General features: G+C 38.4%; 3 long non-coding RNA genes across 3 annotated transcripts; all 3 read right to left on the bottom strand.

The window, feature by feature from the left end:
- Positions 1-19,553: 19,553 nt before the first annotated feature.
- LOC110926313 lies at positions 19,554-21,275 on the bottom strand. The gene is made up of 4 exons (XR_002585121.2): positions 21,060-21,275; positions 20,883-20,947; positions 19,833-20,054; positions 19,554-19,732 (listed from the first exon to the last, which is right to left on the bottom strand). It is a non-coding gene; the product is annotated as an uncharacterized LOC110926313 (long non-coding RNA).
- An 18,061-nt stretch (positions 21,276-39,336) lies between these two features.
- On the bottom strand, positions 39,337-40,221 carry LOC118488335. The gene is made up of 3 exons (XR_004884237.1): positions 40,055-40,221; positions 39,533-39,613; positions 39,337-39,448 (listed from the first exon to the last, which is right to left on the bottom strand). It is a non-coding gene; the product is annotated as an uncharacterized LOC118488335 (long non-coding RNA).
- Positions 40,222-40,333: 112 nt separating this feature from the next.
- On the bottom strand, positions 40,334-42,285 carry LOC110936790. Its single transcript, XR_004884236.1, has 6 exons — positions 42,057-42,285; positions 41,896-41,988; positions 41,282-41,371; positions 41,013-41,077; positions 40,852-40,916; positions 40,334-40,565 (listed from the first exon to the last, which is right to left on the bottom strand). It is a non-coding gene; the product is annotated as an uncharacterized LOC110936790 (long non-coding RNA).
- Between the last annotated feature and the right edge of the window lie 29,804 nt (positions 42,286-72,089).

Raw genomic sequence — 72,089 nt, 5'->3', positions numbered from 1 at the left:
TATAACGACTGCGTATATACGTATATGTAATACACCTAGGAGGTCTTATTCGTTGAATAGGGACTAATGTGCACACGTCCTACACAAGCCCTGACCTAACCGATCTTCTTCTAGGAAGATGTCGACTCAAGGGATCATCAATGTCAACCACCCTCTACCTACAACAGAGGCGGAAATGCGAGAGCACCTCTTTCAGGCCATCGCACGGTACGAGGCCCATCGCTCTGATTGCAGCGGAGGTACCTCAGGAAATAACCCCCCCAACGGCTGCACCTACAAGCAGTTCTTGGACCACAAACCTCGAGAGTTCGACGGCACCGGGGGTGCCTTAGCCTTCGTACGCTGGGTTGAAAAGACAGATTCAGTTTTACGATTAAGCAAATGTGACCACGAACATCAAGTCAAGTATATAACTGGACTGTTGTTGGATGAGGCTCTGTCATGGTGGAACCATCAAATTCGAACAATGGGCGAGACCGCTGCGTATGCTATGACGTGGGACGAACTGAAGAGTCTGATGCGTGAAAGATATTGCTCGAGGGCAGAAGTCCAGAGATTGGAGACAGAACTGTGGAACTTGAAAATGACAGGACCAAAGATAGCGGAGTATGTGCAGAGATTTAACTATGACAAGTTGCCTTACTCCTGGGCACACCAGAGTTTAAGAGAATTGAACAGTTCATAAGGGGATTGGCGCCTCAGATTCTAAGCCTGGTAACAGCATCAAAACCGTCAACGATCACCGAGGCTATCAACATAAGCATAGCACTCACCGAAGAAGCAGTTAGACAAGGAGAGTTTTCCACTGCGGAGGAGAAAAAGGAGACTGCTATAAAGGCATCTGGGGATAACAAGAGGAAGCTCGCAAATTTTAAGATGGTTACTCAGGTGAGTAACAAGAAGAAGGCCAAAAAGGGAAAGGATTACAAGGGTATCCTACCTAAGTGCGACAATTGTTTACGTCATCATGCCGGGCGATGCAAATATGGAAATTGTGGTAACTGTGGCAAGGTGGGACATGTCAAGGAGACTTGTTGGCAAAATGCTGAACATAGTAATGGGGACCAAGACGGTAGTGAGGATCAAGAAGAGGACAACGACAATAGCAATTATCAAAGTAGAATGAGCGATAAACAGAAACGTACTCAAAGTTGTTTTAACTGTGGAAGAAAAAGCATTTCAGAAAATATTGCCCTAAAAACAATCAGGCACACGGATGAAAGCTCCCCACCGAAGCTAGGGAGACACGCCAGGGATTCAAGCATGGAAATCGGTACGTTCCATAGTACCCAACGTTATGCGTCTGTACTACTTGATACTGTAACAAATTGTACGATTCACACTTCTAGAGTTTGAGAGTATAATTGGTTTAAGTAGCAAGTGAGTAGTTATTCCAGTACCCATTAGAGCTAGCTTAGGGGAAGCTAGTGGAAGCCAATGCAGTAACTGGAATCGGCACAATAGAACCCGGAGGGCGTAAGTTTACGCTAGATCTAATGCCAGTTGAGTTGGGAAGCTTCAACGTGGTATTAGTTGGCAAACGATCGAGCGGAGGTTGATATCCGCACCTCGAGGACGGATGAAGGAATGATTGTGACACACGAAGCAGGATACGCCACCACCGATCACGAATTACATATGGCACGAAAGTTGTTGTGGGAAGGATGTGTTGCTTCCTGGCTCATGTCGGGGACAAGGGAGCCGAAGAACTAAAACTTAACGATACCCCCGTGATCGGAGTATACCCTGAAGTCTTCCTCGAAGACTTGCCAGAGTAATCTCCTCGACGACAAGTCGAATTTTTTGCATCAATCTGATTTCTGGGCCACGTGCCTGTAGCCCAAGGCACCTCGAGCGACCTACACCTTCGGAGATGCAAGGATTGACAGTGCAACCTCAGTGGTTGATAGAGAAGGAAGATAACAGACCAAAACTTTTGTTTTGGATAACCGCAGTTCTGCTCGCCAAAAGAAAGGACGAGTAACTTCCAAATGATGATCAGGAGCCGAACGGGCTAACATACCAGAGTCGGTGGCTTTTGCTGAAGACTAATGAACTTCTTACACAACTGACTATGATGATCCAACTACTGCTATACGACTGATCGACGATCAAACATCGTCAGCAGAGAAATTCAGGGAATATACCAGGATGAAATTGTGGGATAATGATCGTGCTTAAACATAAACAAAATACTGCTTCCTACACAATGTATAAACCAGATCCACACGAGGTGCGGAATCCAGAAAGACTAGAAGCCTTACATCTAGGAACCATATCTGTCAACTCAATCAAACATCATTAACTTGACCAACTTGTCATTGCAGTTAACAAACCCGAAAGTACTTAAATTTTCTTCCGTTGAAGTCTTCACCTTCACATCTAACAAGTAGAAATTTGCATTTTTGCTCCCCTCAAGTAGTTGCATCGCGTTGTTTTCCTTCGCTGAGAGCGAATGCACGTTTGCTTCATATATTTGGTCACTTCTTCGTTTTAGTAAGAATGCATCACTTCATAACCCATGCACCATTTGCTACGCATGTGGTTTCATTTCGAATAAACGCTTCATGAATGTTCAAACATTACGTTGTCAAATCTAATTACTAGTTGTGATTCGAATGACCTACATGTTTGTCGTTGTTGACTCTTCTGATATCAAGTCAACACACTTGTTGAAACTACCTTCTTTCAAGCTACATGTTTGCTATCATGTCAAGATTTCCTTGTCAATATGTACGTTTACTGTTTGGTTACGTTGAAACTAGGTTCAACTGCTTGAACTTATCCAGTTCACATGTTTAAATTGAGACGCTATATGATGCATTGAGAGCATCATATTCTAATACTTTGGCACAGATTCTTTTGTTTCGGATCGTAGTAGACTTGTTTGGTCTATGACTCCACTAAATCGTTGATAGATTTCTATACCTTACAGTGATACTTTCACAGAACTGAAGCTTGCGCTTATCTGACTACTCACTTCGTACACGGATTTAATTGATTATTTGACAACTTGCCCTAAATCCGTCTTCTTTATCACAACTAAATCACCCTCGACACACACTTGCGGGCTGGGTCAAAAAGTACATAAATTCATTTTATATCATGGGTACCCCCCACCCCCTAACGATTCCCTCGTTATCAATCAAACGCCTTTCTGTACTTAGTTTCGTCTTCCGGCTTGTTTCGGTACACTTTCATCTGGTTCCAAACTTGGTGATTTTGTTCAGTCACCACTATTTCGAATCTTGTCATTACGATATCTTGTGGTGTCATTACAAACTTGTAGCTTTTGCTAATCATGGCCAACCGTTCCACGCAAAATACATAAACTTTTGTTGACTTGTCATTTACATATTCCTGATGCAACTACAAATAAAAGCAAGGATACACCAGGTTTGTCTGTATTCATTCGATGTATCCTCACAGTTCAAAAGGTTCAAACACACTGAACCTTGCCACTCGTCTACTTGGGAGTTGACAGATCACTTCACCATATCATTTGAGTTGATAATTTCTGAATTCTTTTAGAGGGTGCTATGTTTCGTGAAGACCCGCTGGGAGACTGCGATCGGTCATTTGAGGATTTTATTGGTCGAAAACTCCTCTCTTGCGGACCCCTGCTAGCTGGAATGCTTTAGGCTATACGTAAAGTACGTTTGGTACTTCTGACATCAACTGCTAAGAGCACCCACCTCCTTAACCCTAGGGTGTGGATTGTTAAACATTCTTGGAACCACCAAGTGTGAGTAAGCTTTGATGCGGTTTGATAACTATCTACCTCGATGTTATACTTGTGTGACGTGACCAAAAGGAGTTAAGGTAGTACAAATTTCGAGGACGAAATTTCTTTAACGGGGGGAGAATGTGAGAACCCTCGCTAAATCAGGTTTCCGTACGACTTAATTAATATTTGATTTCTGCTTAATTACTGTGCTCACTTGAAATTATGAATAAACTGCTACTTGAATGATGATACATGTACTTACTTATATCATAATTTACTTGTTGTCACTCCCTGTTCTGCTTACAGCACCTTAGTGACAACCTTGATGCACCAAAAGCACAGTAGCACAATGAACGGATAACCTATTGAACGTGCTGTCATAGTTAGCACCAGGCAGGTACTGCCTCTAAGGCCTGTATGAGCCCGAGATAGTGTACTACACTAGTAGAGAGTGTAGGGATACAAGGGTTGTAGAACTGTGTCTCTAGGGATAAGTTACAATGACTGGATGTGCCTAAAACGTACACTAAGCACAAACCTCAGCACTTTAATTAACAATTCAGCTTTTAGCTAACAAATAAAGTGCCAAAACATGAGAAAAATATTACTAGACACTTTCCAAAGTGTTAGGAATAAGTTGTGTCACAAAAAAATGGTATTAACGACACTCTAAAGCTTTGTTAAGCGCTTTAACGGATTACTATCCAACCGAACAACCGGACTATACCCGGAACATGGAAATATTGCCATTGACATTATTTATCTTTTTCTGAGCCAGTTAGGGTCCCTGAATACCCTAACACCCGCCATAAAGCACAACGCACTACTAACCGGGTTAATCCCTAAACTTAACAAAACTAACCTAACTATTAACTAACTATTGGTTAGAAATGAACTAGACCCCCCCCCCCCCTCACTAAACCGTACCCAACAAGGGGGACATACCTTGTCCTCTAAATTATTATTTTAATCTATATGTTTAGTATCTAAAGGACATGTAATCCGTTGGGTAATGCACATAAAGAATGTCTATAAGAACAAGCATGTAAGACCCTAATACGTATTTGACTAAAAGTCGCAGCGGAAGTTCAAGCCATAAACTTTCTTTCATTATAAACACCTTAACTTATTTAAAAATTAACTTTAACATAACTCTTCCACATAAATCCATCAATCGACTTATTTACTAAGTAAAAACATAGCTTATGTTTACTACATTATATACATCAACGTTCCCGTACAATCTCACTAGTGACTCGATCCTCGATCTCTATCCCTTGATGATCCTCATGACTCGTGATTCGTACAACCTGCACTCACCACATACATTCATAACATTAGTATACAATACATAAACAAGACTCAATACATGTACACTTTCCATTCAGCTTTCTCTCTAGCTTTAAGCATATCATTAGCGTATCCATTCCCTTGTGAGTCTTCAATAATGTGCCTGCATAAATCTTCGTTTTCCAGGTACATAATTAATATCATTAACACTTAACGTATCCAAAATCGTACTTCATATACTCGTGCATACATCCATATCTCAATACATACATGCCTACACCCATACGTATCTTCATATATTCATAAATACACTTCTACATATGTACCTACATTTATACGTCTCTACCTTCATGCCTACGATCACACGTACTCGCATACATACACAAATACACATTTGCATACATACATACATATCTACGCCTTCACATATATACATACTATCATACGTATCTTCATATATACATAAATACGCTTCTACATACATAAAGGAAATTCTTAACTTAGAATCCCACATTTAGGTACCATATTACTACATATTCTTTAGGATCCCACATTTAGGTACCATATTACTACATATTCTTTAGGATCCCACCTTTAGGTACCATGTTACTACATATTCTTTAGGATCCCACATTTAGGTACCATATTACTACATATCCTTTAGGATCCCACATTTAGGTACCATATTACTACATATTCTTTAGGATCCCACCTTTAGGTACCATATTACTACATATTCTTTAGGATCCCACATTTAGGTACCTTATTACTACATATTCTTTAGGATCCCACCTTTAGGTACCATATTACTATATATCCTTTAGGATCCCACCTTTAGGTACCATATTACTACATATCCTTTAGGATCCCACCTTTAGGTACCATATTACTACATATTCTTTAGGATCCCACCTTTAGGTACCATATTACTACATATTCTTTAGGATCCCACCTTTAGGTACCATATTACTACATATTCTTTAGGATCCCACCTTTAGGTACCCTACCCGTCGGCGACGCCCTCTAGTTTTTGCAGTTTTCTGCAGGTTCGTTTCGTCGTCCGTACGCACTAAAACGCACGTAACTTTTGAACCGTTTACCCGTTTGACCTCCCGTTTCTTCCTACATGCTTGTAAATTCACATTCTATCATATGAACTTAAAATCCCATATCCGGATTAAGGAAATTCTTAACTTACACGCTATCGCCTTATTATTAATTTATGATTTATTCGACCCGTTCATGCCTTCATCCACAAAACTAGTTTGTTTGACCAAGACTTCTTATGAACCTAATAATGTCCACATTGTATATCATACAAGATTAAGTTATCGGATGCCTTGCATCCTCTTGACCCATTTTCGCTCAAGAGCTTATTTTGACCCGTTAAGGGTATTTGCGCATTTTAAGGTCTTTAGCTTACGACAACCATACTTCTCGCTTTCTTGTTTTTTCAAAACATTCATTTAATCAAATAGCTTGTTTGTAATCATCTTTTAAGACCATTTGCTCGTTTTACCCATCAAGGGCGTTTTTGTCAACTTTGCTCTATCCTTAACAACAAAGGACTCCCTTGCATAAATAACCAATCCTACTACTTAGCTACAGTTCTTAATCACATATACCTCGCTCGGAGATCCGTTTAATACTTCATCGGTCTCATACAATTCTTTCCTACTTGACCTCGATCATCATACTTAAATAAATTGCACATAACTTTCCATAAACAACTAAGAAGTGATTACAAAGAAATCACTTACCTCGTGCGTCCATGTTCATACTCGTTTCCTCGCCACTTTTGACCCGTTAGCCTTCCGTGCTTGATTCCGTCTCGACATGATTCCTATACTTCCATGTCATCGAAATCACATTCTTATTAGCATACATAATTGTACATGTTAACGATCATATCGATCGCACAATTCCTATTTGACTTTCATTAGTTACTTCTAGCAAGCATAATACATGTGACCAAATTCATATCATTTCAAACTCATGTAAACAATCATGTCATCGCATTAAACACACATTCGTCAAACGCGCTCCATATAACTTACCTTAATCTTACAATTAGGACAACCCGCCTAACCATCCTTCTTATACACGGTTGACTTTTAGAAGTCAACGGTTCATTTAGTTTAACTTTCGACTTATCATTATATACCCGCAACATCATAATCGACTATACGGACGACAATACACACATTTTATCATACGATTGGGGTGCGTACCATCTTTTAAGCATAACGTACAACTAATTCATGCACAATCTTCTAAATTCATACATAGTTCATCAAATCCTTCTACTAATCAACATGTGGTATTTAAAATTAAACATCATACATATTATCATCTCATTTTGTCCACTTCATCTAACAACAATTCACCATTTCTTATCCAATTTCTTTAAACACTCACACGCATGTATGATTCCAAACATTGTTAACATAAGTAAATCATCAATTTACATTACATCATTTAAAACCCACTTCATAACTACTTATTAATCACTTACAAGTGATCTAATCTTAATTTCTTCATAATTTCATCATGCTTTTGATATGTGTACTACCTTGTAAGCATAGTGTACAACTAGTTCATGCATATCCTTCTAATCTCATACATAATTCATCAATTTCTTCCTTCTAATCAACATGAATCATACATGCATAAACATCAAACATACTAGTATCACATTTCTTTCAATTCCCCTCATAAGAATCCATCTTACAAATCAAAATACATCAAATTTAAGCAAGAATTTAGACATAGATGATTTATCCATGTCATCATCTTCACCATAACAAACGGGTTTCACCCTTAAACATCAAATTAACCTAAACCATGCATAATCCATGTTCTATATGATGATTATAACACATACCAATGCTCAATTTCACTTGAACTCACGGATTAGAACATAACCCATTTTACACATGATCACCAATCTTAGATTTTCGACATACCTTATGATCCCCTCGTGTTGAAGATCATTAATCCATGCTCGGTTATGGATTTGAGCTTCATCTTGCCTTCCGATTTGAGCATAAGGATGGAACTAGGGTTTGAGGCTCCATGGGAGCCTCCTGCTCTCTCTCTCGAACACACGTATGTGTGTGTTTGTGTGTGTTAGATATTTTATAACTTAACTTTCATTTGTTCCATTTTAGCCCCTTGGTTTACTTTTAAAACATAACTGACATTACCTTTATCATTTAAGACTTTTGACCATACCCTTAACTAGGTTAAATAGCCTAGTTATTTATTTCCTGACGTGTCACATAATAACATACAACAAACATTAACATTCAGATTTTGGGTCGTTACAAAGCATTTGCACTTATGATCATAACATTCACAACTCCACTCTCAAACACTCTCCTCTCTCTCTCAAAGGCTTCGGCCGAGGTCCCCTATATCCATCCATCATATTTTCGATTTCCTTCATCACATTCCAAGTTCATACAAACGTCGAGGATCACATATAAGGAGGCTTGGTGCACTCGGAGCTTAAAGGACCTCACTCTCTTGCTTTTATCCACCCGTTTTGCGTCTAGATTCTTCCCTAGCCTCGAGCTAGTGGTATGTTGCTTAAATCACACACTCGAACTATTTTGAAGTGGTTAAAAGGATATGTAACGGTTAAAACTCGTAATCTTACAAGTTGATGCATTAAAGTTTACTAAAAATGCAAGTAAAGATGGTTAAAAGCTTATATGTTGTGTAAATCTTGTAGGAATTGATTTGTGTGGTTATTTGGACCCGATCTATGTTGTGGTAGCTCGGATCATCACTTAACCCGGGTTGGTCATGATCATGGATCATGACATAAGGTTATTTTGGAAGTAACAAGGGTTAAAGGATGAAACTCTACCACACACGAATCATGAACTTGTGTAAAAGTGATTTTACGCACAAAATAGTGTTTAAAACTAGTAGATCTACGGATCTACAAGTGGTATTTTCAAAGAACCAAGTATAAAAGAAATCATGTTTTCCTAAAGACGGATCTTACGTTAACAAGAATGGTTTTTAGAACACACAAGTGTGTAAACACTTGTGTAGCACAAAGTTTCGACAAAATAACAATTTTTGTAAAATTTACAAGAAGATGTAAAGACGGGATTTCTTTAAAAGCAAGGTTTTTACGAGATCGGATTGCTTTATATAAAGATCCGCTAAAAGTAATGGGATTTACTTCATAATTTTAGAAAACTACAAGTTCATGTGATTTATGCGATTTACATATTTATTAACCAGTTTGTTGTGTTGAATATTGTTTTGGTTAAATAAGAAAAATGGTTGATTGATTTATAAAAGAAAATGATACGCTTGAAAGCGTGGCCACCTCCAGTTACAGAGGAAACTCTGGCGAAATTTTTCCAAAAACCTAACACTTAGAATTATTTTCACTATAAGTGTTAGAAATACTTTTCGACATGTTTTCAAAATATAAGTTTCGCCACGACTTTATTTACAAAATATCGGAGGTGGGATTTTCACAAAAATTTAAACGTGATAAATATATTTAGTAAATATGTTTTTCACAATGTTGCTTGTTAATTATTTGTGAAGATACTTAAATATTATCTTAGGATAAAAATAATATTATCAAATGTTAACGGATCCAAAATAATACAAACGCTTTCACGATAAACATATAAGTTACACCGGTAATTATTATTACCACTTGATCGTTAAAACGTAACTTACGCATTTTAAGGAAATAATTATGAACGCGTATTTCTGTTAAAGTATTATTTTGGGAAAATTATGTGAAATAAAAATATAATATTTTTGAGAAAAATAATTATATTTTGGAGTTAGAAATAAGATATATTCTAAGTGGGACTTAAATATATATTTCGAACGCACATGTATTAAATCCCCCATCCTTGGGAAGGAAAATAATTACCAAGTATGCACAGAATGTGAACACGAAATAGTTGTCTAACTATTTCCCAAAACTTAAACCATAAAGCTAAGGCACGGCCGTCCGTCTAATAGAGTTAGTACATGTAGGTCGTTGCACAACTGCTTGACTTGGAGACATACTTGATAGAGACGCACCGCTGTGAGTTCATGTCCCCCTTTTCTCTTAACTGTTTTCAGTTTTCTAAGCTGCGGGGGTGAAATACATGTTACAATGTTTACGAATACTTTATACATGGTATGGTTAGCGTAAGGAGGTTTATTATTTAGATCATGTGAATTGAGTAGGCGGAAACTTGAGGCCATTAATCCTCAAGGTAGGACCGAGGGACAGTAGCGGTAGATCTATCTGGGTGTAGCGAGCCCAACCCCTGAGCCCGCCTAATGGACCAGGTGGTGACTTTGTACCCATCGTAAAATCTGCTAGGTTTGAGTCTTCCTACTTGCACTTCACACATATCAATGGCCTTGCAAACCATTGGTGATCTCTTTTTCCTTATTTGCTACATACCAGGATTCTATACTTACAAAGGTTTATTTACTCACTTACGCATGAACTCGCTCAACATTATTGTTGATTTTTCAACTTACATGTATTTCAGGGAATTAAAGGATCTGACGCTGGATGACACGTTTTTTCCGCAGCACTAGTTTCGAGATCATCCGAGTTTAAGGGATGTGACTTTTTCCTGGACGAGTCACAGTTCTTAAACTGTGTTTACTTCTTGTTGGTGTCGTGTCTTTTGAACACTGTTTATGTTGTTAGGATGTAATTTCCGTTAAGGCAATGTTGTGGTTCCTTACTTTTCAAATTTAATTAAATGGATGATCTTGCATGGTTTTACTTTCATATAGCTTTGTTATGATTAAGCTATGGTATTAAGAAATCACACCAAATTAACCACGCTTCCGCAAAGCCAGGGTATGACAGCTCAAAAGTCAAATCCAACAATCAAGAAGAGGAAAGAATATCACCAAGCCAAACAGTGCTTTGATTTGAGCATTTGGACTGAAAATGGTGATTGGTACGATAACAGAATGTGTTACAGATGCGGCTATCTAGGACACATTGCTATTAACTGCCAGAGTAAGAGTTTTGAATCGAGAAGATGCTATAACTGCCAAGTCAAATGTCACATTTCCAGAGATTGCCCAATGAGATCAAATGAAAGATCGAGGGCTGTATCTCAGAAAAGGGTGATGAAGTCAGTCAAAGTCAAAGAAAAACCCAAGGAACTGAAGGTTTCAGAACAGAAAGTCAAAGAACCTAAAGTTCAAGAAAAGAAAGTGAAGCTTTCACAAGGGCAGAAAGACCGACTGAGAAAGAAAAGGAAGAAAGCACGAGAGTATCTCGAAAGGATTTTGTCCTCGGGTACAACAAATAAGAGTGCTGATGAATCGCTTAACTTGACAACAAAGTCAAGTAAACCGAATTCTTCAGATGCAAATCTGAGGACAAAAGAGGAGATAAAGAAGGTTGAAGTGGTTAGCGATGAATTTATTTCTTCGGAAACAAAGGAGCTACGTGTTGGCGATGAATCTGATAAGCCAAAGTCAGATGAGCCACGTTCTGGCGATGATTCTGATTCGTCAAAATCAGAGGAGCCACAAGTTGAGCTCAAAAGTGAAAATTCAGTTCCACCAATGGATGACACAAACTTTCCACCATTGCGAACTGAAAATTTTAAACAAAAAGTTGGTAAAGTTAAAATTTCGAATCACTTCTATTCTAAAAAGAAAGAATTCGATGTCGAAAAGGCTTTTAATAACAAAGTGAAAAATATTTTTGGAAAGATGGTTGAGGGAAAGGTTAAAGGGGTTAAAGAATTTTATGAAATAAAAAGGAATGTTCAAACCCCGAGTGAAAATACCTCAAATACACCCAAGGCTGGTCAGGCTTGGGTGCCTACATTCGTTGCTTAAAATCCTGACTTACCGGAACTCCCAGGTTGGTAATTGGGGAGTAGGAATCGGCATCTTTCTTGAGAAATTCACTTCGGTGATATTTCGACTTTCAAAAGATAAATTAAGGACATTAAGTTGTACTTGATTCATCTTTCCTACAAGTGATAATTTGAAAAACAAGGTGATGAAACCCCGAGTTTGTGAAATGACACACAAAACTAATTTTCCGGAAAAACCATTTTGATTAAAACAAACTTAAGTGTTTTGAAATCATAATGGGAAAATAGTTTGTTGTCAGGGGGAGTTCTGATTGTTTATGCCAGGTGGATGGAGAATTGAAGTAATTCTCATCAAGTTGTCATTTTACTTTGTACAGTTTATTGTTTTCAAATTTTCTCAGAAAATCAAAATTGAAATATATTTTGATTTTAGGGGGAGAAAAATTTTAAAAAAATTAGAAAATTTGAAAATGTCAAAAACATTGAAAAATCAAAAATTTGTGTTGTTGAGACAAGAGGAAATGATTGTACATCAGTGGACTATCACAGCACGCTAAAAAAATGAAATGTCAAATGTAATAAACGGTCTCACTAAAGATGTGACGGTAGGCTCAGCTAGACTAGTAGATTTGCGATAACGATCCAAACTTAAATGAAAAAGCCTAGTTCTGTTGGGAAACATGATTGAAAGCATAGTACTTAGTTTTGTCCTTCTTGATTGTGTGCCTACTCAGTAATCGCTGAATGCAAAGAGCATAAAACTGGTTAAATTTGTGAACTTTCACAATTTTGCTGAAAAATCACTGTGATTGTGCATTTCATTTTGCAAAGATTTAAACTTGTTTGATTTCTTTATTTTGTTTAATCATTGGACATCCTTTGCGTATACGTGAGTATCGACCTGGATGTTATTGCCTAAACGTTCTGCTTTATTTTCTTTGGTGTTTCGTTTAAGCTTTGGACCTCCTCTGCGTATACGGAAGTATCGACCTGGTGGTTAAAGCCTAAACAATTTCAACTTGTTTTATTTTCTTATTTTGTTTAAACATTGGACTTTCTCTGCGTATACGGAAGTATCGACCTGATTCTTAATGTTTAAACATTCTGCTTTGTTTTCGCACATATCACAGTTGATGAAAGTTTAAAGGCATTACTTGAGTTAGTGTATTGCATGATGAGGGGATATGCTGAGATCGTGGGGTCCATAAGAATTTAGTGCAAAATTAATATACCTAAACGTATCAGTAAGCATTTTCGAAAGCTTTTAGTTTGAGCTTAAGAGGACAAATATATCGTTAATCAACGTGAATCGTTTAGAACTTAAAATGTTTAAAGCTTAATGGTGCTACTGATGTGTCTCATAAACTGATATGATCCTCTTGCACAACCTCACAAAATATGTTTGTAAATATTTCATTTCTGCATGTAATTTCTGCTATTGCATTTATGTTTCATAGTATGAAAAATCCAAAAAGATTTTCGACAACTGATGTTGAAAAGCTGATATTCAAAATCTCAAAGGCTAAACATGATGAACTGACAGGTTGGATAAATGGTTTGAAATATTTAAAATGATTCATTAATTTGAATCAGAATTTGGAATGTTTCAAATTTTGAAAAGTTTTAAATGTGAAAAGATTCTCAAATGTTTAGTTGATTCATTTAGTTGAATCACAATATTGTTTGTTTTAATAGAGTGTTTGAGATGTGTAGGTCTCTAAATCTGTTGCTACAGAAAGCCAGGCGTCGATCCCAAAAGCACGGAAGCTTGACGAAAGGGGGAGCCTGAAGAAAGAGACTACCGAGAGAAGGAGCAACGGAAGCTCGAAGACAGATCCACGGGGATTCTGTTCGAAAAAGAGAAAGACAAGACGCTACGAGATTGACTGCGGCAATATCCAAGGGGGAGATTGTTAGTGCATTAATGTCTATCGCCTTCGTCAATCCGAAACTTAGCGAGAAACCGAAGAAATCAAGTCTTTATAGTGTTATATCTAGTCAAAAGGCAAGGTGGCAATCTTGTAATTAATGAAAAGTTTCATTAAAAGCCTTGGCCTATAAATAGGATAGTTATGACATAAGTTTAAGACTTTTGCTCCATTTTGTGATTTTGGTGATTCAAGTCTAGAGAGAGAAAGTCTAGAGAGAGAAAGTATACTCTCCACGTGATTTATGCTTGTACACATCATCTTCATCAATAAAATCACGGTTCTAGTACGTTATTGTGTGTTCGGTCACGCACGTTCACGGATTCCGCACGTCGAACGTTCGTTACGCAATCGAACGGCGTCAAAACCGGTCCTACATGATCATTAGATTCTCAAAAGACGAAGCAGATGCAAGAAGTTTCTGGACTGGAGGATGAGGAGAGCTTATATTGATAAGATTTGTTTGTTGAAAAATCAAAACAAGTTCATTAACTTGATTGAAAAGTCAAAACAAGTTCATTAACTTGATACTTGTTAGTTTCAGAAAAAGTTTGAAAATTTTGAAACAAAAATCAGTCTATTTATGTCACAAGATCAACCAAGGTCATTAAATTGGACTTGGTAGATTAATTGAGTAATCAGGGTCATTAACTTGGTCCTAGATACTTGAGTGGATTTCTAGGACTGATAGATTATAAATTTTTATTGTTTAAAAAATAGTTGGTAATATTATATGGTTGAGAAACATGTTGTGGATTTCATCATCCCCATGGCAGTAAAATGTTAAAGTTTGAACCAGATGAAGATCCTAGATCCCAGCATGTTAAGAGGGGGAGTCTGTGAAAGGGGGAGTCTGGATCAATAGTCAAAGGGGAGATTGAAGATGGAGCTAAGTTGAGATCATGAACCTGTGAAGAGAGAGTTTTTAAAATGAGAAGACAAGTTTGGAAAGAGACTAAGACTGAAGACTCGACGCCGAAGACTTCGTCAACATCCAAGGGGGAGTCTGTTGGAGCATTAAATGTATGTTAACTACGTCTTAATCGAGTCTTAGGTCTAGATAGGTTAGATTGGAGCCTGGAAATCAAAAAGTGGGTTATATGTTGTAATTCCGCTTGAAATGACAAACACGTCATTTCAAGCGAAATCTGTTAGTCATGTGATTCCGCTCCAAAAGTCTTTAGATGATTCCGCTCCAAATGTATATTGGTGATTCCGCTAGGATGAGACGTGTGGTTTCAAGCGAAATCACAGGGTCTATATATAGGTGATGGTTATTGTTATTCAGTTGTTGTTGGAGCGGAATCAGGTATCTGTTTAGAGTCGAATTGCTGCCAAAATTTTGTCAGAAACACGTGTGAAGGCTCAGGATCAGTAATAGAAAGAAAGTTAAAAGGATATAAGCTGTTTTGAAGTTGTTTACTTTGATTCCGCCTTAGTAAATGATTGTTAACTGCTCAACTTGACTGTTTAGGGCCACGAAACCGGTCCTACAAAAGTGATGGCAATACTATAAATTTGAACCTGAGACAAACTCGTAATATAACAATGCACTAAGGATAAAATCGTAATTTTAAGCTGGAGACTAAACTATATTTTTAATTTGAACTCGGGAAAAATCAAAATTTTGAAATGAGGGCAAACCGTAATTTCAATTGGGGGGCAAAAGCATACTTTTATTTTGAACCAGGCAAAAACATAATTTTAAACTTAAGGCGAAATCATAATTTTTGAAATGGGCGAAAATGCGAAATCGTCATTTTTAATTTGGGGCAAAAGCAAAAATTTATTTTGAACTGCGGCAAAAATTGTAATTGTAATATGGGGATAAAATCAATATTTTGAACCGAGGGCAAAATTGTAATTTTGCGCGAGGGACAAAACGTAATTTTATTTTAAAGTGGGGCGAAAACGTTATTTTATTTTTAATTAAGGACGAAACCGTAATTTTAAACGAATATAAAATAATAAAACGGAGGGGTAAAATAGGGAAGTGCCACACAGTTGTGTGGCACTATTCCCCTAACTTCCTTTTGTATACGTAGGGTAATATATAATTTAATATAATAATAATAATAGTAATTCAGTAAACATTTATAATTATTATATGAAAGTATCTCAGTAAATGTATATATATATACTAAATAAATAACTTTAAGAATAAAAACAATTATCTGCTATAAATTATTATATATATGAATATAAACTCTCCAAGAACAATGAACAGTGATACACTTTTTAAAGTGTTTGTTTATTTTTATTTATTATTTATTTTGATTTTTTTTAATAAGTTCTGCTGGTTAACTTTAAAAAAATCATATTCCATAACTATGTTTATATATTTTTTCAACATTGCTATATAACTTTTATTGAAAATGGATAGCATTTCGTTGTCGTGTCAAACCGAACCAAAATGGACGATGACTTGTAACTTATTGTCTGCTCTCTATTTAATTTTTTTCAACATTGTGATATAACTTTTATTGAAAATGGATATTATGTTGCGAGCATACCAGACTGAGCTGAAACGATCAAAAAACATTTGTATCGATGCAGGTATTTAGTTTTATTGTTTTATGATTTCGATAAACTGGCACCATATCACTATCATACCGAACCGAGCAAGAACAATAACGGTACTTGTATCCATTTTATGGCTTCATGTTTAATAACGGATACTGTACCGCTACCGTAGTGAACCGTGCCAAAACCGAAGGAACAATATTAGTTTCGGTGCCAGTATACATTTCATTATTTTTGTTTTCAATAAACTTACACCGTATCGTACCGAATAACATTGGCACCAGGACCAGTATCACTTTTATTGTTTTTGGTTTGGATATTTTTTCATTTATACAGCTCTGTCTGCGATGGTATATAAATATCGATACCGTGACGATCTAAACCAGTGTTCGCTTCTATCGTTTTCGATCGACATAAAACACGTGTTGACTTCTATACTTAGTGAACGTATTACTGGTACTTTAGCGAACAAAGCAATACCAATCCAGTACTCGCGGTTCCATACCGCTGCAAGGCGCGGTCAAATACACTATATATGCATATATATATATATATATATATATATATATATATATATATATATATATATATATATATATATATATATATATAGGGGGCTGCTAGAATGAGAACCACCCCGAGTTGTAAGAACCGCGAGAACTACACCCCACGGAGCGCCGTTCGCCATGATTTTTTTTTACAAGTAGATGTGTGTATTATAAACACAGCCGTAAAAAATCATGGCGAACGGCGCTCCGTGGGGTGTAGTTTTTTACGCCACAAGTTTGGTGTTTTTTAATTTTTTTCTTTTTTCTTTTTTTTTCACCAAACTTGTGGTGTAAAAAACTACACCCCACGGAGCGCCGTTCGCCGTGATTTTTTACGGCTGTGTTTATAATATACACATCTACTTGTAAAAAAAATCATGGCGAACGGCGCTCCGTGGGGTGTAGTTCTCGCGGTTCTTACAACTCGAGGTGGTTCTCATTCTAGCGGCTCCCTATATATATATATATATACATATATATATATTTATAAAACAAGTCACTTACCCGCGCGATGCGGCGGGAGTGGAAATTTACAATAGTATAATTGTTTACCGTTAGTTTATCCGTCGTCTCATGAAATATTGTATAGTACTTAAGTTAGTTTTCTTATTCGTGATACAATGGCACTGGTTTTTCTGTTAGTTTGTCGATTATTTGGTGATCTTCTACAAGAATAGTACAAAACAAGGAAGTAGATGTAATTAAAAACAAGAAGATTTCAAAACAGTCAAGTACTAGCTGGACAAAACAATAAAACCACCACCCATACCTCTCAATATTTGTTTGGAGTGATTTATAAACTGAAAAATACAATTTTGATTGTATATAAAGATCAATTTTAAAACAAATAAAAATAGTTTGATTAAATATAAAAAAAGGATTGTGTAAACTTAAACATACAATTTTTATTGGATATAAAGATCAATTTTCTTACCATGTTAAAAATTAACATCAAAGTAAGTCAAATGTTTATTGGATTTATATTTTTTTGACCAAAAGAAATGGAAGCAAGTGCTGATTTCATTAATCCTCTATTCTCTCTGTCGGCGTTTATGATTTCAGGTTCAATCGGTTTATTTGGTTTTAGATGACAGCCATCAGACAACTGTTCCTCGTTAGTAGTCCTTTTCGATTCCGCGATTTTGCTAACAGTTGAGTATGACCTTTTGATACTAACAGTTAACGCTCTTTGTGATACTATTTGAAACAGATTGTTGGGTCTTAGAATGACCTTTTGTTCATTCTATTTTGCTGATTGCTGATTGGTAATGGCATGGTTATATTGGGTAAATTTGCAATTTTTTTCATTAAATAAGGGGAATGACCTAACTAAAAGAGTATAAAATGACCACACACAATAATGAGTATAAAATGACCACACACAATAATGAATTATAAATGTCAGTAAACACATCTTATAAATGACCACACACAATAATGAATTACCAATGATGATGTGTCAGGTATCTTTAATTTTTTTTATTCTTTAATATGATGTGGAAAAAATAAATAATGACATGGATTTTTCAATTAAAAAATTGCATTTTTATTCTAAAAAATTTATAAGATAAGCCATTATAAGTTTTAAACAAATTTTTTTTCTTATTTTTTAAATCATAAAATGAAATTTCATGTGGTTCCTAAATGTTGCAGTGATTTCGATATAGTACCAAAATGGATCATTGGTTCCAAAAAAAAAAAATCACATTTTCTGTTTTTTAAATCACAAACATATGTGATTCAGCGATGATTTCTTATATATTGCAAAGATGATGTTCAGAACATAAACCATATACCGGAAGAAACCATATTTAAGAAGTCACAGTGATCGGATCCAAGCAAATCAAATCCACAAAATAAAAACCACATTTTCTTTCCAAAAGCTCAACAAAACCTAGATGAGAATCAATACTCGGCTCATTAGAAATCGGAAAACAAAACTGAAACAAAGTTTCTTCTACAGTTTCATGGTATCATGATTGAAATCACAAAGTGAAACTAAAATGGAAATCGGAAAAACCTTTTCCATCAAAGTGTTAAAGAGTTATTTTTTGTTTGTAATAATGCATTTGTTCTAATAATTTCAATAAGGGCTGAGTATGAGTACTCATATGTATGGGCCCGTTTGTTTAGCTGTACTTAAGATTTGGGCTTAACTTGGGGACAAATAACATATCTAAGGTATGTTTGTTATTTTTTTATTGTTACTAATTTTAGAATCTGAAGTATGACTTTCCTAAAGTAACCAGATGTTTGATTTCAAAGTTATTCTGATTTTCTTTAAAATTCAAACAATCACAAAATCAACTGGATTAGACGTACATGATTGAAGGTAGGCTTAGATATATTTTGTTTTTATAAAGCAAATCCACCCTAAATAATACCCAAATAAGCACAAAAAAGAAAATAAAAATTTAGAGAAAAAAGTGGTAACATGTTGACCTGGTAATTACACATTATTAAAACACTAAATAATAGTTTAGTTATTTTAGAGAGACAAAAAAAGTTTGAATGATTTAATTAAAACAGTTCACAAAGTTGATTACATTTCTGTGATATTTTCCCAAAAAGATATAACAAGTGTTGTAATTTCTTTTGACAAGATTTTAACCCTTTCAATTAAATAAAAAACAAAGAGGTAGTTAAACAATACATCTGGATTCAACAACAAACACTAATTAATAAAAAAAAAAAACAAAGAGGCAGTTAAACAATACAGATCCAAAAACCACAGTTAAAAGTTACAAAAAAACCAAGAAATTTAGAAGAACTTACAACAATGCAAGAGGCAGAATTTTGTTACAGACGACAAAAAATGTGAAACCTTGATGTGAGAGCCGAGAAACAACGCAAGATCCAGATGCAAAGAGTCAATATATTCTGAAATCGAAGTATAATAGAAGTTGTTAGGTTGATGTTTTGAAGATTTAATTGATGCAAGATTTAAAAGTAGGATTTAGTTCAACTGAGATAAACTTACAATTTGAAAGTTTAATTCGACTCAGTTGAGTGTTTGTAGAGTGTTGAGGTTGATGAAGTATTTGTAGAGACTGAAGCAAGCATGCTCTCTTTCAGACAACAGTAGATGTAAAAGCAGTAAGTCAGTTGAGTGTAGTTGAGGGTTTGTAGAGTGTTGAGCTTCATGAAGTACTTATAGAGACTGAAGCAAGCAAGAGACAACAGTAAACTCTGTTCTTTACAGCTGTAGATGTAAAGAAGTACACGGTAAGTAGTAAACAAAACAAAAAGGACAAAAGTCAAACAAAATATCCTGACATTACTTGGTTTCTGAAAAAGTTGAGATATACTAAAAGATATTATCTATACTAAAGACTTATAAGAATATCAAAAAAGTCTTTGGATTATAACTTGAAGTTGGATTCTAACTAAAACATTTGGTATTTGAAAGGGGTAATACTTCCAGCTATACTCCACGGCTGAAATTTCATAGTTAAAATATTATATAGGTTAATCTTATTGTGCTTTTGCATATTCAGAGTAAATGGGACTAATCTTTGGATAAAAAAGCAATGCATTTTAAGATTAAAAAAAACATGGTCAATTTGAAAAAATGGGACTAATCTTTAGCAAACAGATTCTCATTAACGAATCTTGACGTCTCCGGTCCACCATGTCCCTCATAGACAACATTCAAATAAATATAAATATTAATAAAAAATTTAAATAACATTCAAATAATTTTTTCAAAGTCACACGAATTGTTTTTTAATTGAACTATAAATTTTCCTTTAACTCATGTTAAATAACATATTTTTGAAAAGAAATTATTTTATCCAAAAAGATTAGGAGTGAGAAAAAATTAGTTTAAAAAAAACCCATTTTGATAAATAATTTTCAAAGTACCCATTTAGGTAAATAATTTTTCCAACTACACCATTTTAGGAAAAAACTCAGCACCAATGCCCCAAACCCAAAACAGATACGTAATTTTAAATAATTTATTGGCGCCCTTATACATTCCCATGATCTCGTAACCGACTCGTGTGGACCCAGTTGACCAGACTCTTACCGATTTTGCACCATCCATTGCCACCTTGAGAGCCGCCACGTTTACCAAATTTGCCAAATCAGCACCTGAAAATACGACAAACAGATCGTAAATTGAACTGACAAAAAGAATTATGTAAATATAAACTTTTGCTGACCTTGAACAACATCAACCTTTCGAGTAATGTATTGTACTTACATTTTGAATTTCGGTAACCTCGGCTTCTGGCTTTTTAACCGTTCACCGCCTGCATTCACCGTTGCACTAAACTAAACGGATAAATATTATCCATTCCAGTCATGTATCCAGTTACCAGAACGCTGACTCCACCGTTTAGGGATTCTTGAGCATCAACGGATTTGATCTCAGCCTTGAAGTCACCATAGTTAAGTAACAAGATTTTAGCATTGACGTCTCCGGCCACCATGTCCCTCATAGACAACATTCAAATAAATATAAATATTAATAAAAAATTTAAATAACATTCAAATAATTTTTTCAACAAATAAACCAGTAACCCTAGTTTGGACTTATCCAACTAAAAAACATTTTTAATGAACTCCCTAACAATCACAGACAAAATATCCAAACCAGTAACCAAAAAAATTAAACCACAGTCAAATAAACCCTAGTAAATAAACAAAAAATTTAAACAAAAAAAATAAACCCTGGTTAATAAACAAAAAATTTAAACAAAAAAAATAAACCCTCGTTAACCACAGAGAAATCTACTTACAAAATTTATGCCTTTGTGCTTAGACATGTGTTGTTTTGTTATTTATTTATCTTTTTTAAAGGTTCCAAGCTCAATAAATCACCCCGACCCGACCCAAACGACGACCGACCCGAAAATTCTATTGTTTGGGTGTAAAAAATCCAAGTATGGTAAAAAACTGGACCCCATTGGAAAAAAATCCTAGGTCCGCCACTGCTGGCCCAGGTTAGCGTTTCCATTATTTCTGAGCATGTAAAATTTGTTAAACATCAGATATTTTTGGCCCATAGAGCTGTTATCAATGAAATACAACCCAAATCAATATTACCATATACCTGTTTGATGTAACATCCTCCAAGACGACAGTTAACTCATGCTTGTTCCTTGGAAGTGAATCCATGTCTAGTTCCTGTGCAAAAAATAATTTAACTCATTATCAGCAAATTCACATGAACTAACAATCAAATTAAAAGAAACTAAAATCTTGCTAAACCAAGAAACCAAAAAAAATGAATAATTTAGTTCATAAAATTCAAAAGAAAAAAATAATAACAGGTTCCCCATTCTCATCTTTGGTCTTTTATTTCAATGAAAACCTGGAACCACCAATGAATGATCTTCTTCTTCACCCACTCCTAATACGCTCTGGTTGACATTAATTTCAAAAATATTACCAGAAGCAATGTTGTAGCAATACCAGTAATCGGTTGGTCCATGTCACCAAATCTGACATTACACATAAATGATTTCTTTACATTTTCACTCGTGTGAAACTAACTATTCCAATCTGACTTTGGCATTTAAGGTCAAAGGATTAAGGGAAGTAGGTCCCTCGGAGGTTGAGGATAAACCTATTCCTTGTTATGTTCAACACTCTAGCAAGTGCAGAATCCAAGCTAGAGTGCAAACCGTAGTTTAGATGAAAGCAAAGATTACAAAGAGAAAGAGTAGACAAGCAAAGTATCAAAGTTTTCTCTTGTATTTCAGTGGACACGGTTACAGACCTTGACCAAACTGAAATGCTCTCTTACAAGACCTTGGGTTCACTCACAAATGCTCTCAATATCTTTCTAAGTGTCTGCCATGAAATGAACCCCTACATGGATATTTATATCCACAACAGATTACATGCACGAAGGATAAGCAGTTCTGGTCGAAGGATCATCTATCGACCAGAATGTCCATCGAAAGATATCGAAGGATCCATATGTACCTCGAAGGATGATATATCCTTCGAGGTCCATAAGTTTCCAACGAAAGATGTCTTTCGAGGTCATCGAAGGATACATAACATCCTTCGATGACATCCTTCGAACCATATTATCTTTCAAACATAATGTTGACTGTTTGGCCAAGTCAAACCAGGAGGATGGTTGACTTGGTCAAACATATAGTCAAACAGTTAAAACAAATACAACAAAAGACGTAAACACGACAAACAAAAGACATCGTTTTATACATTACAAAATACAGACAAAGTACAGACACAAGTGCACCAACAAACTCCCCCTTGGCTGTAGCTTTGTCTCGGTCTTCGTGTCTTAAGTCGCGGACGTCCTTTCCACTGTCAGATGATGTGATGACCATGCACTTCCTGCGTTGACCAGCAGATTGAAGCAGTATCGGGCCATCCTTTGAAACTTCATAGCTTGATCTCGATCCTGAACTAAGTAGTTTATCTCATGATCCGTCAGAACAATAATATCCGATCTGGACATGTTAGTAATCCACATCGGATCTATTATCCTGAAGTTCTCCTGACTATCTCTGAAGAGGATCACCGCTTCTCCAGTATCAGCATCATAAACCCAGCAACGGAAGTTTCCAAGAAAGTCGGTCTTCATCTTCAGCAAGGGTATCTTCTTCATCACCTTGGGAGGATCATATACCAAACGATAACGAGCTGTGTTTGTCTCTGGATCAAGTGTAAACCTGATCTGCTCGTATCTGGGAAACTGTGGCTTGTACAGAGGATCCTTCCAACCCAATCTCCTTTCCAACCTGATTTTCTTAGCGAACAGATCCACCATCTTTTCTTCGCTCCGATTGATGACATCTAGTTGGGCTAACACTGCAACATCATAATATGGAAGTGTGAGAATACTGAGGAGAGTTCTGAAATACTGAAGACCCGTTTCTCTTTTTACGACTATGCAGTGAAGATCTTTGACAAACATCCAACTAATATTGCGACCCCGAGCCCGGTTCTTCTCCAGCATCATATAGTTAACCTGTTCCAAAGGAGCGAGCGGAGGAGGATTCCTAGCAAGGAAATCCGCTCGCCATTCATTCACTATTTTCTCACGGTTTTCTTGAGCTGATGGCGAATCAGAAGAAAGATTTGCGAACTCTGCAGTCTTTTCAGCCACAAAATCATCATCAAGGGCATTCACCTCCGCATTGTCCTTTCCAACATATACAGGACGATCAGGATCAGAACTGATGAAGATTTCTTCAATTGTAGAGAAATCAGTTTGATCCTGTACCAGCGGAGTAGCATCAATCATACACACAGCAACTTCATCCAAATCAGTCAAGATCAGAATTTGTTCATCAGACATTTCAGAAATAAACTCTCCCTCTTCTAGCAGTTCACCCGTCACAGGATGATACTTCTGAGCACCTGAGGGTTTAGAGAGATCTGTAAATGTTTCTGGCTCCAGGCTGATCTGTTCAGGGCCTGCAGACGTTTCCAGTGTTTCTGTCTGTTCTGATGGGCCAGTGGTAGCTGTCGGAGGAGCAGAAGGAGTATCCTGAGCTGTACCAGATCCACCTGCAGCACCGGATGCAGTTACACCGGAGCCTGAGGCAGTTGTTTGATCTGGATTAGCTGCATCATCATCTTGATCATCCTCACGCCTTGAGGGAACTATCCCTAAGGTTTTGCACCTTTCATTCCACAATGTACCAACCATCGAATGAACCTTATTGAAGTTTGTATACATGGGTTTGAAGGCTTCCATCAGTCTATCATCACGACTACTAACCTTTTCCCTTAACGCCTTCGCCTGAGTCTCCAAGTTAGTACTATGCCTCTTCATAATTTCCACCTCCCTATCTCGTGCCCTGTTTGCCTCTTTTAACCTTTCGATTTCCTCAGCCTGTTCCTTGATCTTAATATTCTGAGCTTCAACAATTTTACACAGATGATTGTGTGCCATTGCATCCTGTTTACGCTGGACACGATATTCTTCAATAGTTCTTGTGTGTCGACCAACTATAGATCCCAATTCACTGACTTGTTCAATCAGGAATTGTATCTTGTCAGCTTCAGAAAATCCAGACAAGGTTTCTGCCAGAGTTGGCCTTGAAGGCTCAGGTCTTGAAGAACCAGACTGACCAGCCTGACCCGAGGCACCTGTAGGACCAGAAATAACGAGAGTAGGTCGGGCATGTGTACCTGAGGTGGGAGTTGCAGGCGGCTGTTGATCAACAGTCGCCGTGCGTGTCCCGGAAGACCTCTGAGGAGAAGACATTAGCTCCAACGTTTCTTTTTCAGTAAGTTGATCACCAGAGGGAGGAAACTGCTGCTCAGGAGCAGATGAAGGCTGGACAGAGACAGGAACAGAGGTGTCATCAGCAGTTTTCTTCGATGAACGAACACCCTGTCGTTTTGCCTTCCTCTTCTTAAGAAAACCCGGAGAAGTAAGCGTATAATCTTCATCCGTGTCAGAGTCTCCAGTATCACCCGTCTTCTTGATACGCACAAATCGGGGGTTCCCGCGTTTATCAAAGACTTTCATCATCCCTGGAGGAGGAGGATTATCATCCTCAGACGAAGAATCATCGCCATCAGAACCTCCTTCCTCTTCAGAAGATGAACTGCTTTCATCAACTAGCTTCCTCGCCTCATCTATCTTGCCTTTACCCTTGTCAGTCGCAACAGTACCAGACTGACCAGCAACACCACCAGCACCACCTGTACTAACACCTGTTTCAACAACCACAGCACCACCATCACCACCTGCACCAATACTAGCATCAGGCTCTACAAACTCTCCCTGAACTTCTTCAGTGGCAATATTAACATCCACTTCAACACGTGCTGGAGCACTAGAACTCCCAGCAGACTTCCTTGATGCTTTAATTCCATGTTTAGCCGTGAGCTGCGTGTCAGCCAAAGCAATCAACCTTGGTTCTTCATTATCAGAAACACTCCCTTCACGACGCCATCTGTGGTTCTGCGGTGCCTCATAGTTAGGAATATCAAGATGACCAATAAGTTTCCTAATTGGGTCTGATTCCTTATAAGCGGCCATAGATTTGAAGATCAGCAGAGTGCGTTCGTTCATTGGATTCACAGGAAGAACATCTGCCTCGGCTTTAGCAAGATCAGGAATCTGATCATCTATCATCATCTGCAGAAACCTGGGATATAACCAGAACTTGGTGGATGTTCGCTGTGTTGCAGACGGAAGTGGCCTTCGAGCGTTTTCCTTTAGGTTGTCGAAGATATAGCGAGATATGTTAAACGGCTTGTTCAGAATCAACGCCGTAAACAGTCCAGTCAAATCGATCGGTGACAAGTCATACCCAGAACGCTTGTTGCTCAGGCAATGAATAAGAATATGCAGCAAGAACTTATACCGAAGTGGCATATACTTCTTGTTGATTTGATTAGCCAGAGCATCGTCGCTGTACCGCAGCCTCATCAGTAACCCCCGTTGACATTGTAAATCTATAGAAGTAGGATCTTCCGGTTGATCTCCAAGCCGTAGACGTTCTCTGATAGTGTTTTCTGTAATAACCACGGGTTTTTCAGCAACAGTTGCCCTGATCACTTCCTTATTCTCCACCGTTTCAATCACAGCTGTACTCCAAAATGCCTTGATGTGCGACTGATAGGCAATGTATTGCGTTGTGATAGCATAGTTGATACGCGAGCGGTGAAGGTACTCCATGATGCCAGTGAACTCCGGACTGATACTGCCTACAGGTTGTAAATATGCATCCATATTATGTCTAGATTCAGACATAGCTTCAAGCTCCGATTTCACCTTCTTTGTTGGCTTTGCCCGCTCCTTTTTCACTTTTGGTGCCATTTCTGCACATCACATTGACACGTAATAAGAAAAGGTCAAACAGTCAGCAAAGGAATTCCACACTTAGAAAATTTTCAATTTCTTGAAAAATTCCAAGTGTTGAACTCTTCGAAGGATCCATATATCCATCGAAAGATTTAATCAAAGCACGAAAGATGGCAATCTGTTTGAAAGATGACAGATGGTTCGAAGGATGTCACTTTCCCCGAAGGATAACAACCATATCGAAAGATCATATTTCGAAGAAACAAGAAATTTGAAAGATGTATTGATCCTTCGAAGGTTGATCAAATCGAAGAATGATCCTTCGTGAAATCTAACATCTTTCGAGAATCACCTCGAAGGATGTTGTTCAGCACATCTATCGAGGTGATGAGTCATCATCATCCTTCGCTCCGGAACTGTTCAACGGCGAGTTTTTCCGGTGGGGTTCTAGTGTTTTCCGGTGATGTTTTCATGTGATTTCAAGTTGATTTTAAAACAGATTTAAATGAGTTTTAGATCAGATAACATTACATCAAATCCATTTAACATATCAACATTCAAAACAAACCAAGTCGGTCATTAATCCACCCCGGACGATAAACACAAATCAAAAACCCAAAACATGCTCTGTTTTACCCAAACCAAATATCTAGACACCAAGATTCACAACTTTTCATGTTTCATTTGAACAAACAATGATCAACAAACCTAACACTAATCATTTTCAATATATTTTCATATACAAACTCATTTTATACATGATTTCCCCAGCCCAAAGTATGAACAGAAACCATGATCAAATGAGGTTTTTATACTGTGCTTGTTTGTGTTAATGTGTGTTCTGAAAAGCATGAACATCCTACCGTTGTTTGGTAAGAAAATCCTGATATAAAGGTTCGATAAGATGAGAGGGTTTTGAGAGAAATTTTGAAACTGATAAGAATAAATGAAGAAGAAGATGCCTTATATACCCTGACCTCGAAAGTCCAACCGCCTCGAAGGACACAAGACCATTCGAAAGATGTACAGCTGACTCGAAAGATAATCTTTGGTTCGAAAGATCCCTGTTCGGCTCGAAGGATCCAGATATTTGAAAGATCTGGATCGAAGGATACCAGATATTTTGGAATCCTTCGAAAGATATCTTTCGATCTAAACCATCTTTCAAAGGGTCTAGTCAACTCGAAGGATCAATTTGTCAAATCCTTTGTTGACCAAAGCATCTTTCGACTGAGAAAGTTGACTTTCATTGACTTTCTTGACCATCTGATCTTTCGAGGGCCATTGCTTCCTCGAAGGATCAGATTTCCCACCAACACTTTGGATTTTTGGGAATTTCAATTTAAACCCTTCACATTTTGGAGGTTTTTCAGAAATGACCATTTTGAAAAGTTGTCCGTTATGAAGTTCTGCAAAGGTTAGTTTTATGAAGTATCTCGGCTTGTCAGGTATCGGATCGAGCACCAACATCAGTTAATCAAAAATAATATTAAATGGAAAATCTTTTTGGATTTTGAAGTTTGATAAAATAAAAGGCAACAATTTTAATATCCTTTGAATGTTATCAAACGACATCACCGCTAATGTCGTGCTGATATGCACCAAACGACAAAAACTTGTTTAAAAATAAAGCAGTAAATAAGTATGTACCAACACAACAATATTTTTGTGAATTTCTGGTGAAGAGAATCATATCAGCTGGCGGTCTTCTGTCAAAACACATTTCCTTTTTTAAATTCTTTTACAGAAGTTGATAAGTATTCTACCACAATTACCGATATTGTTATCCACTTAAACTCAACAATCAAGTGTAATCATAATACAATGAGATACGTTTAAGGTATGATTTATACTTACCAACCGGTGTTCATCCACTCACGACACATTCCCGTATCAAGGTATGCACGAGAGTTCATCTTACTGAGGAGTATACCATTTATCATCCGTTTTTAACGTATATATATACAATGTGAACAAGTCACTTATTTGAATTTGAAAACAAGCCCTATGTGATAGAATCACTTATTGATGAGGAACTTGAGTTTCAATGCATGAGGGCACTGGAGCAAGTCCGTGAACAGGTCAGTACTTCCGTACAGCAGAGAGACGAACTTGACTCCCGGATAAATGTGATATTTTATCACTTATTTTGTATGGACATGTGATTGTTTATCACTTATTGAGGTCGAATGCAGTATGAAATATGTACACGTATGTATGGTATCATGGAAGAACTTAGACTTTGTCTTTTATAGAAACAACCATGATACCCAGATGATAAACAGCATAAACCCCGAATATCTCAGAACCTCGGCAATCTATCAAACGAAATTTCGGTACCAAGACCATATGCCAATGAACGGTTCCCACCCGGTTTTCAGTCTGTTATGTTTATATCTCCTGCATACTTTAAAATGATCGTGAGTCTACCGGTACATCATTAGTAGAGCTACTTATCATTTTCTTTTTCTTTTGATTTCTAGAAACATGTTTCAACCGACCTCTGATGTAATATCACTTTCTCTTATATTACCAAGAAACTCATTTTTGTTTTTCTATTGTTTTTTGTGTTTTTCTGAATTTTCTCCCCCTTAAATGCAGAAAGTAAATAAATTAAAGACATATTTTTGTATTTTTGTGGTTTTTCAATGTTTTTGTATTTTTCTTGAAACTTTCTCCCCCTAAAATTCAAAAATAAAGAAAATGAAACATATTTTTGGATTTTTGGTTTTTAGAAAAATATTTACAAAAACGATTTCCTGATGTCGGTTACTCTTGCTTCACCTTAATGCCGTTTACCAAAAGTAAATAATCAAATCTTGATTTATCAAATGCTTTGGTAAAAAGGTCGGCACGTTGGTGGTCGGTATGAATATGAACCACATCGATAAGTCTCTTTTCAAAGCAATCACGTATGAAGTGATATTTAATATCGATGTGCTTCGTTTTCGAGTGCTGTACAGGATTTCTAGTGATCTGTAAGGCAGCCTCATTATCAACATAAATAGGAGTAGTTAGAAATTCAAAACCGTAGTCCCGCATCTGTTGTTGGATCCATAGAACCTGGGAGCAGCAACTAGACGCAGCAATGTATTCTGCTTCACATGTAGACGTAGCCACACATGTCTGCTTCTTGCATTGCCAAGTGACTAGGCGATTGCCTAAGAACTGACATCCTGCTGTAGTTGATTTTCCATCTTTCTTGCAGCCGCCGAAATCAGAATCACTGAAAGCTTTGAGATCGAAGTTATCATCCTTAGGGTACCATAACCCGGTGTCAGGGTAACTCTTCAGATAACGAAAGATCCTTTTGACAGCAGCATAGTGAGAGACCTTCGGATTCGCTTGATACCTAGCGAGAAGACAAGTTGGATACATAATGTCGGGTCTTGATGCGGTGAGATACATTAAGGATCCAATCATAGCACGATAAAGTGAAGAATCCACAGCATCCCCTTCTTCATCCGGAGTAATCCCGTGATTCTGCGGAAGAGGAGTAGAAATTGGCTTCGTATCGGACATCTGGAACCGGCTCAAGATGTCTCCGACGTACTTGGTTTGATGAATAAAAATTCCAGATTCGGACTGATTAACTTGCAAACCCAAGAAGAACGTCATTTCACCCATCGCACTCATCTCGAATCGATCTTGCATCACCTTTTCAAACTCTTTGCACAACTTATCATCGGTAGAACCAAAGATAATATCATCGACATACACTTGTACCAACAGAAGATCTTCACCTTTTTCTTTGATGAAGAGGGTACAGTCGATCAAACCTCGTCGAAAACCATTGCTGAGCAGATAGGTAGACAACGTTTCATACCAAGCCCGAGGTGCTTGATGAAGACCATATAACGCCTTGTTAAGTAGTAAAACCCTGTCAGGATGTAATGGATCTTCAAACCCCGGTGGTTGCTCGACATATACTTCCTCTTCGACTACTCCGTGTAGAAAAGCACTTTTAACATCCATCTGGTACACCTTAAATTTCTTGAAAGATGCGTAGGCTAGAAAGATTCTAATAGCCTCCAGACGAGCAACAGGTGCATACACTTCATTGTAGTCAATACCTTCGATCTGACTGAAGCCTTGTACCACTAACCTTGCTTTGTTTCGGACAACAATCCCACGGTCGTCCTTTTTGCACTTAAACACCCAGCGAGTTCCGATCTTTTTGTAGTTGTCGGGCCTATCAACCAATTTCCATACGCCCAACTTCTCGAACTGCTGAAGTTCTTCTTGCATGGCTTCCACCCAGGAATCATCTTTCAATGCCTCCTTCCAAGATTTAGGCTCTTCTTGGCTAACATAGCAGGCGAAAGACCAATCATTTTGTTGTCCCGATTCTCGTATCTCAGCATACAAGCCAGCATTTTCGTTATTTCTGATTTGATTCCTTGTCCTTACACCACTGAGAACATCACCTATAATATTCTACTGAGGATGAATGTTATGAATTCGGGTTTCAGAAACTGGAGGAACGTCAACATTTGACCTCAAGTTATTGATATTTAAATTCCCGATATCATTCTGAAGCTGGTGAGTTGTAGAAGATGATGCATTTTCTTCTTGGATAATTGGTGCAGACACTGGATCCGTTGCTTCTGAAGTACCTTGAACCGGACGCAGTGCTTCACCATCATTTGCATCAACATACTCCTCATCTTCCGATGACAAATTGTAATCGACAGCATCATTAAACACCTCATTTGAAGCGAGATTGTTGACAGAAGAAGATGCTTGTGAGTCAACAATGATTGGACGAGCTAACTGAGAGCCAGTCGCATTCTCGCTTTCAGACAACATTTGAGCAATTGCATTGTCATCATCAAATGTTGGCAGATTAAATGAGTCGAAAAGACCATCATAATCGAACATCCATGGATCTCCAGAAGGCTTCGGAGGATTAGAATATCTTTGAACTCTTACTTCACCCCATTCTTCAATTCTTTTGGTAGTCAGGTTCCATACTCGCAGATTAGGAGTAGCATACCCAAGGAAGTAACCTTCGATAGCTTTGGCACCAAACTTCCCGTCAGGCTCAATCATGGTACATGGTGCACCAAAAGGTTCTAGATATTCCAAGTCAGGAGTCTTCTTGTGTAGGAGTTCGAAACACGTTTTTCCATGTCTTTTCACTGTGAGAACCCTGTTTAACGTGTAGCAAGCCGAGGCAACAGCTTCAGTCCAGAATCGAACTGGAAGCTGAGACTCAACCAACATGGTTCTTGCAGTCTCAATTAAGGTTCTGTTCTTTCTTTCAGCGACTCCATTTTGTTGTGGCGTGTACCGAGAGCTGTATTCATGAAGGATTCCTTTTGCAGTGCAAAACTCATCCATAACCCTGTTTTTGAACTCGGTACCGTTGTCGCTTCGAATTCGCCTCACTTTTAGATTATACAGATTTTCCAACAAAGTGATCAAATTCTTCAGAATTTCTGGAGTCTCACTCTTGTGAACCATGAAGTCAACCCATGAAAATCTTGAATAGTCATCAGTAACTACCAAGCAGAAAACTTCTCCGTGCACACTCTTGTGTTTGACTGGGCCGAAAAGGTCCATGTGCAAACGCTCGAGTGGCATGTTGACAGTGTTAACCTTCTTCAATGGATGTGATTTCTTGGTTTGCTTCCCTTTCTGACACGGCACACAGACATCTTGAAGTTGAAAGTTCTTCACATTGACACCTCTCACCAAATTGTTTTTGACAAGGTGATTCATTTTTCTGAGGTGAATATGACCCATTCGTCTGAGCCAAGAGATCGTCTCCTTTTCAGTGGCTTTTGAAATAAAGCAAGTAACTTGTTTTGACTGAGTTATTGCTTGGCTCATATCAAGGACATACAAATCATTAACTCTTGGTGCTGATAAGAGAATCCATTCAGCGGGAATCTTGAATCCTGGCTTCAACACATAACAACCGGCATCATCAAAATGCACGGTGAACTTCTTGTCGCAGATTTGAGAAACACTCAGGAGATTGTGATCCAACTGTTGCACATAATTGATTTTGTCGAAACTCACAATTCCATTTGAGATCATTCCCTCGCCGGTGATATACCCTCCTTTGTCTCCAGCAAACGCAACATATCCTCCTCTTATACTTCGCACATCGAAAAGAAGACGATAGTCGCCAGTCATGTGCCTGGAAGCCCCACTATCAACAATCCAAAGACTATTAATAGTTCCTCCTGGAGCCGCCTGCACATGCAATTAACACATCAGTTTGAGAGGGGGACCCAAGCCTTTGTTGACTTGGGTCGTCCTTGATCATCAAGGAAAGTGATCTCAATCACTTGATGATTAGGAAATAAAACCTCTGGTGCTCCCCCTGACTGAATTACCTGTTTTTGTTTCCAAGCTTGTTGTCCCTTACCAGTATTTGATTTAATTGTTTTTGCATTTACTGGTTTTACACTTGTAGGTTTAGCTTGTACAGGTTTTTCATCCTTGACCTCTGATTTTAAGGCCTTCTCAATTACCTTTTTGTTCTTTTGTTTTACCTTCTTTTCCCTTTCTTTCAAGACACGTGGGTCTTGTTTCGGGGAAACCGGTTGTTTTTGGTAATTGGTTTCTTGGGGAGCACTTGTTTTTCCTTTCAATTTTTGCAAGTATGGGCAATATCTTACAATGTGCCCAACTGTTCCACATTCAAAACACATTCTCCGCTCTACAAACCTCGGAGAAACGTGTTGATGACCAGACTGAGAACCAGACACTGAACTTTGTGATCTAGATGTGCTAGGACCTAAGTCACATCCATTGGTGTGTTGGGTATAATTGTTCTCATCATTTCGCTTTAGAATTCTAACTTGTTTTACAAAATCAATGTTAGATTTATTTTGAAATGTTTCAAGTTTGTCCGTACCCTTTGATCCAACAAAGTTCACTTTCTGTTCTCTTTTCTTAACTGGAGCCTTTTTGTTTTGCACCCTTTGAACCTTGGGTTGCTCAACCTTAGATTGTTGAATTTTAGGTTGTGCAGCCTTAGGTTGAGAAGCCTTAGACTGCTCAACTTTAGGTTGTTGAACCTTTGGTTGTTCAGTCTTAGGCTGCTGAACTTTTGGTGCTTGAGCATTCTTGTTTTGAGCCCTCTTTTCCTGTACCTGGCCCTTACCCTTTCCAGAATCCACTTGTTGTTTTCGCTCAACTGGCAGTTTTTGGTTTCCGTATTGTTTTCTAATTAGTTCACACGGAATTGGTTCACATTGAGTGACCGTCACTTTGTTACCTTTGTTTCCCAAAAACTTATCAGTTCGTCCTTCAAAAATTTTCTCAATTAAATCTTGATTTACATTTTTGATTGGAAAATCTCTGTCAGAATAGATTTTGCTGTCTCCCTTGAGCGTATACAACAAGTTATTCCTTTCAATGCTAGGTACACTGGGCTTCATTGCCTTTGGTGTTTCAGCCTTACTCGGTATCACTGGTGGATCACACAGGATGTGATTCTCAATTGGAATGTCTGGTGTAACCGAGTTAGACTGTGGTTTCTCATTTTCTTCAGATTCATCGTCCGAAGAATCAGCATCCTCAATAATCGGAGAACTCTGTTCCTTAACAGACGATGAATTTTTCACATTCTCAGATTCAGATTGCCCCGAGGATGATGTACCAGTTGTGAACCCGAGGCCTACTGCAAAGTCATCGAGACTGAGTGGCACATTAGGTTCAAAACGGGGCATATCCTCGTCATTAGGCAACTTGGAATAATTGTGATTCATCGGGGGAGGGCATGATTTGTAACCAATACATTTTGCATCCCCCTTTTTCCTTTGAACATCAATAATGTGATCCAAAACATAGCGGGAATTGGAATAGCTTTCCAATTTCTGCTTGATTGTTTCACATTCGCATCGAGCTGTAGCTAACTCTACCATTTGTTTTTCAATTGTGTCAATCAAGTTATTATTAGCATGTTGTTTTCTCAAAACAGCCTTTTGAAGTTCAGAAACATCATGTTTTAATGACGCAGTTGTTGCTTTAAACTCTTTTTCATTTCTTGTTAAAAACAAGTTAGCCTCAGTTGCTTTAGATAGATCAACAATCAATTCTTGATTGTGTTTGTGTGTGATTTCAAACAGACTTTCCTTTTCTGCATATTCTAGACATTTAGCACATTCAACAGCAGCAGAAATAGAGTCAGGTTTAGAATCACATACCTGAGAGGTTTGTCCTTCAACATGAGCCATGAAGGCTGTATGAAAAGAAAAAGATCCATCTTCAGAGAAAAATTGAGAAAGCTTCTCAGAAGTTCCAGTAGCTTTCTGGCAAAGAATAGATCTCCTCTTGCATAAAGCTTCAGCATCAGCCAATAGCTCATCAACCTCCAGATCTAAAGCCTCACTTGATAAATCACCAGCATCAAGTGATTCCCCATCCATACTTCCACTGTAACCCGAGCTATCTTCATCTTCTGAAGATTCACCAGCAGACACGGGTTCTTCAACCTTTTCAACCACCTTAGCATAACATGCTGTTCCACCATTTCCTCCTTCACCAAGCTGAAGATTCCAGTTGCAAATCTCATCAGCTTGAACAACTAATCCTCTGTGGGGATTAGAGTTTGCGGTTCCAGATGTATTTCCTCCCACGGGAACTATTTGTCTGTCAGAATTGTTCTGTTGTTGCTGAGGCTGTCTTTGATTCCTGAAAGGATTCTGATTGCCTTGCTTGGGTGGTTTCTGACATTCCCGCTTGAAATGACCCTTTTCACCACAGTTGAAGCAGGTGACAGCATTCTTATCAAAACCATACTTGGTGTTGTTGTTGCTTTCCAAGTTGGTTCTCCCCGTTCTCTCCATAAACTCTTTAGCTCTACGGATAACACTAGCAAGAGCCCACTTTATATCCATCATCTCAAACTCTTCTTTGTCAACTTGCTGGTAATCTTCATTGGTTAGATTGATATTTCCAATCTGACCTGCAACCAACCCACAGTAACCACTAACCAAGGTATTCAACATCTCCATATGCTCCTTGGCTATCTCGACACTGACTTTTGAAAAGTTTGAAGTGTCCAATCTGACAGTGTTCGGATTGGAAGTAGCTTGAAAGCTTGAAGAACTTCCATAAAATCCTTGCTGTTGTGGTTGTTGCTGTTGAGCTCTGTTAGGATCCAAGAAAGGCGGTGGTGTGAATTGTTGAGCTGTCTGTTGTTGTTGTTGTTGTTGAGAAGAAGAATCTGGTCTTGAATACATCATTGTGTATGCTGAAGGATCAAACTGATTAGCTGTTGAAGGTCCGGTGTTGGAGATGAACGTTGTTTGAAGCTTAGCATGCTGAGAAGCTGGCTTTTCTCCAGTAATACCACCTGCAATCCCAAAATACATCTCTGGATTCTGAGGAGTGATTGTTCTTTTCGCCTTGAGCTTTTCTTCAACATCTTTGTTTTCCAACTTCTGAATTAGCTCATAAACGGTAATTGTATCCAGAACACCGTTTTCCTTGAGAATCTCAAGATAACTGCTCCACTTTGCTGGTAAGCCATTAGCAAATCTCTTCACCATTTCTTGTGGAGTGGCAGTGACTCTGAAGGAAAACATTTCACTCAACAGATGGTGAAATCTTGTAGACAACTCTGCTAGACCTTCATTCTCCATGCAGGTAAAACCTTCAAACTCTTTCTTTAGCAGCTCCTGCTTGATCTTCCTTGATTGAGCATTTCCTTCACATCTCAATGTAAGCATATCCCACAAGCTTTTAGTTGTTGTACAGTAAACAAATTGGTGGTATATATCTCTGTGAAGAGCTTGCGTGAGAATCCTGAATGCTTTCTTTTCCAATTCAAACTTCTTCTTATCATCATCAGACATCGTGCTGTAAGTTTCTGGATTTGATCCTGCAACTTCCAACTCGTTTTCAAATGGAGTAAAGAAACACATCCATAGATCTTGACCTTGCCCCTGAACATAAGTTCTCAGCCTTTCTTTCCACCATCCCCAATCATTGATGTGATTAAGTTTTGGCGGTTTTGTGCTTGTACCAGTTTCACTATCGTTCTGCATCATTGCTTGAATGCTGCTGCTTTGATTAGTGACCAATGCCCATTGATTTGCAGTTATCATTGCAGCTTGAGTTGGGGCAATAGCTTGCATCCATGCAGTTTTGTTGAACTCTGGCGCAGATTGCGTGGTTGATGATTGCGTAGATGATGACTGTGGAGTCAAAGTTGTTGTAGTCCACGCAGATGGATCCCATTGACCGTTTGTTCCCATTTTATATTTAATATATTAGGTGAAAATTAATTTAAAAAAAAAATTGATTTTCACAAACTATGTTAAAAATTGAAGGATAACAAACTGTCGAAGGATCTAGGATCGAAGGACCTGAAAATCACAAACTGTTAAGTCTAAACAGATAAGACTCGAAAGATGCTCGAAAGATGACACTTGTTCGAAGGATCAACAGTGTTCGAAGGATCACTGTTGAGTTTCGAACAATCACTTCGAAAGATTCTCCTACACGAAGGATCCTTATCTTTCAAAGGGAAACAGTAACTCGAAGGATGTATCTTTCGAAAAGATTCCTTGACTCGAAAGACAACACACTGACTTCGAAAGATGTTCGAAGGATGGTTATCTATCGAATCTCCTTGATCGAAGGATGATCTTTCGAGCTCGAAAGGTATCTTTCGACTGGTCTGACACACTGACAGAAAGGACGACTGGTTGGTGAAAAGGTGATGTGGTTGGTGAACCAACTTTCGGCAGAAGGGATGTTTCTGCACCAACTTTTCACCAAGGCAGATTTGACTTTCAAAATTAAGCCCAAAAAGGAAGTTTCTTATCCACAACCAAGCAACCGGAGTTTAGCCGGAATTTTGGCCGGAAAATAGCAAACCTCTTTGAACAAGATTTTTAAGTTACCCAAACCTTCCCGTAACACACCCGGTTAGTTTAGAACACGTTTTTATGGTTAGAAAGGCAAGAAACACACTAAAAACGGGTGCTAAACCAAGAAAGTTTTTGTCCAAACACAACCAAAGTCTTGCACAAACCCGGTTTTAACAAGGAAAAGAGCCGCTCTGATACCACTTGTAGGTCCCTCGGAGGTTGAGGATAAACCTATTCCTTGTTATGTTCAACACTCTAGCAAGTGCGGAATCCAAGCTAGAGTGCAAACCGTAGTTTAGATGAAAGCAAAGATTAAAAAGAGAAAGAGTAGACAAGCAAAGTATCAAAGTTTTCTCTTGTATTTCAGTGGACACAGTTACAGACCTTGACCAAACTGAAATGCTCTCTTACAAGACCTTGGGTTCACTCACAAATGCTCTCAATATTTTTCTAAGTGTCTGCCATGAAATGAACCCCTACATGGATATTTATATCCACAACAGATTACATGCACGAAGGATAAGCAGTTCTGGTCGAAGGATCATCTATCGACCAGAATGTCCATCGAAAGATATCGAAGGATCCATATGTACCTCGAAGGATGATATATCCTTCGAGGTCCATAAGTTTCCAACGAAAGATGTCTTTCGAGGTCATCGAAGGATACATAACATCCTTCGATGACATCCTTCGAACCATATTATCTTTCAAACATAATGTTGACTGTTTGGCCAAGTCAAACCAGGAGGATGGTTGACTTGGTCAAACATATAGTCAAACAGTTAAAACAAATACAACAAAAGACGTAAACACGACAAACAAAAGACATCGTTTTATACATTACAAAATACAGACAAAGTACAGACACAAGTGCACCAACAGATAAATAATTTTCAAAGTACCCATTTAGGTAAATAATTTTTCCAACTACACCATTTTAGGAAAAAACTCAGCACCAATGTCCCAAACCCAAAACAGATACGTAATTTTAAATAATTTATTGGCGCCCTTATACATTCCCATGATCTCGTAACCGACTCGTGTGGACCCAGTTGACCAGACTCTTACCGATTTTGCACCATCCATTGCCACCTTGAGAGCCGCCACGTTTACCAAATTTGCCAAATCAGCACCTGAAAATACGATAAATAGATCGTAAATTGAACTGACATAAAGAATTATGTAAATATAAACTTTTGCTGACCTTGAACAACATCAACCTTTCGAGTAATGTATTGTACTTACATTTTGAATTTCGGTAACCTCGGCTTCTGGCTTTTTAACCGTTCACCGCCTGCATTAACCGTTGCACTAAACTAAACGGATAAATATTATCCATTCCAGTCATGTATCCAGTTACCAGAACGCTGACTCCACCGTTTAGGGATTCTTGAGCATCAACGGATTTGATCTCAGCCTTGAAGTCACCATAGTTAAGTAACAAGATTTTAGCATTGACGTCTCCGGTCCACCATGTCCCTCATAGACAACATTCAAATAAATATAAATATTAATAAAAAATTTAAATAACATTCAAATAATTTTTTCAACAAATAAACCAGTAACCCTAGTTTGGACTTATCCAACTAAAAAACATTTTTAATGAACTCCCTAACAATCACAGACAAAATATCCAAACCAGTAACCAAGAAAATTAAACCACAGTCAAATAAACCCTAGTAAATAAACAAAAAATTTAAACAAAAAAAATAAACCCTGGTTAATAAACAAAAAATTTAAACAAAAAAAATAAACCCTCGTTAACCACAGAGAAATCTACTTACAAAATTTATGCCTTTGTGCTTAGACATGTGTTGTTTTGTTATTTATTTAACTTTTTTAAAGGTTCCAAGCTCAATAAATCACCCCGACCCGACCCAAATGACGACCGACCCGAAAATTCTATTGTTTGGGTGTAAAAAATCCAAGTATGGTAAAAAACTGGACCCCATTGGAAAAAAATCCTAGGTCCGCCACTGCTGGCCCAGGTTAGCGTTTCCATTATTTCTGAGCATGTAAAATTTGTTAAACATCAGATATTTTTGGCCCATAGAGCTGTTATCAATGAAATACAACCCAAATCAATATTACCATATACCTGTTTGATGTAACATCCTCCAAGACGACAGTTAACTCATGCTTGTTCCTTGGAAGTGAATCCATGTCTAGTTCCTGTGCAAAAAATAATTTAACTCATTATCAGCAAATTCACATGAACTAACAATCAAATTAAAAGAAACTAAAATCTTGCTAAACCAAGAAACCAAAAAAAAATGAATAATTTAGTTCATAAAATTCAAAAGAAAAAAATAATAACAGGTTCCCCATTCTCATCTTTGGTCTTTTGTTTCAATGAAAACCTGGAACCACCAATGAATGATCTTCTTCTTTACCCACTCCTAATACGCTCTGGTTGACATTAATTTCAAAAATATTACCAGAAGCAATGTTGTAGCAATACCAGTAATCGGTTGGTCCATGTCACCAAATCTGACATTACACATAAATGATTTCTTTACACATAAATGATTTCTTTACATTTTCACTCGTGTGAAACTAACTATTCCAATCTGACTTTGGCATTTAAGGTCAAAGGATTAAGGGAAGTAGTACCCTGCGGTAGCTTCAATGCGATCTCTAACCGATGCATTTGGGGGCAGCTTCGATTTGTAAACGGGAATGGTTAACACGACTCCGAGATGATGAGAACCCAAAAGCTTAAAAGGGCTTGTGAGCACTGCCTTCCCGGTTAACCGAGCCCTCAAGATATTCTCTCGGTCCTCTTGTGATCAAATTCAAGTTTCTTTCAAACTTTCATTTTCAATGAAATAGGCGAATAACCTGGTTAGATTCACAAATTATAATCTGTAGAGTTAAGGAAATTAACCTCGCCTGACATCGTATCTAGCAAATTGAGGTAAGAAACGGTTTCTTGAGAGAATATCATTGGTGCTTATTCATCGCGGTGAGGGGACGGCTCCTTGTTGGCCATTGTTCTTATAGTCCCACCGTGTTGACTTTCGAAGTCTTCTCGTTCGGAAGTCAGTATCCTCGGTGCATACGCTACCCCGCTTAATAACGGTCTCTCAAATGCAGTTCTTGCTGTATATTCTGCAAATGCATCCTGCATTATATGAATTTGGTTAATGGAGATTTAAGAACTAATTTCCCTATTTGACTTTGACTTTCAAGGTGAAACTAAACAACTTTCCAACTTCAGATTCGATATGGATTAAAAAAAACTTGCAAGAAATAATTTATAACCATATTTCATATCTAAATCAAGCGATAAATATTCATAATTAAACAAAATCAAACTAAATTTCAGAATTCTTATATCATATTTGCAACACATTAAACTAAAACACGGCATGAACGTTAAATGAAGCTTAAATCGGGTAACTGTTTACCTTATATTTACCTAATTGTTTCGCCAAAAAAGTGGTTTTAGTAGAGACGTAGAATCCAACGCTACCTGGGTCATGAATCAAAGACTTCAAACGCTTGTAAACAGTTTGTGTGTAGCATAAGTAAGATTTGGATTAGTACCCTATCTAGAAGACATAGTTACCTAAATTGTGGTACGCTCTGGTACGTTTCTTTGTTTTTTTTTCTTTTGAATCGTCCTCCATTCGCCTGTCAAGCCAATAGTAATTGCACAAAAATAAATCTAGCACAGCTGAAATAGAAATTCTAAAACATTTTATGTCTTAAAACACAATTATGATATACTATTTTGAATGTTTTTAAGAGCCAATTACTGAAAAGAGTTGTTAAGAACCCAACCAAAAGATTTAATCATGATGTTTCTCAATTACATAACTAAACCAGGAGAAGAACCTCAAAGATGAATCTTAGCACAAGTGCCTTTTTATTGAGTATGTAAGTGGCTCGACCGGTCAACTCTTGCCTGTTTTTACTGGCATAAACCTGAAGGTAAAAGAATATTGATTTAGTCCCTAACAATCACAGACAAAATATCCAAACCAGTAACCAAAAAAATTAAACCACAGTCAAATAAACCCTAGTAAATAAACAAAAAATTTAAACAAAAAAAATAAACCCTGGTTAATAAACAAAAAATTTAAACAAAAAAAATAAACCCTCGTTAACCACAGAGAAATCTACTTACAAAGAACAGATCTACTACAAATAAACCAGTAACCCTAGTTTGGACTTATCCAACTAAAAAACATTTTTAATGAACTCCCTAACAATCACAGACAAAATATCCAAACCAGTAACCAAAAAAATTAAACCACAGTCAAATAAACCCTAGTAAATAAACAAAAAATTTAAACAAAAAAAATAAACCCTGGTTAATAAACAAAAAATTTAAACAAAAAAAATAAACCCTCGTTAACCACAGTCAAATTCTATAAATTTAAACAAAAAATCAAGAAATCTTGTAAATAAACCGTAGACTTGTAATTTTAACCGAGAAATCTACTTACAAAGAACAGATCTACTACAAATAACCCATAGATCTTGCCAGATCTTCCACCCACAAGCACCATCGTTGACGAACCCACAACCAAAAGGAAGATCTGAAACATTACCCATTGAAGATTCAAATAACAAAAAAATAAATAAGATATGGTAACAATAAAGGTACCCTACAGTCAAACCAGTAGATCTGGTGTCGGATCTACTGAAATAGTGTCGGATCTCTTGAGATAGTGTTGGATCTTGAAGCCACCGGGAAAGAAGCCATAGAAATCGATGTTGTGTCGGATCTGGTGTCGGATCTGATGTCGTCAACGATGGAGGAGTCGTGGAGGAGCGGTGGAGGAGCGGTGGATGAAACGAAGGTTAGGGTTAGGGTTTGTAGAGAAACGTGGAGTGTCTGGATGGATGAAACGAAATTTATGGTTAGATAGAGTGAATGAAACATTATATTGGATCCATTAAACTAAAAACGGGTCAAGTTAACCATTATATGATCCGCGTGGGTATCAGGTGGAAAACAAGTTTTCAACACTTGTGCTTAACAGGTTTGTACAATGGGCTTTAAAGAGTTGTAAAGTGGCAAAAGACCATTCTATCCTTCTTATATGCTTTATAAAGTAGTATAGATAAAGCATTTTTATTGGTTGAAATTTCTTCTTTTTCTATTCTTACAAAAAAATCTTCTCATTTGAACTTTCCACTATATATATATGAATTGAAAGTCTTGATTAACAGTACTATTTTTTTCTTTTCATTTTTTTTCATTTTTTCCTTTGATTTCTTTTTTCATTTTTTCTTTCCCATTTTCCTTTTACAGTTTTTTACTTTAGTGTTTTTTTTTTCTTTCATTTTTCTTATTTTAATATTATAACAACATCATCTAGGGTTGAGCAAATGGTATCGGATATCAGTACTAAACCGGTACCGATACCGAATTTACTAAACCAGGTATATTTTTTGTATTGATTCGGTACCGTCTTTTGACATTTTCGGTACCGGTACAATACCGGTTTTTACCCTCAAATGCCGGTACCGTACGGGTACTGAACCGTTACCGTATCAGGTATATTTGAAACCGGTACCGGTTCCCATTTTCCCCATTTTTGGGTACTGGTTTTGACCAAAGTTTTGATGAATAGTATTTGTTTATTTTTTAATATATATTTATTTTTTATTTTATTTTTTGAGCATTCAATTTTTTGATAAACTTTCTTAATAAAATTTTATTGATTATTTAGTTTGTTTTTTTTCCTAATAAGTTGTGTTCATTAACTTATTTAAAAAATCTAACTTCACAAATATGTTTATTTTTTTCAACATTTCTATATAAGAGGGTGTTTGGGATTATATTTTGAAGTGATTATTTGATTATTGCGTTTGTAAAACATAAATAATCTAAAAAAGTGTTTGGATGAAAAAGTGATTATCTGCCTCGAAAACGCAGTTTTGGAGAAGCATGTACCTACATGCTTTTTCAAAACGCAGATCTATTTTGAAAACGCAACACTAAACACCTCCTAAGTTATATTGAATATGGATATTGTGTTGCTGTCGTACTAACTGTAACACCTCGAAAAATTTCGTCCAATAATGTCTTGACACGTGTCATAAGGTTCCGGTATGTGAAAACAAACTTTAGAGGGACTAAAGTTGACAAACGGTGAAAATTATGGAACGTAAGGATCCAAAGTGTCAACAATGGATAAATAGACTCTATGATAACCCTACATAATGTTTATAACCTTAAACGGATGGTTCATGGATCATACGACGCGGAAATTGCACAAAAGTGATGTATTGCAAACTATAGGGGCCAAAAGTGTCAACATGTTTAATTTATACCTCTGAGTGAACTTTTGGCAGACCCGAAGCTTTGAGAAGCTAAAATATACTCACTAGAATATGTGGTTAAAATTTCATGAAGTTTCGTCAACGTATGAGAAAGTTATGGCCAAAACCGTACTTGAAGGACTAAAAGCGTCAACGTCGAATTTCAGGGCTTTTCGGTTGAGCGCAAAATGTTCCGAGGACATTTCCATGTTGGTAAAAGTCCTAAGGTTCTTAAAAACCAAGTTTGGGGGTTTACGGGTCAAATTAAGTAGCCGAATCATCGCGTTCAAGTCTAGGGACCAAATCTGCCAAAAATGAAAGTTATTTGGCTGATCAGAGGGTCAGGCGACCCGCCTGGACATACCCAGGCGGGCCGCGTGGGACTGCCAGGTGCAGAAATCGCGAATTTGGGTAATTTGGGTCCGAATCTGAGTGCTAACCAGCTTGCAACACCTCCATTTGCTCCAATTAAATTGCATGCATGCCTACTACTACAGTAACCTCTAAATTCCCCCATATATTGATCAAAGAGCTCATTTCTTGGGCATTTCCTTTGTGACAACTCGAACTTTAGACTTGCTTTGTGTTACGCTAAGTGCTTATGTGAACTTAATTTATGATTTAATGGCGGGAACATTGTGTATATGCATGATGTTTAGTATGTGATACCATGATTTAATGAATGTTTGTTATTTTGTGCATATGTGAGTATGTTAAGCGAATTGTTCACAATCCAAATGCACAACACCACTTGAACCGAACAAGCCCACAACATCCGCACAAGGCCGGTTGGGCCTTACCTTTGTACGCGGACCATTAGGGCAACCCATTGAAGGGTTCGGCCCACCTTACCTTCACACAAACAAACACCCGTAAGGAGTTTTGTTCCCTCATTTTGTTACAACACATTATCACACACAACCCTAGTTGCTACCCCTCTCCCTCTCTCGGCTTGTTTGGGACCCGACGGCACACACACACATACCTTGAAGCTTGTGAAACGAATCAATCCTCTACCTTCATCCGGTTAGTGCTTTGATGTTGTTTTGGTCATTGATTGTATGATTCATGTATGAATTCGGTTGAGTATTGCTAATGTTTAAAATAAAATCGAATTGATATTGCTATGCCTTACATGTGTATTGATGATGTGATCGTTTTTGATGTTCTTGTTACGTTGATTTCTTAACAGTCATGAATCAATTTAGTTGTGTGGAATGATGTTGGTAATTGGCCGTGATAATCGGCTGGGATGTATCGAACTAGGATAAGCACCGAATTGTTATGATTGCTAGTTGTGCTCGATGATTAGACTTGATATGAGTTTAGGGTTCATAGGAAATTGATACTAAAAACCCTTGTTTGATCTAATATTGTAAAAGGTAGTGGATGTTAATTGATAGAATGATAAGTTTGGAAACAATATTGATTGTAACCGATTGTGCATAATTCTCGGAAATTATTAAACTGATTGCACAATTGGACCACACGCACAAGCAGGCCCGATCGCACAACTGGGCTGGTCGCACATGCTGGTCCAATCACACAAGTGCAGCCCAGTCGCACAAGTTGTATGGGCCGGATAAGTGTTGGGCTGGGTAATTTACCGGGTCGCACAAGAAACCCGATCGCACAAGGATCCCTAATCGTACAAGGACATATTGGATCACGAGTATGTCTATTGGGCCGGGAATGTCCGATCGCACAACCTGAATCGGACCGCACAAGTCCACTACGTACCATATGTTTGGGCTGCTTATGCTAGCTGAATCACACAACACAATGGGCCGTTTATAGTTGGGCCTAGGCCAATCGCACAAGACATTGCATGTTGATTAATTGGGCCGAAGCCTTCATGTCTAAATTGTTATCTTTGGGCCGCTTACTGAATGGGTTTAGTGTTTGGGCCGGGTATTGTTTGGGAAACATATGATGAATCGCACAAGTGTATGACTATTGTATGCTCTTGATTGTTTACGTACATACGTGCTTGCTTTGATGTAAACGTGCAATACTTGAACACCAAACCTGACTTGTATTACAACCATGCTAGGACGTGATTGACAAATTACTAGCTTATCTATACTCTTTGTGTATCTGCCGAGCAAACCAAGGTGAGTTCACACAGCCAAGGCATGGGATTCCCGGGTTGGGAATTGGGTTGGACATGATGAATGTGGAATGATTACTCGTACTTACGCATATACCAGACTATAGACCATCGTCCTCAGGTTAGTCAGGACACGTTACGTAAAGCCTACGTAACCCAGTATATCTGCCATATGTCTCCCGGGTCGGGAAGGACACGTTACGTAAAGCCTACGTAACCCAATACCATTCACTGGCTTCCAGGTCGGAAGGCCACGCTGCGTAAAGCCTACGTAGCCCCCACGCGTACCACTGTCCTCGGGGAAGGGCACGTCACGTAAAGCCTACGTGACCCTGTACGTTTTCCTGTTCTCAGTAAAGAAGAACACATGGTCGGAAGTTAGTCTAGTAAGTACCGTTAATGAGAAGCCCTCATTAACCAGGACGAACATGGGAAGCCCCCACCTTTAGTACACACACTAGTATGGGAAGCCCCCACTAGTTATACTTATGCACTATGTTATGAATTTTACTTCCTGTGAACTCGCTCAACTAGTTTGTTGATTATTTGCTGCATGCCTTGCAGGACCTTAGGTATACTTGGAGCTTGCACCAGAGGAGAAGCGGGTCGTTGTGGACAAGAACTCGTGAATGCTCATTAAACACTTTTACATTCACACATTGATACTTATGTTTTGGGTTTTACATTTAATGCTTCCGCTACTTAAACAGTGTTTGGTTTTGAACATCAATTATGTCTTTGATTTCTATTAAATGCTATGTTTGATATAATTGGTGGCTTGGTCCTGGTCAGTCACGCCTTCAAGCGGTGGTACTCCGCGTGTGGGATTTTGGGGGTGTGACAGATTGGTATCAGAGCCATTGGTTATAGAGAACTTGGTTTTAATATGGGAAAACGTTTTATTAAAACCGGACTATAACCAGAACAGTGCTCTCAACGATCCACAACGACGCTTCGCTCCACGTGCAAGACTCGACATCTTAGGTAATAAGGTTTATGATTATTGCCTGTTTGCTAGAACTGTTTAGAACTTTGCTCGCATTACGCTTAGATACACATGCTTTGATTTCATGAGAACACCTATATGCCTACGCTTTTCTGTCATCGCCCTACTCGCGAACCATTCTTACGTATGCTACTTGTTACTATGAAGATCATGTCTGGACGAATCAACATGACACAAGCCCAGCTAGAGGCTCTTGTTCAAGCTCAAGTTGCTGCGGCAGTTGCAGCAGCTCAAGCAGGTAGTATATCCTGCAGTATAGGCACACACTAGGATCTTTAGATCCTACATTAACTCTCGTATTTAACTTCGTCCTATTCGTACACAATAGGTCAACCCGCGCAGCAGCCAGTCTGCACTTTCAAGAACTTCATGGACTGTCGTCCAAACTCTTTCAGCGGCACAGAGGGGGCAGTGGGACTCCTCCATTGGTTTGAAAAGTTAGAATCGGTATTCGAAATGTGCGAGTGCCCTGAGGCTCGCAAGGTCAAGTTTGCTACTGGCACTCTGGAGGGAATAGCACTGACTTGGTGGAACGCCCAAGTCCAGATCTTAGGGTTGGCAGCTGCTAACGCCACCCCATGGAACGACTTTAAGGAACTCATCAAGCGTGAGTATTGCACACGGGAAGACATACACAAGCTGGAAGACGAGCTTTATAACTTGAAAATGGTTGGATCGGAAATCGAGGCGTATACTAAACGGTCTAATGAGCTAGCCGTTCTGTGTCCTACTATGGTGGACCCTCCGTACAAGCGCATTGAGTTGTATCTCAAGGGATTGGCGCCAGAAATTCAGAGCCACGTGACGTCGGCTAATCTCGAAAACATCCAAGAAATCCAGCGTCTTGCTCACCGTATCACTGATCAGGCGGTGGATCAGAATAGACTGCCCAAGCGTGTTAATGCTACTGCTAATGTCACCACCTCAGTTACTCCTGCTACATCTGGTGACAGTAAAAGGAAATGGGATGGAGATTCTAGTAAAGGTTCAGCGATTGTTCAGCCACAAGCTCAGCAGCAGAAGATCGATCACTACCAGAGTCCTAGTCAGCAATCCTCTGGTAGTCACAGACAGAGGAGATATCAGGGTAGTCAACCCAGGTGCCACAACTGCAACAGGCATCACCACGGCCCCTGTAACAAGGGTCGTTGTCAAAGGTGTCTGAAGATGGGTCACGAGGCCAAAGACTGTAGGAGTCCACGGCCTGCAAATCAGAATCAGCAGCCTCAGCAACCAGCTCCACAGAACCAGCAGCAGCAGCAGCAGCCACAGCGTGGAAACCGGGGATGTTTCCAGTGTGGGGCTGAAGGTCATTTCAAACGCGATTGCCCTCAATTGAACCAGAATCGCAATAACAATAACCAGGGCAACGGGAACAACAACGGGGGAAACAACAACGGGGGAAACAACAACAACAACGGCAATGAAGCTCGTGGTCGTGCTTTTGTGCTAGGTCGAGGCGACGCAGTGAACGATCCCAACGTTGTTATGGGTAAGTTTCTCCTCGACAATATTTACGTTACTGTTTTATTTGATTCGGGTGCGGATACAAGCTATATGTCTGTGAAAATGTGTCAACTGCTAAAACGTGCACCAACACTTTTACCCACCAAACATGTAGTAGAGTTAGCTAACGGTAAAAGTCTAGAAGCCACGCACGTAGTTCAGGGTTGTAATCTTATCCTAGCTGGTCAAGCTTTCTCTATCGACCTCATTCCCATAGTTTTGGGTAGTTTCGACGTCGTGATTGGGATGGATTGGTTATCCCAACACCAGGCAGAAATTTTATGCAGCGAAAAGGTTATTCGCATTCCACGTTCTGGTCAGGAACCTCTAGAAGTTCAAGGCGACAAGAGTGGTGCTGTGGTTGGCATCATCTCTTTCTTGAAGGCTCAGAAATGTTTACGTAAAGGTCACACAGCCATTCTGGCTCTTGTTACAGACGCATCAGCAAAGGAAAAGAAATTGGAGGATATTCCAATTGTACGTGATTACCCTCAGGTGTTTCCTGAAGACTTACCTGGCTTACCGCCTCATCGTCAGGTCGAATTTCAGATCGAGCTCGCTCCAGGAGCAGCACCCATAGCTCGCGCACCATATCGTCTAGCTCCATCGGAATTGGAGGAATTGTCAAAACAGCTGCAAGAACTCTTGGAAAAGGGTTTCATACGACCAAGCTCTTCGCCTTGGGGAGCTCCAGTACTATTCGTGAAAAAGAAAGACGGTACGTTCAGGATGTGCATCGACTACCGTGAACTGAACAAGGTGACGGTGAAGAACCGTTATCCTCTTCCGCGCATCGACGACTTATTCGACCAGTTGCAAGGGTCGTGCTACTATTCGAAGATAGACTTGAGGTCTGGTTACCATCAGCTGAGAGTCCGGGATGAGGACGTCTCCAAGACAGCCTTCAGAACTCGTTACGGTCACTACGAGTTTCTCGTCATGCCATTCGGGTTAACGAACGCGCCTGCTGTATTTATGGATCTTATGAACAGGGTGTGCAAACCCTATCTCGACAAGTTCGTCATAGTATTCATCGACGACATTCTGATTTACTCCAAGAGTCAGGAGGAACACGAGCAGCATCTTCGCCTGATATTGGAACTTCTTCGGAAGGAACAGCTGTACGCCAAGTTTTCTAAATGCGACTTCTGGCTTCGTGAAGTCCACTTCTTAGGCCACGTAGTGAACAAGGATGGGATCCATGTCGATCCATCCAAGGTAGACTCGATCAGAAACTGGCCTGCACCGCGTACACCGACAGAGATACGTCAATTCTTGGGTCTGGCAGGTTACTACCGACGGTTTATTAGAGACTTTTCGAAGATTGCTCAGCCGCTTACGCTACTGACACAAAAGGGCGTTACCTATCGCTGGGGAGAGCCCCAGGAGACTGCTTTTCAGCACCTAAAGGATAGACTTTGCAGCGCACCTATCCTCTCATTGCCAGAGGGCACAGATGACTTCGTGGTATATTGTGATGCATCCATTCGGGGACTTGGATGTGTGCTAATGCAGCGCGACAAGGTTATCGCTTACGCCTCTCGTCAACTCAAGGTTCATGAACGCAACTACACGACGCACGATTTAGAGCTGGGAGCTGTTGTTTTCGCGCTTAAGATATGGCGACACTACCTGTACGGTACCAGGTGCACGATTTACACCGATCACAGGAGTCTCGAGCATATTCTTAAGCAGAAGGATTTGAATATGCGTCAACGACGATGGGTCGAGTTACTTAACGATTATGAATGCGCTATCAAGTATCATCCAGGCAAAGCCAATGTTGTGGCTGATACCCTCAGTCGGAAAGACACTTTACCACGGCGCGTGCGAGCGCTACAGCTAACGATTCAGTCTAGCCTTCCTGCTCAGATACGAGCTGCTCAGACAGAAGCACTGAAGCCCGAAAACGTCAAAGCTGAAGCCTTACGCGGCTCACGACAGCAAATGGAACAAAAGGAAGACGGCGCCTACTATGTAACGGGCCGGATTTGGGTCCCACTTTATGGCGGTCTACGCGAACTTGTGATGGACGAAGCACACAAGTCTCGCTACTCGGTACATCCAGGGTCGGATAAAATGTACCACGACATCAGCACTACCTATTGGTGGCCTAGCATGAAGGCCCACATTGCTACGTATGTTGGAAAATGCTTGACCTGTGCGAGAGTCAAGGTCGAATATCAGAAACCAGCTGGCCTACTTCAACAGCCTAAGATACCACAATGGAAATGGGAAGAAATTTCCATGGATTTCGTTACAGGCTTACCCAGATCCCAGCGTGGAAACGATACAATATGGGTCATAGTTGATCGACTCACCAAGTCTGCACACTTCCTGCCGATTAAGGAAACGGACAAGTTCTCCACTCTTGCAGACGTATACCTTAAAGAAGTTGTCTCGAGGCACGGGGTGCCCACATCTATTATTTCGGATCGCGATGCACGATTCACGTCAGAACTATGGCAAGCGATGCATAAATCCTTTGGCTCACGACTAGACATGAGCACAGCATACCACCCTCAGACGGATGGGCAGTCTGAGCGTACGATCCAAACTCTCGAAGACATGCTTCGGGCATGCGTCATCGATTTCGGCAACGGCTGGGAAAAGCACCTCCCTCTGGTGGAGTTTTCTTACAACAATAGTTATCACACCAGCATTCAAGCCGCTCCATTCGAGGCATTGTACGGGCGTAAATGCCGGTCACCACTCTGCTGGGCAGAGGTGGGAGATAGTCAGATCACGGGTCCAGAGATTGTTGTGGACGCCACAGAAAAGATTGCACAGATACGACAACGCATGGCGGCAGCACGCGACCGTCAGAAAGCCTACGCGGATAAGCGTAGAAAGCCATTGGAATTCGAGGTCGGGGACCGGGTTTTATTGAAAGTCTCACCCTGGAAGGGTGTGGTACGTTTTGGCAAACGGGGCAAATTGAATCCGCGATACGTCGGACCCTTCGAAATCATAGAAAAGGTTGGCAAAGTTGCCTACAAGTTGAACCTACCAGCTGAACTCGGGGCAGTTCACAATGTCTTTCACGTATCGAACCTAAAGAAGTGCCTATCTGATGAAAACCTCATCATTCCTTTTAAGGAACTCACTATCGACGAGCGGTTGCAGTTCGTTGAGGAACCAGTAGAAATCACGGACCGGGATGTGAAGGTCCTCAAACACAAGAGAATCCCTCTTGTCCGAGTTCGTTGGAACTCCAAACGTGGCCCAGAGTACACCTGGGAACGCGAAGACAGGATGACAGAAAAGTACCCCCATTTGTTCGGGAACCAGGCAACCACTACTGAGGCTGAAGCTACTACTTCGGAATTTCGGGACGAAATTCCAGATCAACGGGGGGAGGATGTGACACCCCAGGAAAACCAGTGAACAGTACAGTTTACCTAGCTTCCTCAGTGAGTGCATACCAAATTTCGGGACGAAATTTCCAATTAGTTGGGGATAATGTGACAACTCGAACTTTAGACTTGCTTTGTGTTACGCTAAGTGCTTATGTGAACTTAATTTATGATTTAATGGCGGGAACATTGTGTATATGCATGATGTTTAGTATGTGATACCATGATTTAATGAATGTTTGTTATTTTGTGCATATGTGAGTATGTTAAGCGAATTGTTCACAATCCAAATGCACAACACCACTTGAACCGAACAAGCCCACAACATCCGCACAAGGCCGGTTGGGCCTTACCTTTGTACGCGGACCATTAGGGCAACCCATTGAAGGGTTCGGCCCACCTTACCTTCACACAAACAAACACCCGTAAGGAGTTTTGTTCCCTCATTTTGTTACAACACATTATCACACACAACCCTAGTTGCTACCCCTCTCCCTCTCTCGGCTTGTTTGGGACCCGACGGCACACACACACATACCTTGAAGCTTGTGAAACGAATCAATCCTCTACCTTCATCCGGTTAGTGCTTTGATGTTGTTTTGGTCATTGATTGTATGATTCATGTATGAATTCGGTTGAGTATTGCTAATGTTTAAAATAAAATCGAATTGATATTGCTATGCCTTACATGTGTATTGATGATGTGATCGTTTTTGATGTTCTTGTTACGTTGATTTCTTAACAGTCATGAATCAATTTAGTTGTGTGGAATGATGTTGGTAATTGGCCGTGATAATCGGCTGGGATGTATCGAACTAGGATAAGCACCGAATTGTTATGATTGCTAGTTGTGCTCGATGATTAGACTTGATATGAGTTTAGGGTTCATAGGAAATTGATACTAAAAACCCTTGTTTGATCTAATATTGTAAAAGGTAGTGGATGTTAATTGATAGAATGATAAGTTTGGAAACAATATTGATTGTAACCGATTGTGCATAATTCTCGGAAATTATTAAACTGATTGCACAATTGGACCACACGCACAAGCAGGCCCGATCGCACAACTGGGCTGGTCGCACATGCTGGTCCAATCACACAAGTGCAGCCCAGTCGCACAAGTTGTATGGGCCGGATAAGTGTTGGGCTGGGTAATTTACCGGGTCGCACAAGAAACCCGATCGCACAAGGATCCCTAATCGTACAAGGACATATTGGATCACGAGTATGTCTATTGGGCCGGGAATGTCCGATCGCACAACCTGAATCGGACCGCACAAGTCCACTACGTACCATATGTTTGGGCTGCTTATGCTAGCTGAATCACACAACACAATGGGCCGTTTATAGTTGGGCCTAGGCCAATCGCACAAGACATTGCATGTTGATTAATTGGGCCGAAGCCTTCATGTCTAAATTGTTATCTTTGGGCCGCTTACTGAATGGGTTTAGTGTTTGGGCCGGGTATTGTTTGGGAAACATATGATGAATCGCACAAGTGTATGACTATTGTATGCTCTTGATTGTTTACGTACATACGTGCTTGCTTTGATGTAAACGTGCAATACTTGAACACCAAACCTGACTTGTATTACAACCATGCTAGGACGTGATTGACAAATTACTAGCTTATCTATACTCTTTGTGTATCTGCCGAGCAAACCAAGGTGAGTTCACACAGCCAAGGCATGGGATTCCCGGGTTGGGAATTGGGTTGGACATGATGAATGTGGAATGATTACTCGTACTTACGCATATACCAGACTATAGACCATCGTCCTCAGGTTAGTCAGGACACGTTACGTAAAGCCTACGTAACCCAGTATATCTGCCATATGTCTCCCGGGTCGGGAAGGACACGTTACGTAAAGCCTACGTAACCCAATACCATTCACTGGCTTCCAGGTCGGAAGGCCACGCTGCGTAAAGCCTACGTAGCCCCCACGCGTACCACTGTCCTCGGGGAAGGGCACGTCACGTAAAGCCTACGTGACCCTGTACGTTTTCCTGTTCTCAGTAAAGAAGAACACATGGTCGGAAGTTAGTCTAGTAAGTACCGTTAATGAGAAGCCCTCATTAACCAGGACGAACATGGGAAGCCCCCACCTTTAGTACACACACTAGTATGGGAAGCCCCCACTAGTTATACTTATGCACTATGTTATGAATTTTACTTCCTGTGAACTCGCTCAACTAGTTTGTTGATTATTTGCTGCATGCCTTGCAGGACCTTAGGTATACTTGGAGCTTGCACCAGAGGAGAAGCGGGTCGTTGTGGACAAGAACTCGTGAATGCTCATTAAACACTTTTACATTCACACATTGATACTTATGTTTTGGGTTTTACATTTAATGCTTCCGCTACTTAAACAGTGTTTGGTTTTGAACATCAATTATGTCTTTGATTTCTATTAAATGCTATGTTTGATATAATTGGTGGCTTGGTCCTGGTCAGTCACGCCTTCAAGCGGTGGTACTCCGCGTGTGGGATTTTGGGGGTGTGACATCCTTTGTGATCAAGAGCTCTCAACTCTCAAGAACATTCAAGGCAACTTTCTGGAGCAAATCTGAACGACAAGGCAACATCCTAGTATTAACTAAGCATCAATAGGACCTTTGTAAGCTCCTAATTCAGTCTCTAATTCGTTCTTGCATCGATTAATTTCTAAAAGTCAAACTATTGTTCTTATGCTTTGACTTTCTGATTAAGCGAGTTTTACTCAGTCATTTCTCAAATTGAAACCAGATATATGTTGGTAATTATGTGGGAAACAAACCCTCAAAAGGGTATTTTCTGATTCCCACTTATTGCATGCTAATTGTCGAGTCAAAGGCTTTCTTAAAAAGTCAACAGAAATGGTTTTTGTGAAAAATAGCTTAAATAGGAATGTAAAGGACATGCAATCTGTTTGATCATCATGAATAGCTTTATAATGAATATAAGAATGTGTTTTACAATGATCAACTCGACAATCTTTAGTATAGATACGAATCGGAACCGAAAGTCTTGTAAAACGACTATTTCGTAGACTATCGATTCGGATTCGTACATGCATGTTTGAGATCTGTATTGGAGAGTATTTTTGACCATTTCTATTTTTGTAAAACTCTCTGGAATTTTGTTGCTTGAGTCTATACTTAGCCGATTCATTTGCATGTTTCCGATTATGCTTAAAAGTTGACTATTTTGCCCTTTTTGATATAAAACGTGATTTTTGGAAAAGTGAAAGAGTAGAAATCTTTACTTCTAATATATAAACTTGCACCGAAAATTTCGGATCAGTTGGTGGTCCAGATTTTGAGTTATGGCCATTAGCGTAAAACTATATTATAAATTTACATAAACGGTCCTTTTCGCGTAGAACCCGTTTCTGGCCACGTTTTGATACGAAACTCTTTACCAACAGAAGTAATATAATATTCTGGGAATTTTGATGATTTTTAATTAATTTTTGGCTGAACGGATCCTAGATCGCCTAGTCATTTCGGCTTATGTCGGTTTTGACCGTTTAAGCCATAAAATGAGTTTTACACATCCTTTTGACCCGAAACCTTTTTCTACTGATTTTATATGTTAAATAAATTATTTTAAGTATTCTGGAAATATAAAAATCTCAGCTCTCCTTTGAAAACCCGGAAACGCCTTTAAATCGCATTTTTAGCGTTTTTAACGCATAGTAAGCGTTATGCTTATTTTTAACATATAAGACTTTTACCTACTGATATAATATGTTATATTAAGTATATTTACTGTATGAACCAGACCCGAAACTCAGATTTCTAATTTTACTCTTTTATTATCTTTTAAATGACCAAAATGCCCTTCTAAGGCATAAATTGGGTTTAAAAATTATTCCGGGCAATATAGAACATAACTTACTGATATAATATCATATTAGAAGCATATTATCTCAGGGAACTTGCATATGACTCTTTTGCCTACCCGTAACGCTCTTTTAGCGCTCGGTTCGGTGTATGTAACTAGTTTGCATAAATTGACCGAAACGGGTCAAACGTTATCATTTTTATTTCAAAATCCAGAATGTATTTCGTATACCCATATTATACAAGTATTCAAACTTGTCGGGTCCAAATCACGTTCTATCCGGTCTTCGCTTAATCGTGCGCTTGAACCGTATATTTCCTTAAAACTAACCGGTCTAAGCTTAGGCTTAATTAAAGACCCGTTAGTATTCTAATTGGTTATTTATACCATCGTTCCAGACTAGAGCCTTCCGGTAAATTGAACCTACGCTTACTTAAGTGAATACGGCTGAGTTATTATAATTCTTGCTATTTAAGACAGGAGCTAGCTCAGGTAAATACTCTTAACTTATTTTCCCTACTACGGGCTTGGGATACGGTAATATAAATACCGCATGGTCAGGTATGGGATTCGAAGACCAATGTGTCGGGAAATTCAAATAACCTGTTTTAATTCGTATTGCTTGACTGAAACATTGGGGGTTAATGCGACCGTGTCCTGGATATCCTTGACTCATTAAATGCAATGGCCACGACCTAAGCACGGGGTGTAGGCATACACCTGACAGATGCTTTATGCTATTAATTGATTATACCCAATAAGGGATTCCCAATAAGGGAATAGTGGTGTGTCGGTTAATCTTGAACCGGCATAGGACCGGGCCCCGCATGTAGAGCAAGTTATGTAAAACTGATAACATGAGATATAGTTTGTCCCAAGTATAAAAGATTAATCTTGCCTTGTGCAACTTAATCGAGTGTCAAAATAGTTTTGTGCCTTGTGCGCCTAAACCAATTTTCATAAACTCTTTTCAAATGAGTCAGTTGAGTGTATTTACCAGTGAAAACTGACGTATTTTCCAAAGTCTAAGTGACAGGTACAAGTACGTAATAGGCTGGAAGCTGCTCAGGGCGTTAGTAAGGAATCTTGCAAGTTCTAGGCGTCTAAAGTCTGTTGAACATTTATCTTATTTTATTTGATCCGCCTGTGGATCCGTTTCAACTACTTGTGATATTAAATATTACGTTTATGTAAAGTTGAAATGAATCTATTTCTGCTTCCGCTGTGCATATATATATTGTGTTGTTTGACTATGATGTTATCAACTACGTCACGTTACCCCCACCGGGCCCACCGGTGACACGTGGAAATTCGGGGTGTGACAGGTTGGTATCAGAGCCAACATTGAGTGAATTAAACACTAGCCTTTTGTGTTTAATCTCAATGACACAATAGCACATTCCTTAACCTTCTGAGTCTAGACTTAACATAGGAATACTCCGGATTCTAATCTGGAATTTACTGCTTCCAATTATTTTATATATTGGATACGTCGCCAAGCGAAGGAGCCGTAATAGGAGTTCTCCACACCCGGAGTCCCGAGATGCTGAGCTTCGTACCACGGCTAAAGTGAAATGAACATCCAAGGAGAAAGCATTCAGAAATAAAATGAAGAAGAAGCTCCTTTTACTGAAGATCGTTTCCTTATTAGTCCTTATAAGGACATATTTATCTTTCAGTCCCTGCGAGGACAACATTATTCCTTTCAAGTCCCGCTTAGGGCAACTTTATACTTTTACTTTTATATAATGGAATGATTACGTTTGGACTTTCATTCTAAATAAGAAATATTAAATAAATGGAAAATATCAATTTTTATTTGATTTGCCATTTAACAAGAATCTTAGTAAGGTAAAACCTAGCTTGAATGTCTTAATAAAGGCCTGGCCAATATGGTAAAAACCTGGTTGAAAAGATTCAAATCTCTGTTAACATCTGTAAACATGTTAACACCCCTGGCTAAGCGTGACCTGTAAAATCACACAAGCCACTCTTTTTATAAATTATCTACAGATTATATCTGTATACAAGTCTGATAATGACTTGATGCCTACGGGTAATAAATTTGAAAATTGGGATTTATTTAAAATTCCCTGCAAGTAAAATAGCCATCCTTTAAGGATGAAGTGCCTACGGGTAATAAATTTGAAAATTGGGATTTGTTTAAAATTCCCTGCAAGTAAAATAGCCATCCATTAGTGATGTAGTGCCTACGGGCCAAACTTATTAAACATCCAATAGTGATGTAGCGCCTACGGGCCATACTAATTGTCATATAAGACAAAAGGCAGTGCTGGTCTATGACTCCCTGTCAGAAGAAGGTAATGAACTAGGTTCAAACCTCAAGGCTTTGATTCTCTGAAATCCTAGCTTATGATTTATAAATGTCCTTGGGACTAGGCCTTGGTGCCACCTCAATATCCGTAATGTTTTATAACTAGGATAAATTGTAATGCCTCGATTCTCAGGAATCATGGCTTATAAATTAAACTTGTCTACTCGACTAGGCCATTTGTGCCATTACTATCTTATAAATTAGGATTCATGATAAAAATCCTGAATAAAATAAACATTATTCCTTTTCTGTTAAGTGTATGTATTAAAGGAGAATCTTAAAAGGTTTGACCTAGCTTGAATGTCATTGAAGACCTTGCTAAGATGGTAAAACCTGTTTAGAAGAGATTCAGATCCTGATTAACACTTGAAAACGTGTTAACACTCCCGACAACAGTGATGCGATAAAATCGCGATTGTCACCTTTATATTAGGAACTTCCAAACCCCTTAATTAGTCTGTATGATCGATGGGAATCATGGCTAATAAACGTCGAACATGATGTACACATCTAAACATCCACTGGGATGTATACCTACGGGCAAAGATGCATACATGAAAACGATAGTATTATTTCATAACTTCTTGTCAAGACAATGAATTATGAAATTTTCCGATCCAGAGGAATCATTGATTATGTATTAAAAATTTCCCTAGTGACAAGGCTTCTGTGCCATCGAAAAGTCCTATGGGACAAGCCGTTGTGCTACATAAGATGTCGCTATGACATTGACAGTCGTGACTTATGTCCCCTGTCTAGTAAGTATAAAGGATTTATTCCATTTAAAAACGCCAAAGATGGTTTATTTAAAAATCTAGGCAAGACATGATCAAATAAACTAAATACTATCTATTGGCCTATATGGTTTGTTTGCACCATGGCTATTTAAATTATCAAGTTCGACAATTCCCTATAATTAAGTAAGCTATTACATCATGGTTAGTTGGCCTTCAAAGCTTCACCATGGCTGACTTCTCTGGGACTCACAATCATCTAGTTAGTCAGAATGATGTACATTGACTAGCCTTTGTGGCAAATAAATTATCTTCCACAAGATGACGGTTGTAGTCTTTGACTCTCTGTCCAAAGGTGAAGAACTATGTTCGAACCTTAAGATCTCTGATCCAATAGGATTGCAGCTTATATATTGATGCCTTAAGTGCCATATTTTGTATGTCCTTTGTGACAAGGCCTTCGGGCCTATGATTATTAATGCCCTTCATGGCAAGCCTTCCAACTATCTAAAGATTGTCGTTATGACAAGGACAGTTGTGACATTGTGATCCCCAGTCAATAGGTAATGGACTCGGTCCAAACCATAAACACAATTGATGGTCCTTTTTGACCTAGTCTAAATATAATTGACATACTTTCTAATAGCATACTATAAGGAAGTTACAAACCTAACAGCCATTAAGGTTTAGTAATACCATGACTTTATAAATCATCCATTACGATGATCTCATAATAACTTGCATCTAAGCATGCGTTATTTTTGGTGTTAGTACCAAAGCTCCAGAATGGAGGTTTCCGACGAAGCGCACAGCAGTGCAGCGGCTAAAAACAAGAATGCAAGTATAAATATAAATGTTAATGGCACTACTCTTCAGGCCTTGATTAGCGCAGCAATTAGTGAAGTGGTGGATAAGGTACTTGAGAACAAAAAAGAACCGAGTGTCACTCACTCAAAGATCCATACGGAAACGAATACACCAGCTCGTAAGGAGAGCTCCGTTCACTCTTCAGATGAAAAGAGCAAACCTCAGGAGTTAGTACTCTATGATGAGCCCCGTTCAACTGAGGGCGGGTGCACCTACAAATATTTCGTCTCATGCAAACCCAGAGATTTTAATGGCGAAAAAGGAGCAATTGATGCTATGGAATGGCTTAAGGAAATGGAAACGGTTGTGGACATCAGCGATTGTGCTGATAAAGACGTAGTAAAATTTGTTTCACAATCTTTTAAAGGAGAGGCTCTTGTATGGTGGAAGGCCATGATGCAGTCCACGGGGAAAATTCCCCTATACCTTATGGGATGGTCCAAGTTTGCGGACCTTATCAAAGAGAACTACTGTCCACAACACGAAGTGGAAAAGGTGGAGACAGATTTTCTGAATCTCACAATGAAAAACCTAAATTGTCAGCAATATGTTACCGACTTCAACTCCCTATCTAGACTAGTACCCTATTTAATCACCCCGGAACCAAAACGCATTGCGCGTTTCATCGGTGGTTTGGCACCAGAAATAAAAGGGGATGTTAAGGCTTCAAGGCCAACCAACTACAGATCAGCTGTAGATCTATCCTTGTCTCTCACTCTAGATGTAGTGAGACAAAAGTCGTTCATGAATGAAACTAATGACAAAAGACAAAGGGAGGAGGATAACTCTCAGAATCCTAAGAAGAGCAAATCCAAGCTCAACAATAACCAACAGGATTCCAACAAAAAGCCTACATGCAAAACCTGTAAAAGAAGACATTGGGGGCAGTGTCGATTAAACCAAAAGATAAAGCAATGTGGCATCTGTAAAAGAACTGGCCACCAGTCCCACGAATGTAGGGACATGAAGGATGCAAACTGTTTCAGCTGTGGTGAAAAGGGGCACATCAGTACTAATTGCCCTAAGGCTGCCAAGAAAGGAGCAGCTAGGTCTGGAAAGGATAAGAAAGGAACCGCCTAGACTACCGGTTGAATACCTGCGACAGTGCACATCGATAATAGCAATAGGTACGTCCTATACCATTTAGCATTGATAATGACTGCCAAGTATTTTTGCATTGATGCAAGGGATAATAAACCTTTAGCAAACCATAGGCTTAGCAAACTCTGGATTACATTCATAAGGACTTCATATATTAAATATGAGGTATAATTTACCAATGGAATCTTTGATGACCTCTCTCCCATCCTCGGAGATAATCCTTTCATAAGAATCTGGAGTACTCTTCCCCAGAAGGAGTACGACAATATATACTAATTATTTTATTTTATTATTTTTCCTCATTGTTTTCTATCGTCTGCGAATGCCAAACTATGTTTGATAAGAGTACCATATGAGGATTTGCGTATCCTAGTGTGTCCCATAGATTGCTTCCATGCCTGATCAGTATGGAGGTTTAATGCATGGGATCCCCGAAGATATTCCAATGGTCATATTGTACTAAAGTCGACTAGTAGTATTCAAAGGAGATATCCAATATAAAAATGTCCTTATAAGTATCGCTACTTAGGATATCCTTGTAATGGTAAAGGGAATATGTCATTTATCTGACACCGAAAGCGATAGATAAGCTAAAGTCTGAGAATACGGAAATCTCTGACATCTCTATGTGTCATAATTAGCTTCTTTATAAGAATTACCATGTTTACCTTCTGAGAGGCAAGAGGATGTTAGGACAAACATCCCGCTTAGGGCTGCAGTTATTGTAAGAATCTTATATCTGTTATTACCAACGAAATAGGAAGAACTAAGAGCCAAATCAATAAGTTTTGGACAAGGTTTCGTAAAGCCAAAATTCAAAGTTCCAAGAACTCCGATTTTTTTTAGTAAATAAGAAAGACGGTTCATCTTGCTTATGCATTGATTACCGCAACCCTATTCAGGCAATAACTAGGAATCCCCAAATTGCTGCCAGGATCGTCGATTTATTCGACTAGCTGTAAGGAACAACTAGTCTTTGAGATTAGTCAAGCAGTGGTTGGAATAACCATATCGCCTTAAGATAAGCTTTTCGGTAATAGTCGTTATATAAGTATCAACGCTGCTCCTTTGGGAGACCTTGTATAGATAAGATGTTAAACATCTATTGCTAGACAGAAAATTGGTAAGTCCAATTATCAGGATCTAAAAGTTGCCTTGGAAACAACGAATAAGATCGAGCAAATCCATAACCATCTATAAGTTGCCAGTATTCGGCAGAGAATCAAGGATTCATGGAAATAGCAAACCTCCTAAGTTCTTGTTAAGAAATAAGGTTCAACAAAAGATATCACCCTGGAAAGGTGTGCCAATCTGTTAATTGTCAGGCTAGTAAGCTCTGAATATATGAAATCATTCGAAGTAATCGAATATATCAAGATCGAATAACCTATGAGCTAAAACCTATTTAAGGAGCTTGGTGGAGCTCGCAATGTATTACACCCTAAGGGTTAAAGGATAGGTTTCGCCAATAAGTCAAGAAGCACTATCACATAACGGTTGGCAGACGGACGGACAGGGTGAGCGTACCATCCAATCATTGGAAGACATGCTTCAAGCATGTGTGATTAATTTAGGTGGCAGTTGGGATAACCGCCTACCCTTGATAGAATTCTCCTATAAAAATAGCTACCATACTAGTATTAGGGCCGCGCCTTTTGAGGCCCTATACGGTAGGAAGAGTAGATCGCCCATTTGTTGGGCAGAAGTTGGAGATGTCCAGTTGTCTGGACCAGATATCGTCTTTGAGACGACAGACAAGATCGTTCAGGTTCGCAATCGTTTGAAAGCTGCCAGGGATAGGCAGAAAAGTTATGCGGATCCTAAGCGCAAAGACTATTCACTTCGATGTAAGTGATAAAGTGTTACTTAAGGTATCACCCTGGGAGGGGGTGATGCGATTTGGTAAGAAAGGCAAAGCTAAGCCCGAGGTACATAAGACCCTTCGAGATCATCGAACGTGTCGGGGCAGTTGCTTATAAGTTAAACTTGCCTGAAGAATTTAACGCTATTCATAATGCGTTCCACATCTGTAATTTGAAGAAGTGTTTCGCTGACGAATCACTGGTTATACCGCACACAGATATACATAGATGAAAGATTGAAGTTCATGGAAAAAAAAAAACCTTTGTCGATTGAGGATCGACAGGTGAAGAAGCTTCGAAGGAAGCATGTGCCTATTGTTAAGGTCAAATGGGATGCCCGTAGAGGTCCCGAATATACGTGGGAAGTGGAATCCACGATGAAAGAGAAATATCCCCATGTGTTTCAATAAATCTCGGGGTCGAGATTTCTTTTAAGGGGGTGAGGATGTAACACCTCGAAAAATTTCGTCCAATAATGTCTTGACACGTGTCATAAGGTTCCGGTATGTGAAAACAAACTTTAGAGGGACTAAAGTTGACAAACGGTGAAAATTATGGAACGTAAGGATCCAAAGTGTCAACAATGGATAAATAGACTCTATGATAACCCTACATAATGTTTATAACCTTAAACGGATGGTTCATGGATCATACGACGCGGAAATTGCACAAAAGTGATGTATTGCAAACTATAGGGGCCAAAAGTGTCAACATGTTTAATTTATACCTCTGAGTGAACTTTTGGCAGACCCGAAGCTTTGAGAAGCTAAAATATACTCACTAGAATATGTGGTTAAAATTTCATGAAGTTTCGTCAACGTATGAGAAAGTTATGGCCAAAACCGTACTTGAAGGACTAAAAGCGTCAACGTCGAATTTCAGGGCTTTTCGGTTGAGCGCAAAATGTTCCGAGGACATTTCCATGTTGGTAAAAGTCCTAAGGTTCTTAAAAACCAAGTTTGGGGGTTTACGGGTCAAATTAAGTAGCCGAATCATCGCGTTCAAGTCCAGGGACCAAATCTGCCAAAAATGAAAGTTATTTGGCTGATCAGAGGGTCAGGCGACCCGCCTGGACATACCCAGGCGGGCCGCGTGGGACTGCCAGGTGCAGAAATCGCGAATTTGGGTAATTTGGGTCCGAATCTGAGTGCTAACCAGCTTGCAACACCTCCATTTGCTCCAATTAAATTGCATGCATGCCTACTACTACAGTAACCTCTAAATTCCCCCATATATTGATCAAAGAGCTCATTTCTTGGGCATTTCCTTTGTGATCAAGAGCTCTCAACTCTCAAGAACATTCAAGGCAACTTTCTGGAGCAAATCTGAACGACAAGGCAACATCCTAGTATTAACTAAGCATCAATAGGACCTTTGTAAGCTCCTAATTCAGTCTCTAATTCGTTCTTGCATCGATTAATTTCTAAAAGTCAAACTATTGTTCTTATGCTTTGACTTTCTGATTAAGCGAGTTTTACTCAGTCATTTCTCAAATTGAAACCAGATATATGTTGGTAATTATGTGGGAAACAAACCCTCAAAAGGGTATTTTCTGATTCCCACTTATTGCATGCTAATTGTCGAGTCAAAGGCTTTCTTAAAAAGTCAACAGAAATGGTTTTTGTGAAAAATAGCTTAAATAGGAATGTAAAGGACATGCAATCTGTTTGATCATCATGAATAGCTTTATAATGAATATAAGAATGTGTTTTACAATGATCAACTCGACAATCTTTAGTATAGATACGAATCGGAACCGAAAGTCTTGTAAAACGACTATTTCGTAGACTATCGATTCGGATTCGTACATGCATGTTTGAGATCTGTATTGGAGAGTATTTTTGACCATTTCTATTTTTGTAAAACTCTCTGGAATTTTGTTGCTTGAGTCTATACTTAGCCGATTCATTTGCATGTTTCCGATTATGCTTAAAAGTTGACTATTTTGCCCTTTTTGATATAAAACGTGATTTTTGGAAAAGTGAAAGAGTAGAAATCTTTACTTCTAATATATAAACTTGCACCGAAAATTTCGGATCAGTTGGTGGTCCAGATTTTGAGTTATGGCCATTAGCGTAAAACTATATTATAAATTTACATAAACGGTCCTTTTCGCGTAGAACCCGTTTCTGGCCACGTTTTGATACGAAACTCTTTACCAACAGAAGTAATATAATATTCTGGGAATTTTGATGATTTTTAATTAATTTTTGGCTGAACGGATCCTAGATCGCCTAGTCATTTCGGCTTATGTCGGTTTTGACCGTTTAAGCCATAAAATGAGTTTTACACATCCTTTTGACCCGAAACCTTTTTCTACTGATTTTATATGTTAAATAAATTATTTTAAGTATTCTGGAAATATAAAAATCTCAGCTCTCCTTTGAAAACCCGGAAACGCCTTTAAATCGCATTTTTAGCGTTTTTAACGCATAGTAAGCGTTATGCTTATTTTTAACATATAAGACTTTTACCTACTGATATAATATGTTATATTAAGTATATTTACTGTATGAACCAGACCCGAAACTCAGATTTCTAATTTTACTCTTTTATTATCTTTTAAATGACCAAAATGCCCTTCTAAGGCATAAATTGGGTTTAAAAATTATTCCGGGCAATATAGAACATAACTTACTGATATAATATCATATTAGAAGCATATTATCTCAGGGAACTTGCATATGACTCTTTTGCCTACCCGTAACGCTCTTTTAGCGCTCGGTTCGGTGTATGTAACTAGTTTGCATAAATTGACCGAAACGGGTCAAACGTTATCATTTTTATTTCAAAATCCAGAATGTATTTCGTATACCCATATTATACAAGTATTCAAACTTGTCGGGTCCAAATCACGTTCTATCCGGTCTTCGCTTAATCGTGCGCTTGAACCGTATATTTCCTTAAAACTAACCGGTCTAAGCTTAGGCTTAATTAAAGACCCGTTAGTATTCTAATTGGTTATTTATACCATCGTTCCAGACTAGAGCCTTCCGGTAAATTGAACCTACGCTTACTTAAGTGAATACGGCTGAGTTATTATAATTCTTGCTATTTAAGACAGGAGCTAGCTCAGGTAAATACTCTTAACTTATTTTCCCTATTACGGGCTTGGGATACGGTAATATAAATACCGCATGGTCAGGTATGGGATTCGAAGACCAATGTGTCGGGAAATTCAAATAACCTGTTTTAATTCGTATTGCTTGACTGAAACATTGGGGGTTAATGCGACCGTGTCCTGGATATCCTTGACTCATTAAATGCAATGGCCACGACCTAAGCACGGGGTGTAGGCATACACCTGACAGATGCTTTATGCTATTAATTGATTATACCCAATAAGGGATTCCCAATAAGGGAATAGTGGTGTGTCGGTTAATCTTGAACCGGCATAGGACCGGGCCCCGCATGTAGAGCAAGTTATGTAAAACTGATAACATGAGATATAGTTTGTCCCAAGTATAAAAGATTAATCTTGCCTTGTGCAACTTAATCGAGTGTCAAAATAGTTTTGTGCCTTGTGCGCCTAAACCAATTTTCATAAACTCTTTTCAAATGAGTCAGTTGAGTGTATTTACCAGTGAAAACTGACGTATTTTCCAAAGTCTAAGTGACAGGTACAAGTACGTAATAGGCTGGAAGCTGCTCAGGGCGTTAGTAAGGAATCTTGCAAGTTCTAGGCGTCTAAAGTCTGTTGAACATTTATCTTATTTTATTTGATCCGCCTGTGGATCCGTTTCAACTACTTGTGATATTAAATATTACGTTTATGTAAAGTTGAAATGAATCTATTTCTGCTTCCGCTGTGCATATATATATTGTGTTGTTTGACTATGATGTTATCAACTACGTCACGTTACCCCCACCGGGCCCACCGGTGACACGTGGAAATTCGGGGTGTGACACTAACCAAACCGAAGCCGATGATAAATTGAAGTATTTATTCATTTATTTAATATAATCTTATTCATAATTTGATTTTTCCATAATAACTTGCGTTCTATGTTTTTTTTTTCAAACAACATTTGTCATTGATGCCGATATTTAACTTTATTGTGTTTTGCTTTCGGTAAACTGACATCATATCGCTACAATACCGTACCAAACAAGACCAGTAACGGTAGTTGTATTCATTTTTATGGCTTCATGTTTAACAATGGAACCATATAGAAAATATAATTTTCAATACCGGTACCTATATTCATTTTACTGTTTTAGGTTTAGATAATTTCGACTTCTACAAATTTGTCTGTGACGGTATATGAATATTGATACCAGTACCAGTACCGTGACGATCTGAACCGATCGATACCATTCGAACATTGGTGCCGGCACCGGTGTTTATTTTTATCGTTTCGATTGATGTCAAACACGTGTTGATTTTTATACTTAGTGCAAGTGTGTCGTACCAGTACTATAAGGAAACAAACTGATACCGATCTAATCCTCGCGATATTGTACCGCCGCAAGGCGCGGTCAAACACCCTAGTTAAAATAATTAAATGATGCTTGAGATGTCGCTACCGCAATCATGTGTATATCTATACTATATAATAAAAGAAACATGATTTTAGACACGTGTCATTCATTGAAGATGTCTACATTTGTATTTTCCTACCTTTTCATACTTAATATTATTATTTACCAAATTAACACTTTTTTTATTTAGTTTACCCTTATCTCTTATTTTATGAAAAAAAAAAATATCGATTATTCTATCTCTTATTTTCTTATTGTTTTTTTTTAAATTTAATTTGTACTTATCTTTTCCGTTCAAATGGGACAGAAGTAAAATTATTGGGTTTCACATTTGTAATTAGTTATTTTTTTTATTAAGATGCTATCGTTCTATTTGCTCATGTTCAAAATGATCAGAAAAAAAAAAACTCAGTTATTTTTGTTTCTAGGAAATCATAATCCTTTTATTTGATTCAATCATTCTAGAAGTTGTAAAACTAAAATATAATCTATCATAATCAAATTCATATTTTAAAACCCTCAAAATTCAACTATTCAATAATCACAATTACTCACACATATAAGCCCAGATATAATCTAACCTACTTTTAATAAAGGATTCCAATTAATTCTATAGTGAAATTCATAAAGACTTTTTGTTATACACTTAATTTCATATATAATCTAATCTAACTTTTAATAATGTGTATATATGTAGACGCTCGGAGAGCAAAAGTGAAATTGCACTAATTTTAACGTTATTTCACTAAATTTGTGAAAATAACGTTAAAAGAAGCAGGCGGTTAATCATGCATCATCATCATGTGGTGGCGTTGATAGCAGAAAGACAAAAGGGAACATGCACTAATCGGTCTTTGTCCCGATTGCTGAGTGTTATGTGCCTTGTGTCCAAAGCTTGATGCAAAACTACTATCGAGTCGGGGGTCTTACTGAAATCAGGCTCTACATCTTACTCTCCTCAGATCCTACCTTAACTTTTTATTTGTGGGATTTACTGAGTATGATGATGATGATGATTTAGTATATATAATTAGATTTATTCAACCGTATAATACACGAGCTTTATAAAGATATAATTTTTTTATTATTTAGTTTATAAAATTACATTTATCCAACCCGTGTAATATACAAGGTTACAATATTACATTTATTTAACCCGTGTAATACACAGTGTTTTTAAAGATATAACTTTTTTTATTATTTAGTATATATATTTAGATTTATTCAATCCGTACAATACACGGGTTTTTATTATTTGGTATATAAAATTACATTTATTCAGTACAATACAGTACAATACATGAGGTTCTTAGAGATATAATTTTTTTATTATTTAATATATAAAATTACATTTGTTCAACCCGTGTAATAAACGAGATTTTTAAAGAATAATTGTTTTAATTTACTATATAAAATTACATTTATTCAACCCGTGTAATACACGGGGTCTAACATAGTATTATATAAACATAATTATTTTAAACTTAAAACTTTTTGATTCTTTTTTTTTTCTTGACGTTTTAGTATACACTTATTTATACGTATCATTTTTTATTTATACCGAGGTGGATACCAAGTGGCTTACAGTATCATTATTTATACGTATTCACAAGCTCTATGTTGGTTGCATATGCTATAGTTTATTTTTCTTCCATTTGACTATAAGGCTACACCTATCGGTGACTTTTAAGATGAGTTGGTTACCAAAAAGTGAAAAAAAAAACATATTTAGCCACGACCAAGTTGAGCCAACAACCTTGGTTGTTGATTTTTTTTATTATTTTAACAATGCCACATGTTAGCTTATGATTGGTTCTTTTATAATTATGTTTTTTATTTTAGTTTTATAACAATTCATTCTAGCTAAAACATGATTTTCTTTAGTAACTTTTTAGTATTTAATTATTAAAAAAATCTGAAAACACAGTGTTGTTTAATTTTTTTTTTGTGTACATATCGATATAAATTTTATCAAAAACCGAGTTCATTCAAAAAAAAATATATTTTTAATTAATTTTTTTTATAAAAAACAAAGTGTCATTTTTATTAACTGTGTTTGATGAATGTATGTGTTTTTTATTAAAAAAATTCTTATATTGTTGTTATTTATTTTGCTTTTAAAACAAATCGGTTTCAAATGAAAATATTAATTGTAATTATTTTTAACACATTTATGAATAAATAATAAGCATAAAAATATATATTTAATAAAAAATGTTTTAAAGGTTGGGTTGTGAATGTGAATAAAAGGTTGAAGTGGGTTGGGTTGGGTTGTGTAGGTGGAAGAGAGAGAAATTAGTTTTTTATTAAAAGGTTGGGTTGAAAAAGGTTGTGGATGGAGATAGCCTAAGTACATATCTTGACTACACCATCAAAGATGAACAGTTTTAATCGCGATTTTTCTATATGCAGGAGAGAACACGTTGGGACGGATCTTGTGGCTGTTTGTAGTGTTGATTATCAACTACCAGTTTGACATCAATCCTCACAGTACAACAACTGACATCGCGTATTGAAGGGATAGATAGATAGATAGTTTGACATCTGGTAACGAGCCGATTGGAGTTCAAGATGGGATTTTTGCGTCGTTCGAGATCTTCAAATTGCTGAATCTAGGATCAAACCAATGAGATGTGAGGAAGAGTGTGCAAATGCGCTTCGTTTAGGTCTTAAAGGCGGTGGTGTGGCTGCCATTGTTGGGAGTTGTTCATGCGTTACTTACACCAAGTGCGAGTTCCGGATTGTTGGTCGAGTTCACTAAAAGCGGTTGGTTGGGCCTTTGTAAGTTACTCTTTTAATTCCTTGTTTGTTTGATTAAAAAGTCAAAGCTTGACTTCTGAGGTCAAACTCAACTTCAATTTGCATTTGGATTTTTTTATAAACTTTGAGCCATTTATTTTCAGAACGTATTTAGTTTTTTTGTGAAGTTTAATGTTACCAGAATACTTTTATAGAAAAAATTTATGGATTCATATTAATTATAAGTTGAAAATTATTTTGTTTCACTTAAAAAAATTCAACTAGGCATCCCAGAGAGACTCTCATCTAGAAGTGGACCTATCAACCGCCATCCTTCAACTGTCCGAAAACGAAGAACTGCAACGAATCCACGACAAATGGAAGTCAAACAACATCCTCAAGGCCAGGGGGAAGAAATTAAGTGTTGTCTGACACCTCCACATGGAGTAGGTACATCATGTAATTTCACTCTTAACACACACGTACTCTTCATAAAGTAGGTACATGTGAGTCCACGCTTTGGGCGGATGGACCTAGGTTCTGTTAGGATCGAACGCTCTCACACACGAACTCGGATCACACGCACTCTGATCTCACACAATCTGCCACAATAAAAAACATAAGGATTTACGTGGTTCGTTCTAAACTGACCTACGTCCACGGGTAACTGGGAGTTTATTTTTTTTGGTGAGATACAAAGTTTACAATACAAATGAATCTCTTATATAGAGATTGAAGAAAGAGAAAGAAAGTCACAAACATGATCTGGGAATGATGGGGAACAGAGAAGATTGGATAACCCTGTCTTCTTATCCTCTTATCCTTTGATCAGAAAAGCTTTTCTGATATCCACTTGATCAAGTGGCTTCATACTCAACAATCTCCCACTTGAAACCACGGGATAATCTTCACCTGTGCTTCAACTGTGCATCTGTCTTTCTGTAAAAACTTTTGATCTTAGCTCCTTCCTAGTTACCCGGCCTTCTCTTCAATTATCCTGAAGGCCCGTTGAAGCTTCCGTTAGCTCCAATATATCAGTCATGGCTAAGTCTGCCCTTGACCCATTCTCTGTTCCTATCGGCTCCCACTGACACGAACTGCCCGATCCTTGAACATTCCGAGAACAAACACTCTCCGAATAAAGCAGATTATCAACTGGAGAGACTTTAACAGCTGGAATACTGGTTCTCTTAACCCACTGTCGTCTGGTAACTCTGGCTGAAGCACTTCCCGTGCTCCCACTGCCACGAATGCCCCTGACTGGTTTCCTTGAACCTTTCCCAGCACGTTCATCCTGAATCTGACCTGTGACTCTGGATTACCATCTGCAAAGCAAACCTTCTTCTGCCCACGGGATTCTGTGAACCGGATCTTGGTCTTCTTCTGAACTGGGACGGTTACTCCCTCAGACGGTAAACTGACCATATATAGTGAACCCCATTTCTTTCCTCGAGCTACGACTAGATTTCCCTTTAGAACCTTCCACTGCCCATTCTTGAACTTAACCTTGTGCCCATGTTCATCCAACTGCCCAACAGAAATCAACTGTTTCTTCAGACTTGGAATTACCCGGACATCCTTCAAAGTCCATGAACCGAATGGAGTCTTCAGATCTAAGTCACCCATGCTCGTCACATCAAGAACCTCATCGTTCGCCAGTCTTACCTTACCAAAAGCACCTTCTTTCAGATTTCGCAGTGCTTTACTGCTGTGGGTAGCATGAAATGAAGCACCCGAATCCATAACCCAGGAATCCACACTGCTCTCCACACTACAGATCAAAACATCATCATCATCTGAGTGGTCTACTGCAGCGTTAACTTCTTTCTTCTCATTTGGACATTGATTCCTAAAATGTCCTACCTAGTGCACGAGAATACATGGAACTCAAATTTTACTTCAACGGATGACGGAGTACATCACATTCTACGCGGAACGAAACGCTAGTGCACAGATATACGTGAAACATAAGCTATACGTCAACGGAGGTTGAAGTACGTCACATACGGCTTACGAGGTGAAGTCACCAAGAAGACACTGTGGAGCATTTCGGCGATGATGCTAATCCTGTCAGCACGAAAAAGTATCGATCAGGAAGCGGCAGTTTGGCACGCGGTCCTGCAGACGACACAAAATACGCTAAGGAGAAGACGTATGTCTCCGCTTTCCCCTTAACTCATAACGACGAATACGCTACGTTCGACATTCCATGGTAATGTCAACTAACAACCGGTCATCACATAAAACCCCAGGTAAAGTCCTTAAATTTCTTGTATTGAAATTTTGACTTTCGCATTTACTGAGTAGATTTTCGTATCTCTACTCCTCATAATGGTCATTGTATCACGGTCATTTCTTTCAGTATAGCGAATATTCATTTGATTCATTTCTTGAGAATTCATATGTTACACATGCATCGTTTGTTGCGCATGTGGTTTCGTTTCA

Source organism: Helianthus annuus, chromosome 16 (assembly GCF_002127325.2).
Source record: "Helianthus annuus cultivar XRQ/B chromosome 16, HanXRQr2.0-SUNRISE, whole genome shotgun sequence".
Lineage (NCBI taxonomy): Eukaryota > Viridiplantae > Streptophyta > Magnoliopsida > Asterales > Asteraceae > Helianthus > Helianthus annuus.
The sequence above is the reverse complement of the archived record's forward strand: the minus strand, read 5'-3'. Positions and strand labels throughout refer to the sequence as shown.